A 59,542-nucleotide genomic window follows, 5' to 3' on the forward strand; every position below is an offset into this window, starting at 1 on the left:
TTGAGGATTGAATGAGCGGCATGCGGATCAGATCAAGCCGTACAACTATACGAGACCGTGCATACTCGGTGCTGTTGCTGCTGCTCGGCGGAGGCGTTGCAGCGCCGCCGGTCAATTTCGTCGTTGTAAATCGTAATGGGCCTTCTCGTCACTTCTTCCTCCTTTCCGGCGACCTCACCTCAGCGGCAAAACAGTGTCCCATGGCGAATGGGCGCGCGCGGCGTAGGAACGAGCGCCCACCATTGCATGCATGGCCATTATCTGGCACAAGTGGCCTGCGCAGCACAGGTAGCGGCGATCGATCGGCATGGGCGTGACTCGGGACGGCGTCTGTGCTGCCTCGTGCTTGGCCGGCCGGCAGGCAGCTACAAAACATAGCTTTAATTTCATCTGCATATATGCTTCCATATCCCCATCATCTCGAAATTTTCTTTTTGTTCTTTTTTTTTGCCACTCAAATCTTCGTTCAGAACCAAACAAATCGATTTTCTTTGTCAAAGATACATCCTTCCATCTCCAAGTCTCCATTTCCATTCCTGAGAAGCTTCGTAGCTGAGGCGGATTGGTGGAAAGTAATAAACAAACGGACGGCTGTGATCCAGGGAGATGGACGGCTCATATTCATCCCATCCACGCTTAATTCACAACAATGCCACGGCATGTTTTATTTTTTTTAAAAAAAATGGTTATGTTAATTTCTCTCATCAATAATGCATGCCTACAAGCCTATTATTATTGCTTTCTGGACCGTCCTCTATTGCAAGCTCAGAAGATAGACATAGACATGCCATTTCAATAAGATCGGCTTTTTATTTATTTATTATATATAGTATATATAGACATGACAAGTTGCATGCTGCCGGGACCAACAGTGAGCACAGTTTGTCTTAAACTAAATTCCAGTACGGCGGCGCCCCCACATGATGGGATCGGATGGCTTCTAGTTGTACTAGGTAAAGGTAAAGTGCGCTCTGGGGCGCCCAGTTCAAAAGAGCTCAACGTTCTGAGCTGTTTCGCCTTAAGAGACATTCCATCGAACACATTACCTGCATGGGCATGGCAGCCTGAACAATGGAAGCCGTTGCCTTGCTTCATTACGGGGCTTCAGCTCGACGCTGTTCCCATGCTTCGCAGGAGGGCGCGTGCAGCCGCACCGCCGCCAGCTGCCGGTCCACAGAGAGGGAGTTCAAGAGGCCCACGCGCCGCCACCCGTTGCTGCCTCCTGCAAAAGCCAGGGGCCACAATCTCTCTGTGCTCGGAGCCGGACGGCCACGCCGCCGCGTCTCTACGCCACCGCAACGCGTGTGACTCCGCGGAGCCCCTGCACGGCGCGTGGGCCGGACGTGCCTATCGGCTCGTGCTCGACCAAGCCGTCGCCTGCGGGGCCGCGCGGCAGCAGGAAGGATCTGAGGAAGAGGGGAGGGGCGGGTAGGTGCGCTCCTCGCGCCCCGCTGGCTGCTGCTCCTGCGAGCTTGGTCCCCGCCACGGGCTGCTCCCTGCACGCACCTGGTTCCGTGAGGCGCGCCGTGCGCGCTTGCCGAGTCGGGGAGGAGTGCGAGGAGGGCGCAGTGGCCGGCAAGGTCCGCCTTGGGGGGCCTGGGGCCGGCATGGAGGCACCGTGAGAGAGAGCTCGGCAGCCGATGAAGCGCGTGTCGGGGCAGGGAGGTTGGCAGGGAGGCGCGGCGTGCGGGAGGGCAGCTGAGCGGAGAGAGAAGAAAGCAGAGCAGATTGTGTGAGAGAGACCACAACGGCGATGCGGCAGACGGCGCGGTCCCACTCGCAGCAACAGCGCCGCGGGGCAACGAACGAGCCGGCGGCCCACGGCTCGCGTCGAGTGTCTCCCTTCCGCCGCGTGTCGCTCAGAGAGCGTCCGAACGCTCTCAGCTCTCCCTCCTCAGGGTGGATAGGAGTAAGAGTATGTGCTACCGTGAACCCGACCACAATCATGGGGGAATTCATCGTGGCCATGAGAAAAAAATAAATAAAGGCGTGACCCCGTTTTGTAGTCCAAGTGTTCCTGGCTGCTAGAGTTTGTTGCGATGTTTTTAATTTTTGTCAAAAAGAGTACCCCGAGTATATGAGCGGTGATGAACTATAGGGACTTATTTGGTGAAAGTTCAACCAACAACAAAAGGGTTGATTATTTTACATGGACGACAAGATAATTGTATACTACTGAAGTCGTTCTCAGTGATGGAACACATGAAAAATGCCTTTTGACCACCTTCTCATGACCTTCACTTTCTGGCCTATGTATGCAGCCAAAAAACAGCAAAGGATATTCCATAAGAATTGTTCCGGAAAGCAGATTTGTGGGGGAAATTATTCCTATCTTCTTTTGCTCTGAAATTTTGAAACGGGCCGAATCGGAATCGAATAATGGGCGGTGTAGAACAAAAAAAATTGCTATTGAGTATCAAAATGATTTCTGTTGCATATTTGTGTAGAGCAAAATAATTGCTATTGAGCGTCAAAATGATTTATGGTGCATATATGTGTCCGGTCTTGTCGGCCCAAACATATATATGCAGGTCGTTTCCGGGCAATTTCTAAAACGTGGGTTCCCTTCTAAAAAAAATCATAAATCGAGTACACCTCATTCTTTGGGCGACTCTCCCTACTCTTAAGTCACAAAAAAGTCTGGTCTCATTTCTCAACTTACTACAAACAACTTCAAACTCAATTTCAATAAAAACTCCCCGGAGCAATTAACTCCCACCATGGCGTTTTACTGGTAGCCCCCAGAAAATCCTTTTGTGTGCGTGTGTGTGGGGTGGGGGGTGGTTTCTTCGTTGGGAGTGTGGGACCCAACAAACAGGTCCTTGAACGGAGCGTAAAAAAAAAATTGGCGGTCGGCTGGCGCATCAGCAAGCGTCAGCCATGGCGTAGGGGATGACCTCAGTGCGCGCGTCATCCTTGTGTTGGGTTGGGTGAGGAGAGTAGTAGCAGCAATCACGTATCTGATGCTGAGGGGCTGTTTAGTTCCCAAACCAATTTTTTTTGATATCACATCGCCAGTTTGACCAGATGTCGGGAAGGTTTTTCGGACACTAATTAAAAAACTAATTTCAGAACTTACCTGGAAACCGCGAGACGAATATTTTAAGCCTTTGACCGCATCATTAGCACATATGAGTTACTATAGTACTTATGGCTAATCATGCACTAATTAGGTTCAAAAGTTTCGTCTCATCGTGTACATCCAAATTGTGCAATTAATTTTATTGTTTAACTACATTTAGTGCTCCATACATGTGTCGAAAAGGGGAGCCATAAATTTCGAGATGAAAATTTTTGAGAACTAAACGCTCCCTCACTCTCACTCCATGGGAGAAGATATATCGCGCCGCAGGAAGCTGCAGATCTGATTGCGTAGTGAAGGTGACGATCGAGGTTGATTAGTGACGGATGGATTATGCTAATTGATCCGGCATTTCCACTGTGTTGACGCAAATCTCGGTCAACACACGAACGCACTAAGTCGTGCGGCGCGATAAAGAGCTCGATGCAGCTCTCTCTGCGTGGAGCGGTCAGACCGGTCTAATGGACCGGTCAGACCGGTCGTCGGTGAAAATCGGCGACGGCCGACGAACGCAAACCCGGGAGGGACCCCGTCAGGGTAGGTGCACGTAGGGTTGTTCTAGGATCGGCAGGCCACCTAGAACGCTTTTAAACGTCGCGGAGACGAAGGAAGACCAACAGAGGGGTTGGAAAAGCTAGGGTTTGGAGAAGAGGATAAAAAGTAGAATTTGTATTGATTTTGTTCGATTGGATTTTCTAATCGGCCGTGACCCTTTATATTTATAGGGTGGGGTGGACTTATCCCGCAAGAAATCCTGTTTACAGATCTAAATCTATAAAAATCTCTAGTTGTACTCGGACTCTACCTAGACCGGTCAGACCGGTCGGCCCCTGCCGGACAGGCCACAGTGCCTCGACCGGTCAGACCGCTCGGTCAGACCGGTCAGACCGGTTGGTGCCAATTTTGGCTGACAACATATGCCCCCTGTTTTTTGGTAATGCTTGCTTGCCAAAAAAACATTTTTCTGAGCCAAAATTATCTAAGGGCGATGATTAACACTACATCGGCCATGTTTTGCTCAAGTCGATGTTAAAACAACTTGTTTGGGCCGCCACACCTTCTTCATTGTCGCTGACGTCTTTGGCAAGGCCTCCACTTGTTGTTACATTGCCTCCTTCTTGCGCATACGTTGCAGCCTTCGCTTCTGAGTATGAGACAAGTTTGAGGGACACCACCTCGGCTGTAAATACTTTGAATCTTGCTCCTTGCTCTTCTCATTCTCTTTGCTGCAATCAACATCTTGCTTGACCGGATTATTGCTAGCAACAATCGATCTTTGTAATAATGCATGATTTGGATATATAGGAGGATATTGAATATAATATGATTGCATATGCATCCTACTATAATCCATAGGTGAATAAAAGTAAGGATACCAGCAATACCATGGAACAATCGGTCCACTAGATGAAGTATAATTACTTTGACTCGATTGCATGTCTTGACGATGATCCCGTATCCTTGACTTCGCTTGGTGACCCCTTCTGTCTCTGAGCACTCCCTTCCTTCTCATATTTGGCCAATAGTTCCTTAAAACTCGCCCTTGTCTTGATTTCAGAGGAGTTCCCAGATTTACTGGGCGCACCGGTCAGACCGGTCCCACGACCGGTCAGACCGGTCCCACCGGTCAGACCGCCGCTGTGGCCGGTCAGACCGATCGATTTGTTGTCGGTCTTCTTCTTCTTGTCTTGCCCCCCCCCCCCCCCGCCCCCGCCGAGTATTCTTGCGCCTTGAGGGATCTTCTGTGTCAGCTTCTTTTCAGGTTTTTCATCACCAATAACTACATTCTTCCCCTTGGTTGATTCGGCTTGACTCGGCCGAACTAGCACTTTAGGATTACTCAATTCTAACATATGAACCGGGAAAGGAGTCTGATCAATTTGCATATTAGAAAGAACCAATCGTCCTTCATTAATGGCCGATTGAATTTGTCTACGTAACACATTGCAATCATTAGTAGCATGTGAGAAAGTATTATGAAATTTGCAATATGCTCGCCACTTCAATTCTTTAGGCGACGGTAAAGTATGTGACATCTTGACGTATCCAATCTTATATAACTCATCAAATATCCTTTCGCACTTGGATACATCAAAAGTAAATTTTTCATCTTGCCAATTTTTCTGAATCGGCTTAAGAGCAGAACAAGTAAATGGTTTAGCTTGAGATGGCCAAGCAAACTCAGCAGCATACACATTATTAGATTCATCGTCCGAACAATTTGAATTGCATTCTAAAGTATGCACACTAGAACGATGATGTCTTTGAGACTCTTGAGGCTCTTTGCTTCGGCTTTTTATAGCCAAAGCTCTTTGATGCACCTGAGTAACGGTAAAGAAATCATAGCCCTCTAATCTTTCTTTAATATGAGAGCGCAAGCCATTAAAAGCCAAATCAGCTAAATCCTTTTCTGCAATATTCACACTAAAGCATCGGTTTTTTGTATCGCGGAATCGTCTTATATAATCATTGACAGATTCATCACGCGATTGTCTAACCGATGTTAAGTGAGACAATTTAAGCTCATCATGCCCACAGAAAAAGTGCTCATGGAACTTCTGCTCTAATTGTTCCCATGAGCCAATAGAATTAGGTGCCAAAGATGAAAACCATGAGAAAGCGGTTCCAGTTAGAGATAAAGAAAATAAACGCACTTTCAACTCGTTTATCGAACCAGCTTCTCCTAATTGGGCAAGATACTGACTAATATGCTCGAAAGTACTCCTAGTATCTTCCCCACTGAATTTAACAAACTCAAGCAACCTAAAACCAGCAGGGTATGCAACCGAATCAAACGAAGTAGGATACGGCTTTTGGTATGTGCGGGTTTTACTTCTAACATCCACTCCAAAACTTTCTCTAAGCAGATTAGCCAAATCATTCTTATAATCAGTAAGCATTTTATCGAAATTACTCGAAGAATTTGGCTGTGTGGATGTAGATACCTCTCGCTGGTTTGGAACAAATTCACCGGTTGGTACGACCGGTCGGACCGGTTGGGGGGAACCGGTCGGACCGGTCTCTGCCGGTTTTGCCAACGTTGCACATATCGGTCGAACATCTCGTCAGAGATAGGACCGGTGTGTGGCACTGAATTTCTGGAGATTTCTGGTGGTGCATACTGAACAATCTCGCTTATTCGGCTAATGTTGGCCGAACCAGGAATACTCATAATAGGATCAGTGTACGTGGGTGTAACAATTTGACCACTGAAATAATTCATCGGCATCCCATATTGAGGTTGACTCGTAGGAGATGATGCGGATGGTTGAGGAACATAAAATTCAGAAGTAGAAACATATGGAGGTTCATCGGCTGATTCTGGTTTCTTACCAGCCGATTTCCTTTCCCTAGAGCTAAGCCAATTAACCCAATAAACATCACGCTCAGCTAGCAATTTCTGAATTTGTTCCATAGTAACACCAGAAGGTGGAGCAGTTGCAGCAGGTATTACCTCAGTAGATGCATTTGAGGAAGTAGAAGCGAAGTCGATCTCTTTGATCTTGGTGACCTTGCCGCCTCGACCGACCATGATGCTTGCAAGCGCCGCTTGTAGATCTTCTTCATCACGCTTCTTCTTGCGCTCCTCCAGCAGCAAACGAACGTCCTCCGGAAGATGCTCATATGAAGGGACGATGTTCTCCTTGTCGATTTCTGTGTTAGAGCCCATCTTCTTTGGAGTAGATTAGATCGGTTTTATTAACCAAGATCTTTCTTCCCCAGCGGAGTCGCCAAAAAGTATGTTGACGCAAATCTTGGTCAACACACGAACGCACTAGGTCGTGCTGCGCGACAAAGAGCTCGATGCAGCTCTCTCTGCGTGGAGCGGTCAGACCGGTCTAATGGACCGGTCAGACCGGTCGCCGGTGAAAATCGGCGACGGCCGACGAACGCGAACCCGGGAGGGACCCGTCAGGGTAGGCGCACGTAGGGTTGTTCTAGGATCGGCAGGCCACCCAGAACGCCTTCAAACGTCGCGGAGACGAAGGAAGAACAGCAGAGGGGTTGGAAAAGCTAGAGTTTGGAGAAGAGGATAAAAAGTAGAATTTGTATTGATTTTGTTCGATTGGATTTTCTAATCGGCCGTGACCCTTTATATTTATAGGGTGGGGTTGACTTATCCCGCAAGAAATCCTGTTTACAGATCTAAATCTATAAAAATCTCTAGTTGTACTCGGACTCTACCTAGACCGGTTGGTGCCAATTTTGACCGTCAACCCACTGACCTATATATAATCTGTAGGCACTGAGCCTTCCAATACCAGTACGTAACTGCTACCAACCAACTTGTGCTTCACTGTGAGAGACCCAAAGGCCGAAGCTTCCACTGACTAGCTACTAGTACTAGGCTGCATGAGCAACGTCAACTGGAAACTGAAATTCGAATTCATGGACATTCTCTATTCACCTAATCACTTCCTTTTCAGTAAACTTGAGCTCCTTATTATTTTCCACTGCATATAGGATCGGATAGTTATGGAGCGTGCAGCAGTGATCGTAGAAGCATTTCTCAACCCTGTGATGGTGACAGTGTAAAAATATGATTTGTATTTCTAGGTAACAGAAAATCATTCACCGACTACAAAAAAAAATAATTCAGCCCTATTTGAATCTGTTATACTTCGCTCAAGTGTATTTTGCAGTGTAAGGAATAGGACCAAATCTCACCAAAAAAAATCTACTCCTAGATGAGACAGGGACAACTCTTTAACCATTTCGTCCGTTTCTCAATCACATCCCGGGCTTTAAGCCCATGACACTGGCCTAAGAGAAAGCTAATATAAGCCCACAGGGAAAGCCTAACACGTTGGCCCATTAAAAAGCCTTGCGTCGTTCTCGCTTGCTCGCGGCCATGGCGAATCCCCGCGGGGCGCCGCCGCTCCTCCTCCACCCCCGCCACCGGCGTCTCCTGCGCTCGCCGATCTCGCGCTGCGCCTCGCTGCTCTTCGCCTTCGCCGTGCTCCTCCTCCTTTCCGCCCTGCGCCAGCTCGCGCGGGTCGACTTCCCCCGTCCGGACGCACCCCGCCAGGCCCGTCTCGTGATCCCTACCTCTCCAGTTTCGTTACTTTTTTTTTGTGAAAGATCACTGCAGTTTCATTACTGCTAGCTTGTTGCTTGCTGCTGTTTCAGCGCACGAATTGGTGCGTTAGGCGTCTGGTTCTGGCTGCAATGCGATATTGCTGAATGCCCGAATTTGCCTTGTTTGGGCTTATGTTGCTACTCGAGTTAATCTCATTTTTTTTGATCTGTGGACATGTCCCAAGACCAAAATTCCCCTGGTTATCTTGTCTACACAACAGCTGCTAGTGACTATGCAATGTAACATAGCTATAGACGACCTTCCCAGAGGTGAAGCTGGCACTGGATTTACCATGGTGTACAAGAGTTTGCAGCAGCAAATGGTGAATTTAAGTCTAGCTAGTGGTAAATTTTCTTTTTACCCTGGTTCATGGGCACCAGGCAGCAACAATGTGGCGTCGCACCTGGATGTTCCTGAAAGGCTGAAACTATTAGTAGCTGCTAAATTGTTAGTGTTCTTCAAACAAAAGATTCGAGCTGGATGGAGCAAACTGTTCCTGAAATCAATACTGGTGTAAAAAAGTTGTAGGAGTCAAAGTTAGACCAAGATTGAGCATCCACAGCATCTTGAGTCTTAAGAATAGGCCAATTCTGGATCGTGTTGCTAATTGAAAGTAAAATGTTATATCTAGGGGAAGCATATCAGAAATGTTAAGCTTGAGAAAATTAAGAAGGGCATAGTTGCAAAGTTTGATGTTTGGTTTTGACACCTTTATTTTGGATGGTCAAGTTAGATACCTGATCAATAATGTGTTCTTTAATGATGGTTTTTGTGCTATTAATATTTTCTATGCGCAAGCATGTGCAATCGAAGACTCGCAGAGTACCAATTGAAGCTTATATGTCTTTGGGTTTTAGGCACCTAAAGTTACTTTGCATGTTGCATCCCTGAGAAACCAAATTGACATTAGTATATTGATTCCCGGAGTGTAGTGATAGCGCTACTCTTACAAACCCGGTTTTCATTGAATTGAAGCAATAATTGATCTTCAGGGGTCAAGTGAGCACCTGTGGGCGTCTAACGGCTACGGTTATAATGCTTGTGTTACACCAACCTCTAGATATAAGGGTAAGTTTCTTTCTGTGCACTAGCTTTATTTTTTTAGAGATTAATTCAAACCTATGACAGTTTCCTTTTCATTTTACAAAGGTGGGATTGCTCTAGGTGTCCATGGCATAAAATGATTTAGCGCTTAGCAGTAGTTGATTTTAATCTACAGTTTAGTGAAGAGACCAGCTCTTTGTGTTGACATCTGCTTCATGTATACGCTTCATGCTCCTGATTTCTTCCTTTTCACATTTTCTGAAATTATTATAATTTTTTTTGTTGGTTTTAATGCTTTTAGATCTCCCTGTAAGTTAGTAAATGAAACATGAAGGTTTGATTTGAGGATTTCCTAATTTCTTAGTGTGCACCATATCTACGATAGGAGCATGGGAGGAACAGAACAATGACCAATTTGTAACTCATCTTATAACTGTTCTTTTCGCAGTCAAATAACCCTATTCTTGTTTTTTTGTATATATATGCAAATATACATGCAATCTGATGTAGGAACAGTACTCATACGAAAATGGTTCAAAGATATGCATATGTGGTATTGTGATAACGTTTTTGTCATTGTAATTATGTTGACGACTCTGACAATGCCTTTGCATTATCAGTTCCAGGCGAGTCAGATCGCTATATGACTGTCAGAAGTAATGGAGGACTCAACCAAATGCGCACTGGAGTAAGTCCAGTACACCAAAATTTAGCTTTGGGCTCATCTTTGTCTATCTTAATGTCAGCATGCTTTCAAATCGACAAATATATATTTGTTCTTGTTCAAATAATAGCTTCATTTCTTTTTTCTCGTGTCTTCTGATTAATTTGCGCCGTTATGTTTTCACACAGTTATTATTATGTTATTCGTAATTTCCATATGTAACGTCCATAAATTTATGATTTCCTATACTTAATTGGAGCCTAATCTTCCCTCTGCAGATCTGTGATATGGTTGCAGTTGCTCGTTTGGTTAATGCAACACTTGTTATCCCTCAGTTAGACAAGCGATCCTTCTGGCAAGACACCAGGTGCTAGTGTTAGGTTATTGTCAGATATTCTGTCTGATTGCCCTTTTTTTGTTTTAGTTTAACAACTTGCACTGCTATCTACAGTACATTTAAAGACATCTTTGATCAGCCTCATTTTATTAAAGCTCTGGAAGGAGATGTACACATTGTGGGTGACTTGCCTGAAAGCTTGCAATCTGCTCCAAGAGCCCGGAAACACTTCACCTCATGGTCTGGTGCGAGTTATTATGAGGAAGTGAAAGAGCTCTGGAAGAATCAGAAGGTAGTTCTTCAATTAACTTTCGCAGTTCACTCCCTCAGGAGTTGTGCATAAAAACTATTGCTTTTGCTTTGAAATAAATAGTGACCTTTCTGTTTAATTAAATTATCCACTACTTTTTTTTTTGCTTGTTATAATATGTTGAACTTATATGATCTGATGTCTTGTTTCATGGGAATGTGTTGAGAATGTTACGGTATAGGGAGAGGAATAACATTGATAACAGTGCTCTAGTTGCAATCATTGCCTTGTAGGGAGAGAGATAACATTGTATGGATGTTGCCTGTATGCAGTATTGCATCATTCTCATGGCTGTGGTTGTTAGAGTTTTCTATGCTGCAAACATGATTGCATGGTTTAGCTGTCCTTGATATGGTATTTCGTTTTAGCCTTGATATAATTGTTTTGAGCACTGTTAGTACACTAGTCATGAAGTTGAAATGAGCCATCGGAGGATAGACTTGCCAATAGTGGATGGCGTAGGAGGCTTGTCTAGTAAATTGAGGCCTTGAGGGAGGAGGATGGGAGGTAGAGTAAAGGAAAGGGATATTGGAAACATTTGCATATGGTGGGATGGAATGATGAGGTTGCCACGGCATGGCACCAGGGGTAAGGATATGCAGTATTTGGATGCCCTGTTGTCTTTCTTCCCTCCAAGAAAACCGGGCAATTGGCCCAAGGAGCAAGTTTACCTTGTAAGCCTGTGTCACTCCTCCCTTGTTTGCCTCTTCACCTGGTTTCCTCAACCTCCCTCATGTCCTCATCTATCATTTTCTCCCATTGATAACAATGGTTCTTGGCAAGTTAGCATCACTCTTTTACTAATGCAAAGTAAGCATTGCCTATTATCTGTGTTAAAGTAGAAGTTCTAGTTTTACCTGGATACTGAAGTCTGAAACCTATTGTATGATCTCACCTCTCTATCTCGTGCAGGTAGTTCACATCCCAAAATCCGACTCACGACTTGCTAACAACGGTCTTCCAATTGATATCCAGAGATTGAGATGCCGCTGTCTTTACCAAGCACTCCGTTTTTCAGATCCAATCGAGGACCTAGGAAAGGCATGAACAAGTCTTAATAAACTGTACATTTCTTTAACTCAGAATCTACAGTCTTCAATTTGCAGTTGAAGATTTATGGCAGCCTTTAAATTAGGTTCTGAGTCAACATAACACTTACACAACAGAAGCTGGTGGATCTTCTAAGGTATCGTGGAAAATTCATCGCTCTTCATCTACGATATGAAAAGGATATGCTAGCATTTACGGGATGCACTTATGGTCTAAGTGATTTGGAAGCAAATGAGTTGACAATTATGAGGTATGCACAACCAATGAACATCCATATAATTCTATTTCTACACGCTCGTTGTATTAATTTTCTCTCACTTCACAATAGAGAGAGAACAAGCCACTGGAAATTGAAGGACATAAACTCAACTGAACAGAGATCTGAAGGCAACTGTCCACTGACTCCAAATGAGGTGGGCATTTTTCTTCGCGCTATGGGCTATCCTGAATCCACATGGATCTATCTTGCAGCAGGTGAAATTTATGGTGGTGATAAGTATATATCAAAATTGAGGTCATACTTCCCAAATTTAGTTAGCAAGGTAGTTTCGCTTTGCCTGTTTTGTTGGTTGGATCAGCCGCTTCCCAGCTATGCTACTAAACATACATTTTTACAGGAGATGCTAGCAACAAAAGAAGAGCTTGAGAAATTCAATAATCACGCTTCTCAAGTTGCAGCCCTTGATTACATAATTTCAGTTGAAAGTGATGTGTTTGTTCCATCACACTCTGGCAATATGGCGAAAGCTGTAGAAGGCCACCGTCGATTTTTGGGGCATCGCAAGACTATCACTCCTGATAGGTAAAGATGAGACTTTCCGTTTCCTGAAAGCCTGTCTTCCTTTATTGAATCTTGATGTTTCCCTGATTTCTATTTTTCTTCCAGAACAAGTTTTCAGGTAATAAGTGCACTGATATTTGTCATATTGAAATTATTTATTTATTTTTGCATGTACATATGTGCACATGTGGATGAAGACATGAAGTTATAGATCTTTTGGTTGTATTGTATCCTTTTACTTTGCATTCTTTTCTTGATATTCGGGTGTTATCAATCTTCACCACGTATCAAGTGCTTGCTTAGTTCCTTTTTCAACATTACTCTATTTAATCTGCAGGAGAGGATTGGTGGAACTCTTTGATTTACTGGAAAAAGGGGACCTCATGGAAGGTCCACAGCTGTCCTCTCTTGTTACTGACTTGCATAAATACAGGTGATTTTATTTATAGTATGAATGTCTTATGCATAGCATTTCTTTATTGCAATTCAAAGATTGTATTAAGAATGCATTTCACTGTTTGCAGACAAGGGGCTCCTAGGAAAAGATATGGCTCCTTGCCAGGAAGCAAGGGCAGAGCACGGCTTAGGACTGAGGAATCTTTTTATGAAAACCCACTTCCTGAGTGCATTTGTCTGACTGGGAAGCACTGATGTGTTGCCGATGTATAGGTATGCATCTATTGGTCATTACGCAGTTGATACTGTTTGTTAGCTTTGAGATACAACACTGCTGATTGAAGTGTCTTAAGCAAACGGTAGCACCTGAAAGAATCTTTCTGGATGAGCTGACATCTTTCCTTAATTACAGCTTTGTATAGTGACACCCCTCACTCGCATTGGAAGTGCACTAGTGCTTCTCACTGGGCATTGGAGCTTTACTGACGCTTTGAGACTAGAAGGGTACTCTATGACGCAATTCACTAAAGGATGCCTACCTTCCAGTGAGCGACATCCAATGACCTTGTTGGCCTAGATAGACTGGCCCCTGCAACCAAGCAACTCTTCATGAGTGGGTTCGTTGCCACTGTTGAGAAATTTGAAGAGCAGGTTGTAGCCATGAAAGTTTCGAACAACATACGTGATATATGCATTTGCAAGGATCTGTAGCCCTCAGGCAATATCTGAATTTTTTTTGTTCTTACAAGCATTTAGCCAGAGCAAGCTTAACATACTGTTGAACTGCTTCAGCTTTCTAATTTTAAGCGACCATCAAAGCTGATGTTCACTTATCCTCTCTACATAATAGCATCCCTCATGTCCTCTAATCGTGTTTACAAAAAGCAGTGCTGTAAAAGAAGCCATGGAAACTCTACACGACACGAAATGATTCTGCTATTTGTTTCAGATCCTTGTAATGCCTCTTCCATTGCAGACCTGCAATCACAGCTGCTGTTCAGGATAAAAAAAAAGTTCCAATAAATAACATAGGACTACGTTTCTGAGACTAAGAGCGAAGGTTTACCGTTTGCAGTTACGCTGAACAGGTAGAGCCTGTTCCCAGCAGCAGTGGCTGTAATGAACACATGCGGTGGCTCCAACTCAAACTGGTAGTAAGTTCTTCCTGAATGTTCTGCTGTCGCTGAGGACAAGACCTTCCCTTCCACATTCTCTCCGATGACCTCTGGACCAAAGGCACTGATCACCTTCTCCGGGTTGCCAATCTTCTCGATGGTCGCATCATCAAGATCATCTGTTCGACAGAATTACCAGTGATCACCATGTTTTTATCCTGAGAAGATCTTGCAGTATAGCATCATGTTCAGAAGGATATGTTCCTCACCTGCAAACCTGCGAACTGGAGCTACGATGACGAACAACCGGCCCTCCTTTGGGTTTGCAAAGCGCAGGTCGATCTCCGTGCCACCAAGATCAGCAATCGACACCGGGACCTAAATCGGAGCCATGGCACAGCAGACGTATAAGTTTCAGAAAGCAAGTGGCAGTGTCCTGTGAAGCTGAAGATCTGTGAGCTGCTCCCGGCCTCACCTCGTCCCAGCCATCAGGAACTTTGAAGCTGTAGGGGATGATGGGGCTCCAGCCAACTCCATGGCCGCCGGACTTCTCGTCTGGCCTACGGTATGTTCTCCAGCCTGTCTGAACAATCAGCATCATGAAAACAATTTAACAGTATTTCTGTGTTCTGTCTGAACTTTTGTTGTAGTTTCTTCGGACGAAGAATCACACACTACGGTACGGCTGCTACCATTCAGATGTTACAGAAGCTAGATACTTAATCATTTTCAGAGCATTTCTTTGTCTCAAACTCTAAATTCTGAACTACTACTACAAACCCAAAACCAATCAACCAAGTTCAATCACAAACGAAGAAAAGAGGAAGAAGAACTTACCATTTTCATCAGGTTCTGACAAGCCGGGGATCCTCCCTGCCAGCAGCCCCTGCGTGGCCGCCAGGCCATAGCCTGCAAACCCAAGCACTGAAGTTCCACAGACAGCAGAAACCAATGCACGCCTCCTCCCCACCATTGGTAACCCTTCCATCTCCCCCTCCTCATACGACGCTGACATGGCGGGTCCAGTGCTGCACCTTACCGCCGCCGCCCGGCCCTTGACGAGAGGAGATGCCTTGGTGAGGAAGAGGAACAGGGCAGAGCTAGGCGAGAACAGCACCGTGCTGTTCATCTCCGCGAGGTGTTTGAGAGTGCTTCACCTCCGTGATTCTTCGCTGGTCTGCCACAATTCTGCTTGTTCTTGGTGGCCTAAGCTTCTGGCGTCGCCTAGAGCGGTTTCTCTTATGTTCAGTTGTTGTGATTCCTGCTTGTTCTGTTTTGGACCACAAGATATGAGTGGACAGGGATAACTTCAGAGTTCAGACAAAACTCCTGCATCACCTAGATTGTTTGAGCGTCTCTTCTTCACTTCCTTTTTTTTCTGTTCAACCCTGTTATCTTTACTTTGGTTTTGCAGATATGATCTGAGGCAGAGATCAAGTAACCTTTTTTTTTCTTAGGAAAAATGTTTAATTTTTATTTGGTTTGCTTGGAGAAAAAGATGGCTCTTGTGGTGCATGGTAGACCATGTGTGAGGCTAGGTGTCACAGGAAGACCAGATTGGCCTTGCTTTCAGAATTAACATATTTGAGGTTTTATTATTGGATAACCTTCCCGGTGAATAGTTCTAGTTTGTATGATCCGCGTGTGAGTGTATTACACACTTACATTTACACTTATACTAGTCGATTCTCTCAACTACTCAAGGATCCGATCTATATGAATTTAGGACAATCTAGTGTGGCTACCTAAGTTAGGTTTAGAGATATTTGAATTAATTTTGCGGAAAAAGGAATATTTGCTTTCTTTTACATAAGCATCGCAAATACTACATTTGATTCTCATTTAGTCAGAGCGTCATCAAACATTTCATTAGGTCAGAGCGTCATCAAACATAGATAAATTTCCTCGCAAAAAAAAAGAGATCAAGCACACGGTAAGGAAACTGAGCTCTCTTTCTGGGGGCTCACTTGCTTTTATCTAGCTGACATTTAGAGATCAAGCACACGGTAAGGAAACTGAGCTGTTAACTTCTAAATGTTGTGGACCTGGAACGTACATGCATATATATCCAGGTCAATTGACGCACATTCTAGTAAAAAAAAATATAATGGCTGAATTTCCCACTGGCTGGATTTTCTAGTAAACCAAGTCTTCTTTTAGTCATGCTACCGAAATTTGCTAGAAACAGCCGTGAACTAGTTATTTGACTAGCTTGATCACTTATAATTCATGGCATGGTGTGTACTCATGCATCACAATTCAATGTGCTTAGCAGAACAGGGAAAGAAAAATAAACATCATTTGACTAGCATGCTACAGTCATTCTGAAGAGTATAGACTGAAGGATGTGTGCATAATCTGCGTATGCTATGTTCAAACGTTAGTCAGTCTGTGCGATACAAACATTGTAGTCGTTTCACCATACCTGCATAATCTATACCAAAAAGGTTGCCCGCTTACGTCAGCAGGACAGCCTCAAAGGCACCGGTTGGTGTTTTCAACCGGTACCAATAATGACCAAAGGCACCGGTTAAAATACCCGGTGTACTAGACAAAATAAGCCAATAGTCTTGGTTTCGGGACACCGGTTGCAAAACCGGTACTTATGGACCTTCTCAACCGGCGCTGAAGGCCTGTTTTCTAGTAGTGCCAGATGGCATTGTGGACCATAATTTCTGGCCGAAACGCCAAGCTAGCAAGCCTCGCTGCTGTGCTGCTGTCAACGTAGACAATGGCTATGACTTTTTAGTTTTTACTACTTGCGTATGGCCTGAAGAAGGCCTTTGCATGGGCACACGTAAATATAGCCATTGGATTGCAGCAGTACTGCACACGAGTAACGAGTTCAAAAAAGGAAGAAGAGAAGGAAGAGGAAATGGGAATGCGGAAGAAAAAAGCAGTACGTATAGTCGATGAGTGGTTTAATTAGGATGCAAGTCATAACTACGTTGGTCATTAGGTAGGTCGACTCAAAAATTTAATAAAATAAACTAGAAAGCAATTTCACGCAATTAATTTAGAGAGAGAAAAGAACTAAACTGGCACAACATCGTTTAACGAATGGTCAAGGTCATTGCTTGCTTGTGGTGACCAAATTCTCATTCATCAATTTCCGTGTAGATCCATTGTGGTGGTTACTTCTAGACCAGACCTTGTTGCATCACAAACACATTTCACTTGGTTTCGCCGGCCAAATCATTCATAGTGTTTTGCATGAGCTGAGTAATGTGCGTACATGGCCGGCCGGGCAGCGCACACGTTCACATCACAAAACTGCTGATGGACTACGCGGGCATGCCACCCACTACTTAGAATTCCGAATTGTCTTGGTGGCTAAAAACCACAGGTAAAAAATGTACGAAAATCGCTAAGAAAATGATCCTTAGTGGATCACGCCAAGCAAAATGTGTCAAGAATGAAGTGCCCAAAAAATAAAATTTTCTTAGCGGCTGGCAAGAATCATTTCCTCGGCGGTTTGGCCGCCATGTAATCTAGGGTAAAGGCAAAATCTCCAAAGCGCTAAGGAAAGGATACAACTGCCAAGCAAATTAGTATCTTTGACGGTAGTTTCCTTGGCTACCACTGGCCGCCATGCAAATTAGTTTTCTTAGCTGTGCTCAACTGCCAAGGTAATTTATGTTTCCTTGGCGGCCAACCGATTACATTACACGTAATCGCAAGCAAAAAAAAAATCTCAGAGTACGGCCGCAAGGAGAGATCCCGCGTTAGCCATTTGTCAAATCCTGGATTTAGTCAAATTCGTACTTTTGGCAAAGAAATCAACTTACGTCATTTTTTCAGGTTGGAGATACGTGTCATGTTTGGAAGTCTTCAGAAACTTGTGTCATGTACATGTATGTCATTGTCATGTGATTGCTTACTTTGAACAACGCACTTCATGCGATTTAGTACTTTCACTTTTAAAACATGCATGCATTCATTTCCGTTTGCAACCCAAAATTTCCAAAATATAACAATCTCGCATTAAAATTATCGACCTTACCTTATGAGATGAGAGATGTACTAACATACTCCCTCCGTCCCAAAAATAAGTTATTTTACATTCTTGTTAATCTATTCTAAAATTCCTAGGACGATTTGTTTTTTTTGAACTTATTTTACATTCTTGTTAATCTATTCTAAAATTCCTAGGACGATTTGTTTTTTTTGAACGGAGGGAGTAAAAATCTAGAGAAGCTTTCCTTCAATCCCTAGATAGCCATATCACAAGCTTTCACTTATTAGTATAATTCTTTTCTGACATAGCAGATAACATTTTAGTAAGATAATCAATCCTCTATCTTTTTTTTGTGTTGAACCTAATATATTTCACAGATGTGGACATGTTACTGCCCGTTCTACTCCACTAGCTCATTTTCTACCGCAGGCTATCTGAAGTGCACTCCACCACGCGCCGGCCAATTTGTACCATTTTTAAGGTAGCATAAGTCAGCTATTATGCTTTATTTCTACTCTAGTGACCTAGTCCCCTTACAGTGGAATTGAACTCGTCCAGAATTCATATTTTTGTTGAAAAAATTTCTTTTGTAATTCCTCGTGAAAAGGACTCTGAAAATACAGGTCCTCACCTACAAAAGCAAGTTGTTGATAAAAAACCAGAGGGACATGCATTATCGCTGCCTAGTCTGCAACCAGCTGCATACCGTCGCCGTATTTTCTGTCAGTTGATATGGTCAACAGCAAACGTTCAGAGTCTTGAGAAAAATTGCTGCTTTTTTTTTTGACGTTCAATCGATTCAATGGGACGGATCGACACATGCGCCGACATGATCATTCTACTCTCAAGTCGCGAAGCATTGAACAATGGAGCTAGGAGCTTGGTTCCAGTCCATACCTAGGAAGCACGAAAGCCAAGAAATTCAGAATTTTGATAACAAACAATATGTCTCGACAAAAAGGCGACAAATTAAAGAAGCTTGCATGCATTCCAGGCGATGGGATCCAAGTCCAAGCTGACTCAATATCAACTCGGAGGTCAGCGAGTCAGTCAAACACAGACAAAAACCTTTGTCACCGCTGCTAGTTTCTGCATGCTAATAAGCAACGTTCTAGCCAAGGGTTAACCAAACCATATCAACTCGGAGGTCAGCGAGTCAGTCAAACACAGACAAAAACCTTTGTCACCGCTGCTAGTTTCTGCATGCTAATAAGCAACGTTCTAGCCAAGGATTAACCAAACCATATCAACTCGGAGGTCAGCGAGTCAGTCAAACACAGACAAAAACCTTTGTCACCGCTGCTAGTTTCTGCATGCTAATAAGCAACGTTCTAGCCAAGGATTAACCAAACCATATCAACTCGGAGGTCAGCGAGTCAGTCAAACACAGACAAAAACCTTTGTCACCGCTGCTAGTTTCTGCATGCTAATAAGCAACGTTCTAGCCAAGGATTAACCAAACCATATCAACTCGGAGGTCAGCGAGTCAGTCAAACACAGACAAAAACCTTTGTCACCGCTGCTAGTTTCTGCATGCTAATAAGCAACGTTCTAGCCAAGGATTAACCAAACCGCTTGCCTTTCAAAGAATGGAATCCATGCATATATATGTTTTCATCGGTCAATTTCAGCAGCGGTAGCTCATCATATATATGCATGACTTGACTGATCTAGAAATAAAGTAGGAAAGAATATAATTCTGCTGACTAGAGGCTTCAGTGAGCGGTTGGAATCCACATGATTAAGATTTGTGTGCTATTTTATAAATGTTAGAGAGGCATGCATACTTTTGAATCAACCTATATTTTTATGCAATGAAGAAACTTCTAAGAATTATAGAAAGTTGGAACAAAATAAGTTTCTTCTGTGGGGGAAGGCATGCCATTTTAGCTAATGGGTTTTTCAAAGCTTTATTGATTTATTTTGTCACTTTTAGCAAATGGTACTACTAGTGGGGGTTTTATTAGCGGATAGTCTTATTTAGCTGAAACATTATGAACTGCACAACTATCATCTCATACGGTTCTAAAAGACCACATCTTAGATAGTTTTTGAGCCATCAAAAGATTTTGCATATCAGAGCTAAGCTGATTATCTCATTCAGGTAAAAATCCGTCTGGGATAATTAGTATCTCATGGCTCAAGCAAACCATGACAGACATAATTTTTAAGAATCAACATATAGATGTCAAAAAAAAATTACAAAAATTTAAACACAGAGATCAGGAGAGCGCATCAAAGCTCTCACTTGGTCACACATGATCGCAAGGAAAAAATATGGTACTAATAATTTCTCTATTCTTAAAAAAATTGCTTTCCGCATTACTACACACAGGAGACAAAACAAGCACAAATTGGTCATGACATTCAAGTCCACATCGCACTTGTAGCCACGTGGCTAAATATCACCTTCACGGAACAGGAAGACACATTATGGAAAATAGTACTGTCATGACTCAAGATTTGGGATCCATTTCCTACTCGTGTTTATTTTCTCAAAGATTTACAATTAGGTCAACACTAATTTTTTGGCTAATACAACTTCCACAAACTCATTATTTTCTTTTGTCGAACTCAGAAGCTCTGAAAGCTGTTGCTTGTTGTTAATACTTAATACCATAATAATAAATCTAATCAGTTTTCTATATATGAAAAAGGACCAAGTCTCGGTCAACTCCTTTTGGAACACTAACAACCTGATGACTGATATCTGGTAAGGAGAGCGCAATCTTCTTGGCATTCTCTAAGTAGCCCTCAAACTTCTTATGATCAACCCCATGCTTCTTCTCCAGTTCATTTGCAATCTTTGACTGCACATTTTCAGCCAGGAGATCAACAATATCAGTGGTAAGATCCAGCTCCTCCTTCATGATTTGGTACTTGATTGCCTGCTTACGGAATGTCCAGTCACCGGTGATCCAGTCGAATTTGTAAAGTGGGAGGAACCGGTGGCCATAAGACGCGATGAACTCAATGGCGGCGAGGATGAATTTGAACTCCTCCTTGGACAGGTAGTAGGAAAAACTCAACCTAGTCCACCCTGGCTTCAGTCCACTGTAACCCTGAAAAATGTGAACAGTGACGACATTAGTACACGGTATGACCTCACAAAATTATAGTATGATACATTATATTAAACCTAGCACACTTAAATTGTACCTTAAGAATCATGGACCGAATGCGAAGGGAGAGCTCATGATCGATGTTGAGCAATGTGTGGCCATAGGGGCCTGCGCATGCGCAGCCTCCCCTTGCTTGGATGCCGAAAAGATCGTTAAGAAGCCTTGTGACAAAACGTCCATGGAGAGGAAGGCGCTTGCGCGTCACATCACCGGAAGAAGGACTACGGCAACCAGGCTCATAGGGCACATCATCAAGCAGCGAATTGGACACCGGGGGGTAGATGAGGAAGGAGAAGATCGGTAGGCGTTCTGCGTTTGTGTTGCCGAGCACCCTCACATTTGGGTTGCTGACAAGCCTTTTCATTGCCATCTCCGAGTAGACTCGCTCTCGGATGCTCATCGTCTCATACCCAATGTACTCCTTGACCCAAAACGCGAGCGATGCACGGATCTTTTGGATGATCGGTGGCGTGCCCGCATCCTCCCGCTCCTCGACATCATCGTAGTACAGTGTATCCTGCAAATCACAAAATCACATACAATTTGAACATGTTCAGGGAATCAAGGTATGTATGATGAAGTGATCATGGATGTTAATTCTTTCAGAAAAAAAAAGAATGTGCATGCTCACCTTCTCATTGAAGCCATTGACATAGGCCACGGTGCCACCGCCGCAAGTTGATGGAGGCTGGGAGTTGAGCCGGTACAGCGCTTTGTTCATCACAAGGATGCCCGGCGTGCCTGGTCCACCAACAAATTTGTGTGGGCTCAAGAAGACTGCGTCGTAGCCGTCGATTTCACCAGATTTCATGTCAATCTTCACGTATGGTCCACTGCATAAATAAAGACACAAGTTAGAATTTCTTGTGTGCTCAAACTGCAAGCGGTTCAGTTTACTTCAACACGGAAACATGACGCAGAGCAGGTCAACATTTGTTGTTCGATCCCGGTTCATACTTAACGTGAAATGTCTACTTGCATCTGATTGGCAGTCCGCGTGCTAGCTGTCATACTCACATTCAATGCAGAGGCCAACCTAGATGCGCTGATGAGTCAGACTAATCTATACTACAAGATATTCTGTTAGAAATCTTGTCTGATATGCAAACATCATCTGAATTATTTTTACCAATTTCTCGTTTTTCTCTGAATTTGTAATTGTTAAAGATAGAAGTTTTGGATGATGTGAGAAAGTTTTGGATGATCACAAATCTGCCCAAAAATAGAATACCAAATCCATCCCTGTCATGCATGCATATTCAACGAAGTTGAGAACGACATTATTTATGCCGTGTCGCTCTCATGGATGTCAAGTACTACTATAGTATGATGCATTTGGTTCCTTTAATTTATTATTATTATTCTGCCAGTCGTGTCTGTCTCTCACCTGGCGGCGAAGTCGAAGCACGCGAAGGCGCCGTGCTCGTGCAGGACGCGCGCGAGCTGTCTCGTGTCCGTCATGACGCCGGTGACGTTGCTGCACGCCGAGAAGGAGCCGAGCATGGGCCGGTCCGCGTACCCCGGCGAGGCGAGCGCGCGGCGGAGCGCGGCCACGTCGACGAGCCCGTCGGAGTCGACGCCGATCTCGACGACCTCGGCGAGGCTCCGCCGCCACGAGAGCAGGTTGGAGTGGTGCTCGTAGGGCCCCACGAAGACGACCCACCGCTCCTCCGTCCGCAGCTGCGCGGCGAGGCGCTCGCGCAGGTCGGCGGACGGCACGGCGACGCCCATGACCTCCTGCAGGCGCTTGATGGCCGCGGTGGTGCCGGCGCCGCAGAAGAGCAGCGCGTCGCCGGCGCCGGCGCCCATGCAGCGCTTCACGTAGCGCGCCGCCTTGTGCACCAGCCGCGTCGTCTTGCTCCCGACGTGGCTGTCCTCCGTGTGCGTGTTGCCGTAGAAGGGGAGGACCTCGTTGACGATGTAGTCCTCGATGTAGCGGAGGCCCCGGCCGGACGCCGTCTGGTCGGCGTAGGTGAGAACGCGGCGGCCGAACGGCGTGTCGAACTCGACGTCCTTGCCGACCAGCTGCGACCGGAGCCACGCCACCTTGTCGTCGTCCCCGGCGCCGGCAGCAGAGACGGCGCTGATGATCTTCTTCTCTTCCAACGTGCTGGCACGGAGAAGGCTCAGCAGGGTGGCCATGCCCTTGGTGGCCTCCTCCGCCGACGCCTTCATCATGGCCGGGGGCGCCATGACAACCCCTCGCTGACCTTGCACAGATGGCTGCATTATGCCCTCAGCAGCAGCCGTTAGCTAGCTAGCTAGCTCTACGTCAATGGCAATGAGCAATGGTAGTTGTGAGGACAAGGAACTGATGACGCGCGAATGGCAATGGCTGCTTGTAGCTGTGTGTGTTTCAGCTGGCTTGAAGATCTGCATGGAGACGGTTGTATATATAGGCATTCCACATCAACAAGCGCGTTGAAATCAACATTGAAAAACAGGAGGATCGGAAGAAGAGAAGAAACAGGAAAGAGGGAGGAAGAAGCTTAGCTAAGATGAAGTGGTGGTGGTCAATGCCAATTGCTTAATTTGCTTCTGGTGACCAAATTCTTGCATGTTTATTTCAGTGGGCATTCATTGTGCATTGCATTGGCTGCTGCTTCAGATATTCAGACTGGGAGCAGACTGGAGTATTTTTTTTTTCCAAAATCGTTTAAATGCATGTCATGTGCTACTGAATGTACATGGGCCGGCCGGCCGAAGTACGTACAGAGCGCAAACTCAATGGGCTGGTTCACATTTCGTCAAACTTTACGTGTTGCTTGATTTCAAATCGCAAAAAAAAATAAGAAAAAAAAATCAGAACCACAAGAATCCCGTGTTGCAATTTTTTTCAATTCCAGGTTTTTATTTAGTCACGTTTCCATTCTTGTGTGCAAAAAATGGAAAAGGAAATCGAATTGTGGTCATCACAAGGAGACGTACATCGTGCGTGTATAACAAGGTACAAAATAGCCCGCTAATAGCTCGCTATTGTCCGATATTAGCTTTTTAAGAGATCTCCCGCTACGCCTACGCTATAGAATATTTGTCCGCTATGTCCGCTACAGGGGTTTTTTATAGGATTTAGTGAAAATAAATGTCCGCTACTTCCGCTAAAGATGTAGCCAAAAGAAATAAAGAATCAATATAACTAGGGTGGACCATAGACAAAGCATCACGGGCACAGTTAGGCAGTCAAGAGATGTGTTGAGTCTATTTTAGAATGTTAGACCAATGATGCTTCTAATTTTATATGTATTATGGACGTATGGCTATGAAAAATTTGCTGAAATTGGTTGCATTACTAATGTTATTGGCCACATTATGCATATTTTTTTTGCAAACCGCTAAATGAATAGCTCCGCTATAGCTTTCGCTATAGCTTTCTTAGCTTTTTGGAAGGGCTTCCGCTAAACGTCTTAGCCCGCGATTGTATAACTATGCAGAACGCTTTTTTTACATCTATAACATGTGACTGATTTCTTTTGAGAAAGGTATTTTGTTTGATTTATACTTCCCCATGATACAATCATTTTCGTGTGATACCTAGGAGGAGGTGTTGGATTTTGACCAAAGGTGTCTCAAAATTGATTAAAGACGCATGTACTAGACTCTAACAATTTGAGAATTGAGATGTAGGAGCTTTTTAAACAAAAAAACTAGCTTCCAGGGCTTTTTTGCAATTTTCCCTTGTTATTAAAAAAAAATAATCGGCATTTATTCTTGTGGCAAGGATGAAAGCAAAGCGCAATGCTAAACTTCCACCTTCTGCAAGGTGGGCCATGGATCCAAACGAGATGAGATAATCCCGCTATTTATTTTTCCTAAACCGTGATTTTATACATTTCCAGTTCCTAAAACTAAGAATTGTTGGTACCATGCTTTATATACTTTTTAGTAATCAGCATTGTTTTGTGACCTGTGGAGAATATTTTAATATAACACATATATTTCCTCAAGAATATAGTTTTACTAGTCAGACACGCATGACACGTTTTTCTCTCCAATCCCCATGGTATTCCCCCACCAGCTCGTTTTCTCTACCAGACGCTGAAGTGTACTGCGCCACCACCGCCGGCCAATTGGGAACCATACGTTCCAAGGAGACCGAATAGCAAGGCCCGGCGCTGGATGTTCCATTCTGAATTTCTGATTCTACTCCACTGCACTCATTGCAGTTGAATTGAACTCGTCCCAAACAAAGCTTCGTCCATGCAGGGTCAGAACAAGTCTGCATGCAGATTGCTCGCCCTCGGCATACCAGTCGCCCAATTTACTACTCCATCTGTTCCAAAACGTAGGTTGTTTTAGCAAATCTAGTAGATGCATAATTTTTTCTATGTATCTAGATAGCAAAAACTATGTATTTAGATTTGTAAAAAACAACACATAATTTGGAACGGAAGGATTACTACTCCATCTGTTCTAAATTATAGGTCGTTTGATTTCTTTAATCTCAATTTTGACCACTCGTCTTATTAAAAAAATTACGCAAATATAATCAAATTTAATTTATTCTTGAAGAACTTGTATGGGTAAAACAAGCCACAGCAAAAAAAATAATATTTTGTATAAATTTTTAAATAAGACGAGGGATCAAATTTGAATAAAAAAATTAAACAACCTATAATTTAGAATGCAAATATTACTATTCTACATTTCGTATTCTACATCGTATGTTGAGAAAGCATGCGGCAACTAACCCGTTCAAAGTCCTGAGAAAGAGAAGAACTGCGTGCGCCCCTCCCTTTAATTTTGACCTCTAATTCGTTGGTCCTTGTTGCCGCGTGAGGTCTACTCCTGGGCAACAGCTGCAGCTCTGCTCTTGGGAGTGTCGACGTACACCGGCAACGCTGCCTGCTGCCCTGGGCATCAAGCAAGTCTCGAATGCCACTGATGCTCTTCGTTTGATGCATTCTTCCTCTTTGTTTTTTTTGGTTTTTTTTTGAAAGATCGTTTGATGCATGCTGGAAAGAAAAATTCTTCAGTTGGTGATGTGTGCTGGCGACCAAAGAGGGCTTGCGCTGCGTCCAAAGTCCCGCGAAATTCAAGTCTCGATCTAGTTAGTCCTTGGCGGATGCATGGACACATGCACTGAACGGTTGGAATTTGGAAATTATGAGATGTCAATTTGTACGGAGTACTGCGCTGGTTAATCACGTGCAGTAGAAAATAGAAAAATTTGCTCATGTATGAGCTCTTCTGTCACCATACCATGGACCAGTAGTCTGTCTCTGGTGCGAATTGACGCAGGTCGGTTACTGTCCCTGTATGATCCGGGTCATTCAGGATACTACTGCGCTGATTAGCTTTCCTGCTTAATTACCCCCATGCAGTAGAAAATACGGGGGTGGGGATTACATTTACCGCTGACCAGACCCGTCAAGATCGAGGAAAGTGTCCGAGAAATTCTCCCCCCCCCCCCCCCCCCCCCACACACACACACTTCTCCGACCAGTACAGCCCATGGTTTCTCCTCCTGGCGTGCGCGGGGAAAAACCGTAGATCGGTCGCCATTCGTGTTTTCACCAGCCAAAGCCAACTGAATTAACATCAGCAGCATTTCTGTACTATCGGGACTCATCATGCTGCATGATTCAGAATTTTCATGACATTTCTGCAGATCAACATAAATTCCTGTCAACAACACAGTGGGGAAACAGTGGGTGTAGTAGATGTAGGCAGGGTTTGGGGGCACATTTCTAGGCGTCATTGCTTTGATTTTCCTTTTCTCTTTCACTATTTCATCCGTTTGCTCTGTTTTTTTTTTGAGAAAGCGTACTACTTTTATTGAGGAACGTTTACAGCAGTACAAACTCCATCAGGTGGAGCTAGGAACCAAACATGTCTACCTAGGCTTTCATACAAAGACACTTTAGCAAGTCTATGAGCATCTCCATTAGCTTTCCTTCCTTCATGAACAAAACTAACTTCATTGAAGTCCGCTGCCCTTGCCTTGATTTCACGTACAACGTGGCCGTAAGCTCCTATTGCACTTCCCTGCAAATTTCGAACTACATTCAGGCAATCAGTCGCCAACCTTAATTTCTGGAGCACCAGGTCACTAGCCAGTGCCATCCCTTCCCGGCACGCCATCGCCTCCGCCATCTCCGAATCAGAGATGCCTTCCATTACCAGCACCGATGCTCCCACAAAGTTGCCAGCTTCATCACACGCCACTGCCGCCATCGTGACCTTTGTTGAGTTCTTTGCGAGCGCTGCATCAACATTAATTTTCACAAACCCCGGTGGCGGTGGGATCCATCTGGTCTGCTTAGCTTGAGTCGGTTGCCTCACATTCCCTGTTGATTTGCTCGTTCCTAGATCAGCCAAGAACCTTTCCACAAAACAATGTGTCGATAATGGGCTCTGGTGAATATTCTCATGAATGATTTTGCGCTTAGCATACCATATCGCCCACAGTGTGACAGTCACTCTTACTAACTCATCATGGCTCAGGAATTTCATAGCTTCATGAAGCCATCCCCGGGCATCTTGTTGCTGTGTTGAAACGATGAACTCAATGATCTCATCACACTGCAACGCCCACACACACCTTGCTGGGTGGCACTCAATCAGAGAATGCTTCCATGAGTCTTGGTCTCCACACACAGCACACCTGCTATCAGGAGCCATGTGCCTTCGGTGCCGGACATCTCCTGTTGGGATCTTCTGTCGAGCAAGACGCCACAGGAACAGACGCACCTTGGATGGAACTTGGATGCACCAAATATCTGTCCACTCTTTGCGCTCAGCTAAACAATCTGATCTCCCCATATTGTGTTCTATCCAGTCTGACCGTTTCTCCCGATTGCTCATAAGCATACGGTGAGATGATCTTACGGTGAAAACACCTGACTTCTCATAGTGACATGCCCAAAAATCCTCTTGTCTTCTGGTACTCAGTGGAATATTAGCAATGATCTCCCAATCCATCGGCAGAAAAGGCTCTTTCAGCCGCTGCATATCCCAATCCATCATAGTGACATGTTATCAATGAGGTCGCTCACCATCTGCATGTCGTTCCCCTGTAACCTTGCAACATATCTCATTAGCCCATCTCTTGGGATCCAGTTCATTGTCCATATATTAGTAGCTTCACCTGTCCCAATTCGATGAATTAAGCCTTGGCGCAAAACCTCTTTGCCATCAACGATCGCTCTCCATACTCGAGATGGTGATGTGCCAACTTCCGCTTCCAAGAAATCGCCATCAAGAAAGTACACAGCTTTGAGGACTCGTGCACTTAATGATGACAGCTCTTGTAATATTCTCTAGGCTTGCTTTGCCAGTAATGCCAAATTAAGCAGCTCGATGTCCCGGAAGCCAAAACCGCCCATATATTTTGGTTTCGTCATGTCTTCCCAAGCTACACAGCAGGTCCTTCTCTTTCCTTCTTTGCTGCCCCACCAGAAGCTTCGAAGGAGACCATCAATGTGTTTACACAGACCTCTCGGCAGCTGAAAGCATGACATCGAGTAGGTTGGTATCACCTGAGCCACCGCTTTGATCAACACTTCCTTGCCGCTGGCTGAAAGTGCTTGTTCTAGCCAACCTTGCGCCCTATTCCAGACCCGGTCTTTGAGATATTCGAACGCACCATTAGACGATGTGCCAGCATCAGTGGGCATACCCAGATACTTCTCACTGAGTGCCTCATTATGTACTTCCAAGTAGGCCTTGATCTCCTCTCGGTTGCTACCTTTCGATGCCCTTGGAGAAGTGGATTGAAGATTTGTCCATATTGACCTACTGGCCAGAGGCTCGGCAGTAAATATTCAATGCATCCTTTATCATTTCAGCACACTCTCTATTTGCTTTGAAGAACAGCAGGCTGTCATCTGCGAAGAGTAGGTGGCTTACAATCGGAGCCGATGAAGCCACTTTTATTCCACTGAGAGCTGATGACTGAGTTCTAGATTTTAGCAGGCACGAAAGGCCCTCTGCTGCTAGCAAAAACAAATAGGGTGAAATTGGGTCTCCTTGTCGGATCCCCCTTGAAGGCATAAAATTTTCTTGCCGGTCGCCATTGAACAGAATTGAAAAAGACACCGTAGTTACAAACTGCATGATCATGTCTACCCAAATCCAATGAAACCCCAACTTGAGCATGATGGCTTTCAAGTAGCTCCATTCTACACGATCATACGCTTTCCGCATATCCAGCTTAAGAGCACAAAATCTACTATTTCGAGCTCTCTTCTTCTTCATCAAGTGCAAACACTCATAAGCTGTAATAATATTATCTGTGATCGGACGTCCTGGCACAAAGGCAGACTATTCCTCTGATATAATATCTGGCAGAATAAGTTTCAATCTGTTGGCCATCATCTTCGAATCAATTTTGTAAATCACATTGCATAGCCTTATCGGCCTAAATTGGCCTAATTCCTCTGGACTATCAACCTTCGGGATCAAGCATGTATTATTAGTCTTTGCTGGATCATCCTCACCTCTTAAAACCCGAAGTATAACTTCTGAGACTTCATCACCACATAGCTCCCAATTACGTTGGAAAAAGTGTGCCGGTAGCCCATCTGGTCCGGGCGCCTTCGTCGGGAACATCTGGAAAAGCGCAGTTTTTACTTCCTCCTTTTCAAAGGGGGTCATCAGCTGCTCATTCATAGCTATTGTAACCTTGGGCGGGACGGTGGAAAGTACTCGCTCCATGTCGTCCGCCCCCTCAGATGTCTATAGTTCCTTATAGAAGGCCGACGCTAACACGCCCATCTCCTCTTCATTGCCTGTGAGTTGTCCATCGGGTTTCCTGAGTTTTGTAATATGATTTTTCCTTCTCCTCTGGCTTGCTCGGAGATGGAAAAAACGTGTGTTCTTGTCGCCCTCCGCCAACCACATAATTCGGGATCGTTGTTTCCACATGATCTCCTCCCGGTGATTTAATTCAACAATCCTCTACATGATCTCTGTGTATGATGGGCCAACTCGCATAGGGTCTGATCATAGGCGCTCTAATTCCGCGTGCAGGTTCTTCAGCTCCCGTCTCACATTGCCAAAATATTTGACGCCTCACTCACTAAGGCAGCTCGACACCAACGCTAGCTTCTCCTATAACTCCTTCACCGTGCAGGCTTTTCCTGCATCAAGCCATGTCTTCGCAAGCATGGGAAAGAATTCATCATGGGCCTCCCACATCATCTCGTATCTGAATATTTTTCTCTTTTTCCTCCCCTTGCGACCAGAGACCTGCTGCCACCGTAGCATGATGGGGTCATGGTCGGATGCTGCAGCAGTAAGATGGGACACTCTCGCCATCAGAAATCTTGTGCACCAGTCAGCCATTGCTAGGGCACGATCAAGCCTGACACGGCAGTAGGAGCCTCCCGCAACTTTCTTTTCAAAGGTCCAATTGCGGCCTTCAAACCCCAGGTCATAAAGACCACACACATCCAACATCTCCCTAAAGCCAGCGATCTGAACATGACTTCTCTCATGAACCCCCACATGTTCGGATCTACGCAAAACTTCTTTAAAGTCACCCATGCAGACCTGTGGAAGTGGTGATGATGCTTTAATAAATTTCAACACATCCCATGTTTTATGGCGCTCAGCGGTTTGAGCTTCACCGTAAACACATGTAAATCTCCACGGTTCACCCCCGTTCACAGAAATAATTGAGTCAATGTGATACTGGAAAAATGGTAGAATTTCCACTTTAGTGTCATTATTCCAGAACATGCCAATACCACCGCTGCGACCTGAACTGCTAATGGCAAAAGCATTATCATAACCTAAGGTACCTTTCAGACCTTCAACCCGTGCTTTGTTCACCTGAGTTTCAACAACGCATAGCACGGTAGGGACAAACTTCTTCGCGATTTCATGAAGCTCCTTCACTGTCGCAGTGTTGCCCAAACCGCGACAGTTCCAGGTGATGCAACTCATGGCTCCCGACGGCCCTCCTTCCCGGAGTCCGCCAGTTGCTTGTTCTTATTCTCATCACTTTGCTTCTTTGCTTCTTCCTCTCCCTCGGTGAGACATACGGCAGTGGGGGCGGCAGTGATTTCGGCGACTCCACCGCCATAGTTCCACCTGTCCTCAGGGCACCTCCCTAACTTGACACCCTGCCAAGGCCGGGAAACCGATCAGATCGAACCCTTGATCAGCCCGAGCGGGAGACAAGTAGGGAAACGGTACTCGGCCAACAAGGTGTCAAGATCCTGCGCCGCCAGACCCTAGTTTCCTAGGTCGACACACGTCCTACTACTGGTGCCTTATCCGTTTGCTCTGTATGAGGAAGACGTTTTGTATCAGGTGAGTTTTAAAACCGTGGAAGCAGAATTGGAGAAAACATGGGCCTCCAGCTCCAGTGCAGGCTCTAGTCCAGAGTGATCCGGCCCAGTCTCAAACGGCCCACAGATGCCACTGGCCCACAAATGAAATTCAAATCACGGAAAATGACCACCTTTGCGAAACCGCCAAGACAAACGACCGAAATTCACAGACTCTACCAGGCACAGCCACCGAGTTTTAATTTTAATTTAAAATCTCTAGCAGAATCTGCTGACTAGACGCGGTGTTGCTGGCGCTGGATGAACTTGCCAATTTATCACCGTTTTTTCAGGACACCCGTGCCCGCACGGCACGCACAGTACCGGCTCCTACTAATAAATCCTCACATGCATGCAGATGCAGTGTACTTGCATCGCATCGCTGCAACAAAAGTTTTCAATCAATTCCACCGCACAGTTCCTCCTCCATGTGCATGCCCTCCTTTTCAAGTAACCACAATATCTCTTGTGAATTTGTGGTCAAATTTTCGATCGAAAACCAATCGACTCATCAAGAAATCAACAAATGTACACACAAAACAATTATGAATTATCTCTCTCTATGTCACCGCTGCATGACGATATGATGCGTGGATGATCAGATCAGTTGGTGTTGAAGGCGGAGCAGACATCCCTGACCTCGCCGGCGTCGTCGTCGCCGGTGATGGCGCCGATGCTGCCCATCCTGACCATGGCGGCGGCGAAGTCCCCCTGGAAGCTGCCCGCGGCGGGGCCCAGGTACGCGTCGAGGAGCGCGCGGGTGGCGTTGGCGGCAGCGAGCGCGGCGTCGGAGGCGATGACGGCGAGCCCCGAGCGGATGTTGCGGAGGATGGAGTCGTCGAAGGCGCCGCCGCTGCCGCGGTCCAGCGGCAGCCGCGTGTTGAAGTCGCCCGGCGGGCAGCGGGCCTTGAGCTCCGCCAGGAACGGCGCCGGGATCGACGGGTCCGACCCCGTCCTGCCGCCGCCGCCGCCCGGGAGGGGGAAGCCGTAGAGCCGGTCCTTGACGAAGAAGCACGCCGTGGTGCCCACCGTGTGCGCCGCCGTGAGGAGGACGAGGTCGCGGTCGTCGAGACCCGCCGCGGCGAACCTTGAGCGGAGCACACTGATGGAGTCGGCGGCGTCCGGCAGCACGTCGGCGTCGCGGAGGTTGGAAGCCAGGCCGTCGCGCCGCCCCGTCGGCACGTCGAACGACGGCCCGCCCGTCTGACGATGTATCATGTATGGCGTGCAGTGAGGTGTGTCAGTCAGCAAGCTAAACACATACAGATACAGCACAAAGTGTATGTGCACGTGGGCTTGATTGAATTCATGAATTGAATTTGTTGATGGATCGATCACCATGGCGACGGCGTCGCGCGCGGCGAGGGCGATGATGTCGGCGCAGGAGACGACGCCGGGGCACTGGTCCTCGAGTTGCGCCTTGGCGGCGTCGACCACGTCCTGGCCGCGGAGGCCCTGGTTCTTGGCGTTGTCCACCTCGGCGTCGTTGCTCGCGCTCCTGATCAGCACCGACGCGTCACACCCCTGCATGCATTTCCCTGGATTTAATTCAATCTGCCAGCCCGTTGGGTCTCGCCGCCGGTGAGCGAGCACGTACCCTGACGAAGCAGTCGTGGAACTGGAGGCGGAGCAGCGCGGGGAGGATGGTGGGGTCGCCGGCGGCGGCGTCCTGGACGGCGGCGGCGACCGTGTCCTCGGCGTCCGGGCACGAGTCGGAGTAGAACCCCACCTGCAGCTGGCCGCGGGCGACGCCAATGATCCCAAGCGACAGCAACAATAACGCCATCGCCGTGCCGCGGCTGGCCATTGATGATGATTCCAAGAAGACACGAACGAACAAGCTAAGCTGGGGAGGAGAGACCGCCGGAAAGAGTCCACTACTCCTAGTGCCTGATTCGGTGGATGGCCTCGAGCGAGGAATGTCTTTATACATACACCAGCTGCGGCGGATCCAGGACTAATCGATGAGGTCATTCGGACAGCGACATGGAACAAGTGTGCCTAGTTTAGGACAAGGAAAGTGGTTCCTCCGATGGACTGTCCGATGCAAACGACCAGTCTCGAAAAAGGCAAATCTTTAAGCGAATTAAGGAGCTATAGACTTAGAGGATTACAGTACTAGCTATGAGATGATGAAGAACTTTGATGGAACTCCTCCTTTGCCGTTACCAAAAAAGAAAAAAAAATGCAAGGCCAAAACCAGGAGCTAGATTAGCCATTGATGCGCACGCATGATTTGGCTGTTCATGGCAGCCATAAATTGCTACTCGCACCTCCTTTTGAAATTCGTACCATCTGGTGATTGGGACTTGGCAGCTGGCCGTTTATTTTCAAGTCGAGATCATATAGGTAGGGCATGCAGTACATATAATTGGAGAATACGTATATATATAACATATATACAAATCACTTTTGGCTTTGTACAGACCTTGCCATTGCTGTTTGTGCACAAATTCCCCTTTGGCCTTTCCAGCACGGTGTTTTGCACGGTCAGGCTCGAGCATGTTCATATCGGGAACGGGAAGCGGAGAGGCACGGGCTCGTGTTATCTACTGACGCCGCGGCCGGTTTCGGAGCGCGTGTGCCGTCGCTTTCGCGAGCTCCTTTTACCCCCCGTGACCGCGAGCCAACGCCGCCGTCCGTCTCGTCTGCCACTGCAACTTTGTCTGTCTCGGCTTGCCATCACTCAATTCACCGGAGATCTCAATGCAAGATACGTAGTACAAAGGTGGGCTTGCTGTAATGAGCTTTTGCTCCATTAGCTGTGTATAGCATGCAATGGTCTGTTTTAGTGTTTTTTAGATACTAACTTTTCAAAAACAAAGTGATTTTTAGATGAAAATTGAAACAACATTTTGGTAATTAATGAGCCCTCATGTACTTCACTTTTAAACTAGACTAGAGAATTTGGGCGCACCACATGATGGATCCCACACCTACAAGCATATGGCACCCCACACCCCCTCCCCATGGGGGGCCATGGCACAATGTGACATACTTCCCTGATCTCCCCCTGCAAACACCTCTCCAACTCGTCTCTGTTTGAGGCTCTGTTCGAAGCACATTCTAGTATAGATTCATCATTCATGCATGCAATACGATCCACAGCTTATGGCCGGCATGGAGACTTTTGTGGCTGGAGCTTTAATTCCACCCTTTTAATCAACTGATGGAGTGATGGTCCAGGCGTCAAGCACAAGACAAGACGATCTAGCAGTGGCGTGTGAACATTAATATGCACAACTATTGCTCATTTGCTCTTAGCATGGCCAACGGTCTACTATTTAAATAAAATCTATGAATGGTCTCCTCACAAATATCTTAGAAATCATCTAAAAATATATAGTTTTTTCTCTTGAATTCTTTATCATTTTTCACGAGAACCAAGCCATAGCTTAAGTGTTCGGCAGTTGGAAGGTTTGACGCCATGTATCTTATTAATGCGAGTTTAGTATCTCGTACACATCCCAGTGAGGCTCAAGATATGCCACTTCAGTCTCTTATATACACATTCGTATGCGTAAGGTGTGCGCGTGTGCGTTCATAGTAGCGAGTATATCCGTACGTGCATGAGAGCATGTACATCTGTACTCCATGGTTCAATGCCTCAAAGTTTTTATCTGTAATTGAAAAGGTTCCATTTCTTCTTTTAAAAAAACAAAAAAGGTTCCATTTCATAGTTCTCAATGCCCACTTAAATGCTTAAGCCATCTTGTTGAAAGTTGCCTACCTCAATATTACATATCGCAAGTTGGATGTGTTCAACCTATATTTTGAAGTTGTCTATAAAGATTTCAACCTCAGCTTCATAACTTTTTCTATCTTTGATTGATATTTTCAAGATGGAAATATTCAAGGATTGTTGTATATTTTTTGTATTTATCTCCCGAATCAGTGCATGTAGTTGCTGTTATTATTGGAAACAAGAAACGTAATATTACCCATTAAATTGCTTTCTACATCGCATATGCCCAAATTAGACCTCCCAAATAATCTGTTGCTAGAGGACACGTACCCAATTGAAGATCACAATTAAGAACTGCTATACAGTACCCATTGTTCTGCATATCAGATCAGTGGTTTTCTCCAACTAAACAACTCTCTTGAATGCAAGGCACTGTGTGTCCGTTTATACTTTTGATGCATGCATAGAGAGGCTTGGACCATTAATTTGTGAGAATAATAGCAGCATGAACCATGTAGAAATCACAGATCAGTTAAGTATGGAATCCTGCAAATACTATGTACTGACATCATGATATTATGCCTACAGCTTCCTATAGTAAATCCAGGAAATGCTATGTACGAACCAAATATCTCTGAAAGATATAAGAGTTGACTGAAACAAACGTACTGACAAATATCCAGCTACCCTTCGATCTTCTTGTTCTCGAATTTGAATATATAATTCATTGATTCAGAGAAACAGAGTAGTTATTATCGAGCTACTATGAACACTAGTCAACTCAAGTTTGGGCACAAGATGATTCATCAATATCAACCAGCTGACAACTCAGCATGCTAGTTCTGATTATCCAATTACCTGACTAATTTGCCTTTGGAACTCAACTTATGTATTTCCACTCTAATTGCCTACTTAGCTTCAGCAAGAACACCAAGAGAGAACTAAAGACTGAACAGAAAATTAGAGCAGGCCAGGTGTAGAACGCTGAGGAAAATGAGGTACAACAAGGGGAGCCCCTGTGTCCTTGCTCTTCTTCTCCTCAGCCTTATCCCCCATCTTCTCACCAGCCTTTGGGGATGCTTCTTCTGCAACATCGTTCTCCTTCTGCTTCATCGAATCTCCATCTTCTTTCTGCGTAGATGACTTTGACGCCTTCCTCGCCATAAAACCAAAGCAATCCAAGCCCAGGACCATCTTGATCCTTGAACTTATATGTTGATATGTGGATCCCTACTTTCACTTCGTGAGCACACTTTGTTTTCTGCTTTGTATTTCCTAGTTGTGGTTGTTCTTGTGATGTGGTGAGTTCTTGTCACTGCTGCCTGTGAATTGTTTACATATATAGGGGAGGGGCAAAGCCCTTCTGACGCAAGCTTAGTGGAGATTTCAAGGATAAGTCCAACATGTTGACAAGATTAGCTACAGTGGGAGTTACCTTGGCGAGCAAGGACCCTCAATAGGTCAATGCAGTCTTTCCTCTTTGGATTTTTCTGCACAAGAAACAACAGAAAATAGATAGAGTTGGAAAATGTTTTTCATTTCTGACATTTTCCCTATTTTGCAGTTTAGAAATGAGGCCTATCCCAATTTGGAACATAGTTATATAGCAGAGACTTTATTACAAATACCTAGGATTATGCTCAAATTCACACTGATAACTATACTCTTTTCAAATTTAAAATAAACCTGAAACATTGCTAGAGCAATACACTGTTCCAAACAACACTATAATTTATGGAAAATTATGATTCACATCGTGGTCATCCTTTATGTAAGAGTAGATTTCATATATTAAAGGAAAAAAAGTGAAAATTGGTGTACAGAGCAAAAGAGGAAAGTCATAGTACAAACAAATGTGTCTTTCTCCACCAAAGGACTTTTTACCCTGTAAGAGCCTGCCCTAGCTGGCACACCGAGGAGAGCAGACAAGTCTTCTGTAGAATCAGATGAGTCAGACTTGAGTGATGCATGCAACAGAAATAAAGAAGCATAAAACCCTGGTGTATGGTTGAAATGTTCATTTGGATGGTTTGAGGGAATCAACAGACTCAACATGAACAGTTTTATTTTTAAAGGAAGCAATTATGTGATGTATATGTACCAAACATTGCATTGGGGCCACATTTAAAGCATGAGGTTGAAATTTTTCTGGTTCCAACTACTATGTAATAAGTTCATTTACTGACAATTTTCTGATCTGGGAGTAGCTCCCGGATCTGGTTCTGATGCTATGTTGCTGATCATATCTTTTGAAATCTATTTACAACTGAAGTCCCTCTCTCTCTCTCTCTCTTTTTCTTTGAAAGCTATAACTAAAGTCCATCTTTGTTGTAGATAAATTCATCTCTGCTTGTTCAAAAGAGGTGTTACTATTCAAGTTTTCACTCTGAATGGAAACAAGTACAACTCACATATGATTCTATCATGTACAATTCCACAGCCTAGAGCTTATTGGAGGTGGCTTGTAGTTCCCAAGGGAGTCCTTTCAGAGTCCTCTTTGTTCAATAAGTTCATTGGATGGGTTTAATTCCAATATCCTTAGCACAACAACGCCCCATCACTGAATTCAGATTGTCAGGAGTCCTATCAGAAAAGGAACCACGCTCAACAGGCAATGCAATTCATGGGTATCTTCAGAACATACAGAACCCATAGTGTCAATGTGGCATGTGCATCCAACACTGCGGTTAACTCCAACATCAGTCATCTAAGTGAGTACCTGAAGGACAAAACATTGAATACTGGAGTCAAGAAAGCTACCAAGAATGGAAGAAACATTGACTTCAAGCAGGGAGAAAATATGGACCTCCTGTACCAACTGCTTGTAGTCCTTTGGATTCACAAAGTCAGTGCAATGTTTAAAATTGAATGAGATCCTAAAGGGTGCTGTTGGTTTTGGTAAACAAGGTGGGATCTGTACTCTCTTCCAAGTCAACACCAGTATCCCTTTTTTTTCAAAAAAAAAAGAAAGAAAAAAAAGGAGAAAAAGGTATACTTAATGCATGACCGGCTGGTGTAAAACTTAACAAGTACCATATATAATCTGGTAAGCCAAATAAAGATCACGTGATTTATTCAACAACAGCAGGACTGCAAAGCTCTTTTTTTTGTAATAAAGGACTGCAAAGCTTTAACCAACTTTTCAAATCAAAGAGCTGCATTATTGGACAATAATAAAAAAATGTACCGCGAGATTATGTTAGAAGCTTGCTCAAATAACAACATTGGTATAGACATAATCTTCAACTTCCTGAGAGAAGCACCCAAAATATTACTCTAGAAGCAAATGGAAATCAGTAACAGATTAACAGGCCATAAAGAAGCAAAACATGAGAGCAAGAATATGCAGATCTTAAATCTTGTTTACAAAATCAAAAACACATGAATAAACGAAAATGGATATCGAAGAGACATATCAGGTTAGATATCTATTTCTCTAAAGTAGTACTCCACAAGGACTACCTGGCGTAAGCATCTTACCCATTTATGAACTGCAAACGTAAAGTATGGCAACTGTTCAATATAAAATAGAACAGAATGGCTAAATTTAAAACTAAGTGCAGTATGGCAAAAGGGAACACGAAATTTATGGCAAGGAACCTTTCGCAAGGAAAATCAAATATATCAGTTCCTAAGATAGTGAAAGAGCTATCACCTATTTGCTACAGTATTAACTATTTCCTAAGATTTTAAACATGAAATTTAATAGCTTGATATTCTAGAACACATAAGATTGATTTGCATATTGTAATAATTCTATATTTTTGTTTCAATACTACATAATTATGACACAGAATAAAACATAGTGGTGCTTTCTGCTGTCCTGAATTTAGATAAATCATATTTTTAATTTTTATGCACCTAATCAGGCAGTTTTGGCAATTTAAATAGTGTTATTACAAGTTGGCACAAATACATAAAGCTAAAGATATATCACTTACATGGGAACGGTCACACTAATAAGCTCTGGGACGGTTGCAGATGCCCAAGTGACCCAGATTAGTAAATCAAATATACTGAAAAGTATCACTGCCATTGTTTTGGATCCTCACAAATTGTGTCTTCCTTGCACTCTTTTTGCACTTGTGAAATAGTAAGCTCCATCATTTGATGCATCTCCATCGATCGATGGAGCACCATATCATTGGAGACGAATGTCCGAACCGTTCCACTTATTTCTATCCAACTACAGCCAGGCACCTTCTTTGCACACCTGTTCCTCATCATACATCTTACTTGTGCAAGCTCATTCCAAGCTCCTGCAGCAGCAAATGCATTGGACATAAGCAGATAATTTACTGCCTCGCTTGGCTCCAGGCGTAGAAGCTTATCAGCAGCCCACTTTGCCAACTCGATATTGCCCCGCATCTTGCAAGCACCAAGGAAAGCTCCAATAATATCAGCGTTGCTTTCGCAGGAAAATTTGACTACAACATTGTAAGCATCTTCAATCCTGCCAGCTCTCCCTAGGAGATCAACCAGACAAGCCAGATGCTGTGGACTCGGATCAATAAGGTAGCCCCCTGTCATCATAAGGAAATAGCGTAAGCCATCTTCAATGAGCCCAGCTTGACTGCAGGCAGAAAGAACTCCAAGGAAGGCAATGCCATCAGGCTGTATGCCTTGTTGGAGCATTCTCTCAAACAAATGCATGGCATCCTTGGCATGTCCGAGGTACGCGTGTGAAGAAACCATGGAAGACCATGTGACTACATCCGGGTTCTCCGTCATTGCAAATATCCATTTCACCTCTTGGACAAAACCGTTCTTACCATATGCCATGATAAGAGCATTCGCAACCTGCAGAAATCCTTGTAGCCCCCTTTTTTGGGCATACGAATGAGCTTGTGTAGCCTCGTTCGCTGCTGCCATGTTGGCGCAGGAGCTAAGCACACTGGCAAGAGTGCGTTCATCTGGGCAGCAGCACCCATCCCTCAGCATCCACCGGAAGAGCTCCACGGCGTCCTTGCCTTCACCATGCCAGCCGTAGCAGACAATGATGGCGTTCCAGGAGACGACGTTCCTGACAACCATGGCGTTGAACACCCGGTGCGCATCGGCAATCCGGCCATACTTGGAGTACATGTCGAGCAGCGCGGTGGCCACCACCACGTCCGCGAGGTGGCCCAGCCTGAGCACGAGGCCGTGCGCCAGCGCCCCCAGCCTGAGGAGCAGCTCGGCATCATCGGACTGGCGCGGAGGGCGCAGCAGGGCGCTGAAGGTGAACCCGTCGCCGGCGAGGTCGGGACTGGTCCTCCGCATGGAGGCGAAGAGGGACCAGGCGTGGAGCGCGAGCCCGTGCGCGGCGTAGCAGGCGACCATGGCGTTGCATAGCACGAGGTCCTTGTGCGGCGTATCGTCGAACACCCTGCGCGCGTGGGGGAGGCGGCCGGAGTCGGCGTACGCGACGGCGAGGGCCGTGGCGATGTGGGGCTGCGAGGCCCGTCCGGACTTGAGGAGGAGAGGGTGGAGGGCCAGCGGGGAGGCGCACGGGTGGCAGCGGCGGACGGCGGTGGAGGTGGCGCGGAACAGCAGGGCGAGGACCCTGCGGCCGCGCGGCATGTCATTTCAAGGCTGGCGGCTGACTAGGCGGCGCTGACCAAGAAACGCCGTTGCCGGACGGCGAGTCGGCGGGCACGAGATGCGGTGACGCGGCAACGCGCAATTTGAGATATTGTTCCAATACTTTCTTTCAAAAAGAGAGAGAGAGAGAGATTGTTCCAATACTCTAGCAGCACGACACCACGACACACTGTTCAATGTTCATTATGGAAAATGGTAAAAGAAGCCTTTATGAAATCATTTTGAAAGCTGCATAAAAGCATGGCGTGGATATATACACACACACTCGTTTAAGTTAATCATCATCATTGTTGGTTATTGTGCCAATATACAGACACACAGCTGGAATATATGTTTAATTATATATGCCAGGACAAACAGCACATCTAGAGTTGTTTTAGAGAGACCAGTGGTTGCGATATCACACCTTGCCACAACACCAGGGAGGCACTCTGCACTGATAATACAAGTACTCGGCTGAACATTTCATCAGGCCGACCTAGCTCAGTGGTAGAGCGCGTGGCTTTTAACCACGTGGTCGTGGGTTCGATCCCCACGGTCGGCGCGTATGGTTTTTTAATTTTGTTTAACAAAATTCTGAACTGCTGCATTAACATGTTGGATTTTCTACGAACTTCCAGAGGATACGACCGCTGATTAAGTTCACATTCCCTAATATCGAGTTCATGTCTTCATGTAAAGTTGCACATTCTTTTTTCGAAAAGAAAAGTATGCACATTTTCTGAAAGACTTAAATAAAACAAAAAAACGAAACTGCTTAAAATAAGCATTTAAATTTAAAGCTACAAAAACGGTTTTACAATCCCCAGAAGCGTCAACAAAACGGGCTTCCTATCCTACTCTAGGAGAAATGTTTGCGTTTTTGTTTTAAAGTCGGGATCAGATGGTAAAGTCATTGGGGTGCCCTGTTGTCGTAACAGGCTTAGTTGGGGCGGGCACCCCTCTCGCATAATAATTTTGCGAGCTTGTACCACTCCTCATCTCCCTTTGACTGCCTGAAGGATCATGGCTTTCCGAGGCCGCACCCCGACCTCCTTTAAAGCCGCCGCTGGAGAGCAGCGTGCTGTGCCTTGCCGGTGTGGGACTAAAATGCTCCTGGTCGATCTCCACTGCTACCGCGACTGCCACCTGGTGCGAAACGGAGGTGCACGCTGGCGGTTTTTTCTTTTTTATATTTTTTAAAAATTAAAATTTCAAAAATATATGTCCGTTTTCAAATATTTCAAAAATATACCCCGGTCGCCCTCCCATAGGGCGACAGGCCCAATGTGTAATTTTTTTTTTCAAATTTGCAACGAAGTCCCTGGAGAGAAAAAAAAAAGACGGGGGACCTGTCGCCCCCCCAACGGGCGACAGGGGCCTGTCGCCCTCCCCTCGGGCGACAGGCCCCTGTCGCCCATTGGGGGGGCGACAGGCCCCCCCCCCTTTTTTTCTCGGACTTTTATTTTTGCAGGGACCTATTTTGAGCTATTCGAGCGTGTATTCGTCATCATTGTCGGCAAGATCTCGGCCGCTAACTCCTACCGCACGTTACTTGTCCTTCATTAAATCACGGAAAAAAATCGCAAGAACTTCCCTTATTTCACGAGCATTATGGAACCCACAAACATAATAAGTTCACATAAATAATATCTATAAAAACAAATGACAAGTAACCTACCACAATCATAACCATCGGATACAAATAAGCGGTCCACAGCTATCTCATTACAAATAAACATCATATACATCTAACCACCCCTAGGGCGTCGGACCCTCTTAGCCCTCTGCTGGGCACGGACATGTCCCTCGGAGTAGGTGAGAACATCCGGAGACCTCACCTGTCGCTCAGGACGCGCAAGGGGCTGCGGTGTCTGCTGCTGAGAGATCCCAAGTGGTGCTCCTCCTAGCTGTGAATACCCCAAGACATCGGGGTCACCTTGCGCGGCAGGCTCTTCTGGACTCAAGCTGTCGAAGTCGTCTAAGGTGAATGTCTCGTTATCTGGTCGAAAGGAGGAAGAAGAAGGTCCGGCGCCCGCATCGGGGTAGAATCCTACGCAAAAAATATGGATGTTAGCGTACGCTCGTATATTTCGTAATGACATGTAGAAACCGAAATACGAAACATAAATTAACCTGTGCACGCCGGTATCTGTGGCCCCGGTACCATCCCTGGATACGGTCCGCCAACTGGTGCTGTCCCTCTAAACATTCCAGTATGGTCGAACGCAGTAGCTGGATCGTATCCTGTATGTGATATTAGTAAATATGTAGGAACACTTGATGTAATTTTAAAGAGATATGTACGTTACCTGTACTTGGGAAGAACTGCGACGTCGGCCCGTGTATGGTCGACGGACACGGGAACGACGACGACGCCTGAGACGACCCGTGGCTGTCTTCGTACTGCACACGGCTTCCGAAGTTGTGCGTTACCTGACGCAACTGATCACGCTGCTTCGACCATGCCTCTATCTGCTCAAACTGGGTCATTGGGGATCCGGCACGTACCCTCGTCAGGTAAGTCGAGCAGTCCGTCTCCATCATGTTGCAAAGGCGAAACTGCATCAATTCAGTAAAGTTACAAACACATGAATTATCTTATGAATATGATTATATATATATGCAAATATGATCAAGAGACTCACCGCGCCAGCTAGTGCCTCCACGTGGTGCCGGGCATAGCCATCCTGAGGCCTCGCCTGGTGTGGCTGCGGGTGAGTGTCAACAAAAACCAGACGAGCCCGAGTCCGGGGTAAGTACCAGGTGAGGTAAGCCCTAAAGGAGCTATTTGTGTGTGGTCCTGTTGGATGGACCAAGTGCTCGTCTGCCTGTTCCCATTGGTCCACCCACGGCTGGATCTTGGTGAGCCAATCATCAGAGCACGGCAAGCCACTCCTTGACAACCTACAAAGTGGACCACGAAGAATCGTTAGAATCGACACGAATGTATGAGCCAAGTTCATTCATAATTACCTGTGGTCCTGGCGACTGACACGCTCCAACGCGGTGGGCACCGGAAACTCCTGGCACTGCCCAAACTGTCTCCTGACTCTCCAGGGGCAATATGCCTCAACCGCGATGTCATAAACCAGGACGGCGGAAGTAAGCCACAGGCTCGCATTCGCGGAGCAGTGCGAAGACAGGCCTGCTGGTGCACGGGTAGCCACAGCCTCTGGGCTGTAAGGCTCCCAGACAACGTCCTCGGGCGTCAGCATGTCGAGCTCCGAAACAAACTCAGGATATGCGCGTTTAACCCGCGCATGTGCCCAGGACCTCTGCATTCCGAATAAGTAAAATTAAAAGTGCGCTAATACATCATGTAACAATGAATAACAATGAATAAGTAAAATGAGGAGGGAAGGGGAGGGCTGGGGCTTTTATAAGGGGGGAGACCCCGGTCGCCCGCGGGGGGGGGGGGGGGGGGGGGCGACAGGCCCCCTGCCGCGACTGTGGGCCGGGCCCAGCGGCGGTCGCCCGTGGGCCGGGCGACAGGCCCCTGTCGCCCCCCCCCAACGGGCGACAGGGCTTGTTTTTTTTTCTCCAGGGACTTCGTTGCAAATTTGAAAAAAAAAATTACACATTGGGCCTGTCGCCCTATGGGAGGGCGACCGGGGTATATTTTTGAAATTATTGAAAACGGACATATATTTTTGAAATTTTAATTTTTTTTTAAATATAAAAAAGAAAAAAGTTCTGCACGCTGCTGGGTCAGGGCCCTTTGAATGGGCCGGAATATATACTACTCGGCCGCATTCAGCCCAGCTGGACTCGGCCTGCTCAGTGCCCTGCCCGGCCACAATGCCATCTACAGTACTCCCTCCTTTCCAAATTATAAGACATTCCAACAATCTTGAAGAATTAAAATTTTTTATGTTTGACTAAATTTATATAATAAATATTGGGGATCGCCCCCTCCCGAAGGTGGCGTGAACCGAAGGATTGCCGAAGGTACCCGAAGGTCCCCCAAGGGTATGCCGAAAGTTCAGTGAAGATGACGAAGCATCAACCCAAAGGTTCTTCGAAGATGATGAAGCATCGAAGAGTTCGTCTAGGTCCAGCGCCAGAAGGTGGTGCCCTGAATCGCCGAAATGCTTCGGGCAGCGCGGAGGCAAAAGATGATGAAGGTGAAGTCCCTCGAAGCTTGTCGAAGGTCGTCGCTAAAGGTTGTCAAACATCACGGAACCCTGAGGTTCCGAGGACCTTCGAAGCCACACTCTCGAAGGTTATGACAAGAACCTTCGGGTGTGGCGAGCGACTCAAGAGTGGCGAACGATGAAGGCGACGCCACACAAAGCTTGTCAAAGACCGCTACCGAAGGTTCCCGAAGGGCAAAAAGCACGTGATCCGGGTAGGAGTATCCAAGTCGGACTGTCCAACCTAGGGAAATTATCAAATACCCCTATTGTAACCTCTTGACCTTCGTGGGGACCGGAGGGGCATTTCTGGAAAGATGTAATAAGGTTGGGGGTATAAATACCCCCTCCCACCCAACGTTGTACTGGTTAGAACATTTTGTACGAACTATAGTGTAATTTCTATTGTGCGATTCGTGTTCTAGTGTTCTAATCTTCGTCTGAAGTGTACTTTCTCTGTCTGGTGATCGGGCCGAAGATCCCAACAGACGCGCCCACCCGTGTTCTTAGCTCAAAAATCACCTTACGATGGCCCCATAAAGAAAGAAAACCACCAATCAGGGCGTTTCTAACGCCGAAGGTTCAAACCTTCACGAAGTCCCCATCGGACAATCTCCTCCAATCGAACCAACCCCCGCCCAGCTGGCTGAGAAAGAAAAGCGTGTCCAAGCAGAACGTGCTATTGAGGCAAAAAAGGCCGCGACAGCAGGCAAAAAAGCAGCAGCAGCAGCAACAACAACAACAACCGAAACTGAAACACTAAACAACCTCTACCAGCTTGAAGATGACCAGCTTGAACAAAACGCGCACCATGAGCTCAACCTTCAGCTTCACGCACTAGAAATGAAGAAAGCTCACCTGGCCAGTCAACTGGCGACCAAAAAGAGAGTAGCCGAGCAAGCTCAGAGGCTGGCTGAAGCAAAATGCAGAGTTGCAGAAATGCAAGCAGAAATCCTGAAAATGCAGGAAGAAGTTGGGCAACCGCAAGAGCCCCCAAACACTCACGCAGTTGCTGGACATTCCAGACATCACGAAGGTCAAGACCTTCACCACGCAACTCAAATATATCCAGATCAACATTTCCAACCAAGCCCTCCATTCGACTCAACATCACCGCTGTCAATTGTCTTGCAGCGAACATCCTGGCCATACGGCTACAAGCCAGTTCAACTCCCAAAATATGATGGATCAGTTGACCCTGCACAATTCATAATGACTTACGAAGCTACAATCGCCTCAGCTGGCGGAGATGATCCCATCATGGCAAAGTCCTTTGTCATGGCATGCGAAGGCCCAGTCACAAATTAGTACTCCTACATTCAACCCCTCTCAATTCAAAGTTGGGTGCAGCTCAAGGAAAAACTCAAGCAAGACTTTCAAGTCTTCAAAAAATTATCCATCAACACCTTGCAACAATTCAGCTGCATACAGATGGACAGAGAGCCACTACCCGAGTACCTTCGGAGATTTGTGTAGAAAAAAGCGCAAACTCCAAACTTCTCTGAGAAAGATGCAATAGCAAAATTCATCGAAGGTCTCCTACCAAGCCAATTGGCATCCCACCTCGACAGAGAGCCACCAAGAAGTCTGTCAGAATTGTATGCGAAGGTAGAGAAATACGCAAAGTCCGAAGCTGACCACAAGCGAAGGGTCGAACAAAGAAAGTTAATGAGGCAACAGCTGAGCTGGCAACAAAACAATCAAACAAACACCAATCAGCAAAATCAATACATACTCCCTGTTGAACCTTCGCAAGATATGGATCAACCAGAAGAATTGGATCCTTACATAATCCCACCACCCACACAACCCCTGAAGGAACAAGACAACAACTCCAAAGAACACCATCAAAGGGGCAGGTCCAACAGGGGCCGAGGGAAAGGAAGAGGCCGAGGCCGCGGACCTTCGCGGGGCCCGCAAAAATTGTTCTGTCACTTTCATGGGGAAGATGCTGGCCACAGAACTAATCAGTGTCCTGAAAAGAAAAGGACACTCGAAAGAATGGAAGCTGAAAAGAATGCCAAACTCGTAGCGCACACCAGCTGGCCTGCCCAGCAAACACTGCAATTCCAACCTTCCACAACCAACTTTTAATCCTCCTTTCCAAACAGTGCCAACCTTCGGCTATAACTCATATCCCATCAATTGGCAACCCCCGCAGCAAAACCAACCAAGGCTGCCTCCCCCGCCCACAGCTCAAGCAACTCAAGAAGAGCTGCCCCCACCTCCGCCAGGCCCCCCACTCAAGCAAGAAAACCAAATTAACCAAAATGCCCAGTGTGCAGCACTACCAACCTTCGGCAGGATAATGTCAATATCCGGAGGGTCATCCCTAGAATTCGAGAACAAAAAACAAAGAAGAAACTAATTTTGACAAGTTCATTCCATCACGGTGGATGGACCCATCCAGAAAACGCAATGGTCTCACATGCCCATAGTGTTTTCTGAAGAAGATGTAAACTTGCTCAGCTTTCCCCACACAGATGCACTAGTCATCGAAGCCAATATACAAGGCTGGACCATCGGAAAAATTCTGGTCGACACGGGAAGCTTCGCAGACATCATCTTTTCAAGTACCTTCGACCGCATGAACATCGACCGCAACCTTCTGCAACCAGCGGACATCCCGCTCATTGGCTTCGGGGGCAAATGAGTGAACGTCCTTGGAAAGATAACCCTTCGGGGATCTCTCAAATCCAAGGACCGAATCTATCATCTTCGATGTCGTGGAAATGAATTACCCATACAGTGCAATCTTCGGTCGTGGCCTCATCAACAAATTTGAGGCAATCGTCCATCGGCTCTATCTGTGCATGAAAATGCCTGCAATCAAAGGAGTAATCACAGTCCGAGACAACCAACAATTGGCCAGAGATATCGAGCGGGGTGTCGCTCCCGGAAAAAGAAACGTCCATTTAGTCGAAGCTGACAAAAAACCCCCGCCACTCAAAGAGCCAAAAAGGGACAAAGAAGAAACATTCCAACAAGAGTGCAAAGTAAAAAAGTACCACTTGACAAGCTCTTGCCGTACCGGCAAGTAACAATCAGTGCGGCCCTCGAGCCAGAAGAAGAGTGTAGCGAAAATGGCCTATCATGCCATATTTCAATATAATGTTTTGGCGATTGATGACACACACAACACTTGGACTAATATAATTGTTAAGATGACCATTCTCAGGCTTTTAGGTTCAAGTGATGACAAAGAAAAGATAGGCATAGCTAGGCCCTCGCGGGTCTCAGGGCAGCGCCCTGAAAGCTCTTCGGTCCAAAGGACAAAGAATTGAAGAGACAGTGAAGAAATCAAATCAAAACAAACAAGACAGAGACATTTTGCTATCAACGGTTAAACCGATAATGAGCAAATTGTACTCACCGGTGCAATGAACCAAGAAGCAGCGAGCTAGGGTTTGGCACCGGATTAACCGGCGTTGGGTGTTTTACACTCACCGGTTGAACCGACGTTAGGGAAGTTGAATACATCGGTGCAATGGACCCAGGAGCTGACGCAATGTCTATACACCGGATGAACCGACGATTGGGTCTTGGTGAACGTCGATATAGTTGTCCAGAGAGTTTGTTTTTCAGAGTTCACAGGACAACTACACTCACCGGTTAAACCGACGCAGCATCGGTTGATTGCCCGTACACGTAACGGCTAGTTTTTGAGGCGGGCAGTTTAGTATCGCCGGTTGAACCGACGATGGCTTTTGGAGGTGCGTCGGATTAACCAGCGTTAAGTGTTTTTCTGGCAGCTTTTCTCCAACGGCTATATTTGCTTGGGCTGCCTATATATACCCCCAAGGCCGGGTCATTTGAGGTTGCTACAGACTTTGGAAGCATAAAAGAGTTAAAGATCCTCTCCAACCACTTTAGAACTTCATTGTACATCATATAGGCTTAAGCACACTTGTGAGAGTGCTTAGTGCTTGTAATAGGGATTAGTTATTGTGAGAGCTCCCTTGAGAGAAGCCTTGCTGCGGCAAGCATCTTGTGTACTCGTCGTGTGACCCTCCGACTTGGTGTGGAGAGGCAACGACACTTTGTGCGGGGAAGGAGACCCCTCTTGGTGAGAAGCTCCGATAGTGAAGACGGTGCCGTGGGTGACGCTTCGAGAGAGACGGTGGCGGTGGCCTTGTCTTGGTGACTTAGGGTCACTTAGCCTTTGCTTGTCGGGAGCCTTGGTGGCGAACACAAGACGGTGATCAAGCGGAGAGACTCGGCATCACACTTGTTCGTGTTGGACAAGTGGCCGTGGACGTAGGAAGGGACTTGGTGTCCTAACCGAACCACGTTAAATCGTGTGTCTTGGTGTCTTCACAGGAGTTTGCATATTCTCTTCCTTACCTCTTTACTTACCGTATTACGTTTCCGCATTTACTCTATCTTGCGTGCCTTTACTTTCCTAGTTAGTTTGATTAGGATTGGCTATAGGTTGCAAATCTTTTAGGGGTAAGTAGAGAGTAGCATAGATAAACCTTAGTCATAACTAGCATGTGTAGGACGTGTTAGGTTTATCTCATGCAATTAGATTGAGCCCTAGGATAGAAAGCGATTAGCGACCCTATTCACCCCCTCCCCCTCTAGGGTCGGACACCCCGGTGATCCTTACAAAGAGTGCGAACTCCTGGAGTTCCTAAACAAAACAAGGATGTCTTCGCTTGGTCAGCAAACGACCTTCGCGGCGTCAGCCGAGACATCATAGAACACAAATTGGACATTGACCCGAAGATAAAGCCCAAAAAACAAAAGCTTCGCAGGATGTCTGACGACAAAGTCGCAGCAGTTAAAGCAGAAGTCCAAAGGCTTCTTGATGCGAAGGTCATAAGAGAAGTAAAGTATCCCACTTGGCTGGCCAACACCGTGCCAGTAAAAAAGAAAAATGGTAAATGGAGAATGTGCATAGATTTCACTAATATAAACAAAGCCTGTCCTAAGGACGACTTTCCCTTACCAAGGATCGACAAAGTTGTCGATGATGCATCAAACAGCCAACTGATGTCACTCTTAGACTGCTTCTCTGGATACCATCTAATCTGGATGAAAAGAGAAGACGAAGAAAAAACTAGTTTAACAACCCCTTTCGAAACATTCTGTTTCGTCTGGATGCCGAAGGTTTGAAAAACGCTGGACAGTCATTCTCACGAATGTCCTCAAAAGTTCTGGGCCCTCAACTCAGAAAAAATGTGTTGACCTATGTCGACGACATAGTGGTCACTAGTGCAGAAAGAAAGAAACATGTGGCAGATTAGCCGAAACCTTCGCGAACCTTCGGAAGGCAAACCTAAGTTTGAATCCTGAAAAATGCGTCTTTGGAATAGACAAAGGCAAAGTCCTCAGATGCCTTGTTTCAACAAAAGACATAGAGGCAAACCCAGACAAAGTCAGAGCACTTCAAAATATGGAAGAGCCACAATCTGTAAGAGATGTGCAGAAACTGACAGGCAGAATCACAGCATTGAACAGATTCATCCCTCGATCAGCAGACCGAAGCTCTTCATTCTTCAAAACTCTTCGAAGCTCCAGTAAGTTTGAGTGGGGAGAAGATCAGAAGAAAGCATTCAGAGAATTAAAGGACTACTTAGAAAACTTGACCAAGATGACCTCACCCAACCCCGAGGAAACTCTTCTGCTCTATACATCCACTTCACAAACAGCCGTTAGTGCAGCCCTGGTGGTGGAAAGAACAATTGAAGGTCGGCAAAAACAACTGCCTGTATACTTCGCCTCAGAGGCACTCTCCGGTTCAAAGTTATTCTATTATGAGCTAGAGAAAATTGCCTATGTCGTTGTCATGGCATCAAGAAAATTGAGACACTACTTCGAAGGTCATAAAATAGTAGCAATTACTGACCAACCACTGCATGACCTCTTCCATAACAGAGAAGCTTCGGCAAGAATAAGCAAGTGGGCTTCAGAACTTTCGGAGCACTACATGGACTTCGAGAAAAGAACAGCCATTAAATCCCAGGTCCTGGCAGACTTCGTGGTGGATTGGACTTCGCCAACCTTCGATACAAAAGCACCAATTGAACCTTGGACAGTACACTGTGATGGTGCATGGTGTAACGAAGGAGTTGGCGTCGCGGCAATCATTCAGTCACCTTCGGGTGCGAAGCTAAGATATGCCGTGCGCCTCGAATTCAGTGATCCAGACCCCTGCACAAACAACACCACAGAGTACGAAGCACTGCTGCTAGGCCTCAGGAAAATGAAGGCCTTGGGTCATCCAAACTTCGTCATCAAATCAGATTCAAAGGTCATCACCAACCATGTGGAAAAAGAGTTAGAAGCGAAGAAGCCAGAAATGAAAACGTACTTAGATGCAGTAAGAGCTATGGAGAAATATTTCAAAGGCTTCACTATCATTCACATACCAAGAAGCCAGAACGACGAAGCTGACAAGCTAGCAAAAGCTGCTGCTCGCAAAGAACCACTACCTCCGGACGTTTTCTACGAGAAAATCACAAAACCTTCCACAAAACAAGAAAAAGCAAAACAAGTCAACGTCATAGCAAGCGAAGATTGGCGATCACCAATCATGGCATACCTTCAGGGACACTTCGTACCTACGGATGAAAAGGAAGGAAAAAGAATGTTCCAAAGGGCAAGAAGCTACACCTTGTCCGAAGGTGAACTCTACAAGTCTGGAGTGGTTGCCCCCTGGCTCAAGTGCATAAGGACGCCCGAAGGCCAGGAACTACTGAAGGAAATACATTACGGACTTTGCGGATCACACATTGGCATAAGACCTCTGGTCGCCAAAGCCTTCAGGCAAGGATTCTTTTGGCCATCTGCATTGAAAGATGCTGAGAAGATAGTCAAAACCTGCGAAGGATGCCAAATGATGGCACCTATATCAAACAGATCTTCGCAACCAATACAACTCATACCTCCGGCGTGGCCACTCCAAAGATGGGGCATGGACTTGGTCGGTCCGCTACCAACAGCTCAAGGCAACTACAAATACGCTGTGGTTGCAGTGGAGTACTTCACAAAATGGATAGAGGCAAAACCACTAGTGAACATCACTTCCGAAGCAGTCAAAAAATTCTTCTGGCAAAACATAATCTGCAGGTTCGGAGTGCCAAAAGAACTAACCGTTGATAACGGGAAGCAATTCGATTCTCAACTGTTCAGAGAATTCTGCCACTCGGTAGGAACAAAGGTCATGTTCGCATCAGTTTATCACCCTCAGTCCAATGGTGCCGTGGAAAGAGCCAACGACCTAATTTTCAACGCCATCAAAAAATGCATGTTCAGACTGAAAAAGGGAAAATGGGTAGACGAACTACCGAAGCTCATCTGGTCCCACAACACAACTGAATGCAAAGCAACAAAATTTACCCCATTCAGATTGCTGTATGGAGCCGAGGCTATGAGCCCAGAAGAACTCAAACACAAAAGTGCCAGAGTTCTAAACAACATCGAACCTTCGATAGAAGCAGATCTCACAGAACTCGACATCTTGCAAACTTCGGAAAATTTAGAAGCATACCATGAAGAAACAAGGAAGTGGCAAAACAAAAAAGTAGCCAACAGAGAAATTGCCGAAGGAGACTGAGTTCTAAGAAGAAAGCCAAACGCCGAAACCATCGGCAAGCTTCAATCCAAGTGGGATGGACCATACATTGTGTTATACTCCAACAGTCCAGGATCTTACCACTTGGCGGACATCGAAGGAAACGAGCTGCAGCATTCCTGGAATGCTGACAGTCTCAAAAAGTATCATGTCTAGGGTAAAAGTTGTAAAAGGATGAGCGGCAAGAAAGCACGCTCATACCTTCGCATCATTTTCCCTTTCTTTTGAGTCTAGGACCGTACTCTTTTCCTCACAGAAGGGAACTCCAATTCGTAGGTGAGGATTTTAATGAGGCGGTTCCTATGTAAATTCCACAAATTATATGAACAATTCCCTTCAGGAAAATGTCTCATGTAGAAGCAACCACAGGGTCGCAAACATCGACCTTCGCATTTGCACCAAGGCTGAAGATAACTAAGTCAGTACAACTCGTAACCGTAACAAGCTGTACATACTTATCTTAAGTGTATGCTATACACTAAGAAAGCCAAGGGGCCGTCAACTCGAAACACGAGTCGAAGCCAAGAAACCTTCGGCTAAAAATAAAAGTGTATGCTAGACACTAAGGAAGCCAAGGGACTGTCGACTCGAAACACGAGTCGAAGCCAAGAAACCTTCGGCTGTAAATCAAAGTGTATGCTATACACTAAGAAAGCCAAGGGGCTATCGACTCGAAACACGAGTCGAAGCCAAGAAACCTTCGGCCAAAAATTAAAGTGTATACTATACAATAGAAATCCAAGGGGCTGCCGACTCGAAACACGAGCCGAAGCCAAGAAACCTTCGGCTAAAAATTAAAGTGTATACTACACACTAAGAAAGCCAAGGGGCTGCAGAATCGAAACACAAGTCGAAGCCAAGAAACCTTCGGCCAAAAATTAAAGTGTATACTACACAATAAGAAAGCCAAGGGGCTGCCGACTCGAAACACGAGTCGAAGCCAAGAAACCTTCGGCTAAAAATTAAAGTGTATACTACACACTAAGAAAGCCAAGGGGCTGCCGACTCGAAACCCGAGTCAAAGCCAAGAAACCTTCGGCCAAAAATTAAAGTGTATACTTCACAATAAGAAAGCCAAGGGGTTGTCGACTCGAAACACGAGTCGAAGCCAAGAAACATTCGGCCAAAAATAAAAGTGTATGCTATACACTAAGAAAGCCAAGGGACTGTCGACTCAAAACACGAGTCAAAGCCAAGAAACCTTCGGCTGCAAATCAAAGTGTATGCTATACACTAAGAAAGCCAAGGGGATGTCGACTCGAAACACGAGTCGAAGCCAAGAAACCTTCCGCTACAAATTAAAGTGTATGCTATACACCAAGAAAGCCAAGGGGTTGTCGACTCGAAACACGAGTTGAAGCCAAGAAACCTTCGGCTAAAAATCAAAGTCCATAATAAACAAGCCAAGAAGCCTTCAGCTAAAACGAAGTACAAACTACCAAAGTCTTTAGAGCAAGACTGCAAGGGAGGGGGAGACGCTTCCGCACAATATTGCAGCCTTCCTCCAAAAGACTTCGTCACATCAAAACAATGAAACCCCGGAGAAACAAGAGCTTGGGAGGGGGGAGACGCTTTTGAAATAAAAAGCTCTTATCCCTCCGGAGATCTACAAAAGCCATCACGAAGGATGGAACAGTTCCAAAACAAGAGCCACCACGAAGGATGGAACACATATAAACTAATGCCATCTCGAAGGATGGAACAGTTCCAAATCAAGAGCCACCATGAAGGATGGAACACATATAAGCTAAAGCCATCTCAAAGGATGAATCAGATCCAATACAAAGTCAGGCATCCATGAATCCAAGTACTAAACGAGGCTACCATCAAACCACCTCAAGAATTCAGCGACACCAGCACCTGGATTAGCAAAACTAAAGCGTTCCCATTCCGTCCCGCTCACGATAACACCTCCGCCATGGATACGCAGTGGTCGAGCATAAAGAGCATGGTTGGCAGGCACGATTGCCCAATCAAGAAACAACGAGTGAGTTACTATACAAGGCTGGATCTCTCTCCCACCACACAAAAACCCCTAACCAAAGTTGTCGCGGCTCTAAACCTGAGAATCATCACTCTCGGTTAGAGCCCCGGAGCTTCCGCCAGCCACGGACCCACCCGCGATGTCCTCAAGGCGAGCACCTTCCTCCACAACATCCTTCGCGGCTTCGCGAGCACGTCTTGCCTGCGAAGAAGGATAACCAAGTTTTAAAAAAAAACTTATTCCCCAAGGGAAGGCAGAAGGGAAAAGGAAAAACAAACCACTTCTAGTCTCCGTCGCGCAGCCTCCTGAACCACTTGCCGACTAGAAAGCTTCCAAAATTTACGAAGGAAAGCCTTTTTAATAGGCTGAACCTTCGCAATCTCTTCCTCAAGCTCAGCATAATTGTCGCAGAACCGCCCAAATTAAACCGGCTTAAGTGCGCTAACTATCATTTTAAGTATTAATCAAGCCACCGCGCACTTAAAACGGTGTAATCTGGCAGCCTGCAGGGTTAAGGATCGAAAACACTGGAAGTCTCGCACGAAGATGAGCACAGATGATTACAAGCAGATAAAAGTTCTCAAATTTAATTTACAATGCGGAGTTTTACAAACAAGTTTACGCAAAATATCAGAGTTCAAAATGCAACGGAAATTAAATAGAAGTTTAGTTTAGAAAAACAACGATTACTACGATGACGTGAGGACGTCACATCGAGCCCACCGATGTGAATCCTGGTTAGCTCCAGCCAGCAGTAGTTACCTGAAAACCAGGGTGACAACAAACCCTGAGTATACTAATACTCAGCAAGACTTACCCGACACGGGTATACTTAGCCCACTATCTAGACATGCAAAGCTTTTTGGCTCTGGAGTTGGTTTTGCTGAAAGGCTACTAATACTGGATCCTTACTTTCAATATTTTAGCTCAATTTAAGTTTATCAAGTACCAACTAAATTTTCCTGACATCTAAGCAAGCATGGTTGATCACATTAAACCTATATTTAAACCATTCAAACGTCTTCAACTCATTCTCATTTCATCATTTACTATGATGTGACAAAGTGACCAAGGTTCTCTTAACCGAGAGAGACGGCGAATCGATCCGATTTAACCTTGCAAGGTGGACCTAACTCACACGACACGTGCAAACCACGTCGGGCCACACGCGTCAACTGTTCCCATCATTACCCCGACGTCTGAATCACGCCTGCCAAAACCCGGGTGAAGGGCCCCTCACAGCGAACTCCCAGAGAACCCGGAGGCGACATACACTCCAACACCCGCCATCATTCCACTCCCAGAGTAGCAGGTCGCGATTCAAAGTATCGTTGCAAATCAGATAATTAGCTTACCGGTTTCGACTACCTCCTACTTCCGGCATGTGGTTAGTACTGTTCAAACTCGGTCAGCACTGCCAACAACGGTACGGTCCTCAATCGACACAGGCAGAGGCTTACTTTCCATTCCTTTCATATCCAGATCCAATTCCTCTCCGCCCGGTCTCCATTTTTCTTTCCTCACAGATTCATTCTCAAGCCACTTTTCCATAAGTAACAAAAACCCATAGCTCACAAGTGACAGCAATCACTCGACTTCTACCGGATCCTAGTTAAGCATGGCAATACTAACGACACTTGTATACTAGTATAGACTCATAGGTACATAGGGAGAAACATGCATACTAGGATTCCATACAACTCCTAATAATGTAAATGCACAAATACTTAAATAAACATTGAATACTCAAATTAGGGGTTATGCTCCGGGGCTTGCCTGGGATTTGACACAAGGTCAGTGTTAGTTAGATGATACTCGCTTGACGAGCACCTGCCTTCGGTCGGGCACATCGGGATCCATCCATCAATCTTCTGGATATGTCAACCAAACATCATCTTCGGGTTTGGCTCCGACTTTATCCTTTAGCTCCACGCGTCGTGCATCTAGCGTACCTATATGATATGCAACGATGCAAAAGCATGAACGTAAAGAAAACAACACACGAGGCATTTAAAAGGCATACAAGATAAACCGAGTCACACCACACCGATTTAAGCACCAAAAGGTGTTTAATTAGATACTACTCAAATCTTCCATAGAAAGATAGCAAGGAACATCAAGTATGGTAAGCAAAGCCCGGGAGAGCAACTAAAGACTTTAATTAGCTAACAAACCAACATAAGCAAGTTTTATAAAAACCACCAACATACTAGCTCTAAATGATTTCACAAGGTTAGCACATGAACAAAACAAGTTGCCGCAATTATCTATGCAGGAAGACATTTCTTAGCAACAACAAAAGAAAAACTATATCTAGGAACCATATAAATGTAAAAACTTGTCATGCAGCAAGAACCTGATAGCACAACTTAATTAACATGACAAGATACTGATAAAGAGTGTAAAACCAATTTACCAACATTTAATGCTAACATAAAGCATTTATTTTAGCCTAAACAAGACAAACTGAACAAAAATAAATTTACACACATGTGCATAGCTTTTGGACATGAAATTTTTACAGTGAACTAAACATGCAAAGAGTAAGCTATTGCATAAATTTCATAATTTTTTTGACTTCCAAAACTGCAGATATTAAATAAACAAGCTAAAACAAGCATTATTCATGATTAAATCAAAATATCACAGGAACATTAAACAACCAGCATGTTAAATATTTTTCCTAAGTTATACATGTCAAAACAACGCTAACCCAACTAGTTTTACCTTTTTACCATTTTTCTACTATTTACTAAGCATTTTCAAAGCTTGCAACCACTTAAACTAACATTTAAACTAGAGCAAAAACTATTTAGAAACTGAAGATCAACCTGCAAGAAAAGTTGTAGATCTTATAACAAGGAATCCAAAAAATTTTAGTTTGCATTTTTCTGATTTTCTACGATTTTCTATGATTTTTCAAAGTTTCAGCCAATTAATACAAAACAACCCTTCGCAGCACTATTCATATGAGTCACAGACTTCGCAGAAAACCCCCTGGACTTGTTCCAATTCTTGAGTGGAGCCCCTGGTCGCGATTTTTGGAACAGAGAGGCTCGGGGAGCTTGGTACCAGCGAGAGGAGGCCATCCCGGCGGCCGGGGAGGGGTGGGGAAGCATGAGGGACACGAGAGCTACCTCTGGGTGGTCTCGTTGAGGGTTGGGGGCGACCGGAGAGGCGCCGGCGGCGGGAGCAGTGAGCGGCGGCGGTGGCGGCGGCGTGTGGCGGCGGCCCGACAAAGGGTGGCTGGGGCAACACGAACCCACGACCAGGGCGGAGCTAGGGCGCGCCGTGGCGCGGAGCAGGGCGGCGGCAGCATGGCGGCGGCGACGGTGCCATGAACGAGCATGGAAACTTGTGGAACGCGATGGAACGTGGAGAGCACGAGCTTCAGCGAGTCGAGAGGAGTCGATTCTAGCCGTCGGTTGGTGGAAACTGTGGCCGAGAAATGGAGTTCGGCAGCGGCCTGAGTTTCGACGAAACTTTAATGGAGACCGGTGGGCGGGGGTGTCGATTCCAACTGGGGAGAGCTCGGCCGGGAGCTGAGGTTGCGGGAGGAGGTGCGGGTGGATGTGGTGCGGCTCCTCGCGGAGTGAATCGAGGCGCGGTGGCCCAGGATGGCCGGAGCGGCAGCGATAGCGGCTCTGCTCGGCTCGACCAAGCTAGAGGAGGGAGGAACTGGGAGAGGGAGAGGAAGTGGATAGAGATGCCGAGGGAGGATAAGGCCGGGGAGGTCGCGAAGGCTCGTGCCCAGGCTGCCACGGGAGCCGGCGCGTGGCACGCACACCACGTCGGCGAGTAGGTGCTCGCCGCGCGACACGTGGCCATGGGTGGCGGAAGGGAGCAGATAAACACCGGAGAAAAATGGTTCAACGAAACTTAGCTCGATTTGGACCGTCCAAAACTCAAAATTTCATATAGAAACTTGAAAAATTCCAAAAATTAAAGTTGTTCAAGATTTGATTTCCTCCAACTTTTGTTTTAGGCAAAACTTCATTTGAAAATCAAATCATGGTTTAAAATTTGAAATGTTAAAACCAAAGCATTTATGTCCTATTCACATCAAAATTAGTAGTTTTCTTCAAATTTTGTGCTGAAACTTGAAAAACCATAAACACAAAAGTTTTTTTCACCACTCCAAACTCTACAACTTTGTTTTTAGGCAAATGTTTATTTAAGCAAGAATTTAAAAAAATTATTTTCAAAGCATTTTACATTGAATTTGAAAACTAGTCATCATTTCATATGTTAACAACTAGCAAAAAATGTAATTAAAAGATTTTATGCATGCAAGGTTAGTGTTAACATCGATATCAGTACACGATTAACCAAAACTACAGGTGATTAACACCTGGGGTGTTACAATAATCTGGAAAGGCATAGTCCCGCACGGCAATTGTTTCCAGCTCTCGGCAACCTTCGCAAGCCAAAACAACTATGACACTTTCACAAGTCATTACTGCAGTGTTGTCCGACGCGCTAGCCAAAATCTGACCCAAGTCCTCAAACTCACCCAACAGCCAATCGAGCAACCCTGACACGCCACATTCGGAGTCCTCCGGGAAAGGCGAGGGCTCAGCACCGAAAGACCCCAAAGCCTTGCGGTATTCCTCGCGGATGGCCGCGCTCTTGTTTAAGATGTCCTGCGAGGCGGACTCCCACATCACACGGTCCTCCTCAATCTCCTTCTCAAGCTCTGAGATCTTGACATTCTTTCTCTCGACATCGGCTTTGAGTTGGCGAACCTCCGTTTGAAGGTTAACAACCTTCGCAGCATCTTTCTCTACCACACTTCGAAGATTCTCAAGAACACCTTCGTCTTGGCTTATTTTCTCCTGCATCTTCGAAATGGTCTCTTCTTGTTCAGATACCCTCCCCTTCAGGAGCTCATTCTCCGACGTCAAAGAACCGCGAAGGTTCTCCAAGGCCTCGTTTTCCTTCTCCAAAGTGCTAATCCGCTCCAACAGGTGAGCCTTCTCAGCAGAGTGAGCCAAAAAACCATGCTCATCCTTCCTCGCACTACCCACAACTGCACGGCTAGCAAGCAAAGCCTGAAAAAGAAAACCAGGCTTAAAACCAACACCGCCATTCAAAGAAAACTTAACAACACACGGCACAAACCTTCGCGCACAATGACGGTGTGATTCGGCCAAGACTTCCGATCCCATAAACTCCCAAACCTTTGATAAAACCTACACACGCCAAAACACATGACAAAACTGCACAAAACACAAGACCTAAAAGAAGACAAGGCCAGAGCGCCGTACCCTCAGCATCAAAATTCTCGACGTCCCCGGGGAGAACTGGCTGGTCCCTCGATGCGACCCCAGCAGCCTCATCCTCCAAAGGTTCCAGCTCCAGAAAATCCCCGAGCTCCTTCATC

The 59,542-nt window shown here is 45.7% G+C and overlaps 6 protein-coding genes and 2 non-coding genes across 30 annotated transcripts; 2 read left to right on the forward strand and 6 right to left on the reverse strand.

The window, feature by feature from the left end:
- The first annotated feature begins 7,887 nt into the window (after positions 1–7,887).
- On the forward strand, positions 7,888–13,577 carry LOC120696907 (O-fucosyltransferase 38-like). 4 transcript variants are annotated; one of them, XR_005684317.1, is made up of 12 exons: positions 7,888–8,111; positions 9,155–9,230; positions 9,827–9,894; positions 10,149–10,237; positions 10,322–10,499; positions 11,430–11,558; positions 11,684–11,817; positions 11,896–12,109; positions 12,185–12,369; positions 12,520–12,781; positions 12,873–13,017; positions 13,157–13,577. XR_005684317.1 is itself a non-coding variant. In XM_039979938.1 (12 exons), the coding sequence occupies exons 1-11, from the start codon at positions 7,935–7,937 to the stop codon at positions 12,997–12,999; spliced, it is 1,473 nt and encodes a 490-aa protein (XP_039835872.1). In that variant the 5' UTR covers positions 7,889–7,934; the 3' UTR covers positions 13,000–13,017; positions 13,157–13,577. The 4 variants fall into 4 exon arrangements, 1 of the variants encoding a protein (XP_039835872.1); XR_005684318.1 differs by having other exon boundaries at positions 12,526–12,781; XR_005684316.1 differs by having other exon boundaries at positions 12,546–12,781.
- On the reverse strand, positions 13,412–15,105 carry LOC120696908 (psbP domain-containing protein 4, chloroplastic-like). Of its 4 annotated transcripts, none has more exons than XM_039979942.1 (5): positions 14,697–15,084; positions 14,335–14,442; positions 14,129–14,237; positions 13,811–14,038; positions 13,412–13,722 (listed from the first exon to the last, which is right to left on the reverse strand). In XM_039979942.1, the coding sequence occupies exons 1-5, from the start codon at positions 14,859–14,861 to the stop codon at positions 13,658–13,660; spliced, it is 675 nt and encodes a 224-aa protein (XP_039835876.1). In that variant the 5' UTR covers positions 14,862–15,084; the 3' UTR covers positions 13,412–13,657. The 4 variants fall into 4 exon arrangements, with proteins under 4 accessions (XP_039835876.1, XP_039835873.1, XP_039835874.1 ...); XM_039979939.1 differs by having other exon boundaries at positions 13,433–13,734; positions 14,335–14,438; positions 14,697–15,105; XM_039979940.1 differs by having other exon boundaries at positions 13,433–13,722; positions 14,335–14,438; positions 14,697–15,096.
- A 5,175-nt stretch (positions 15,106–20,280) lies between these two features.
- LOC120700710 lies at positions 20,281–23,290 on the reverse strand. The gene is made up of 4 exons (XM_039984949.1): positions 22,327–23,290; positions 21,571–21,772; positions 20,977–21,456; positions 20,281–20,879 (listed from the first exon to the last, which is right to left on the reverse strand). The coding sequence occupies exons 1-4, from the start codon at positions 23,166–23,168 to the stop codon at positions 20,460–20,462; spliced, it is 1,944 nt and encodes a 647-aa protein (XP_039840883.1). The 5' UTR covers positions 23,169–23,290; the 3' UTR covers positions 20,281–20,459.
- A 6,700-nt stretch (positions 23,291–29,990) lies between these two features.
- Positions 29,991–30,827, reverse strand: LOC120700370. Its single transcript, XM_039984584.1, has one exon. The coding sequence runs from the start codon at positions 30,825–30,827 to the stop codon at positions 29,991–29,993; it is 837 nt and encodes a 278-aa protein (XP_039840518.1).
- Positions 30,828–31,477: 650 nt separating this feature from the next.
- Positions 31,478–33,197, reverse strand: LOC120696910 (peroxidase 43-like). 2 transcript variants are annotated; one of them, XM_039979944.1, is made up of 3 exons: positions 32,811–33,196; positions 32,552–32,737; positions 31,478–32,416 (listed from the first exon to the last, which is right to left on the reverse strand). In XM_039979944.1, the coding sequence occupies exons 1-3, from the start codon at positions 33,144–33,146 to the stop codon at positions 31,817–31,819; spliced, it is 1,122 nt and encodes a 373-aa protein (XP_039835878.1). In that variant the 5' UTR covers positions 33,147–33,196; the 3' UTR covers positions 31,478–31,816. The 2 variants fall into 2 exon arrangements, with proteins under 2 accessions (XP_039835878.1, XP_039835877.1); XM_039979943.1 differs by having other exon boundaries at positions 31,478–32,737; positions 32,811–33,197.
- Positions 33,198–35,529: 2,332 nt separating this feature from the next.
- Positions 35,530–40,570, reverse strand: LOC120696911 (pentatricopeptide repeat-containing protein At2g46050, mitochondrial-like). Of its 16 annotated transcripts, XM_039979963.1 has the most exons (5): positions 38,086–40,570; positions 37,310–37,844; positions 36,783–36,832; positions 36,334–36,388; positions 35,530–36,220 (listed from the first exon to the last, which is right to left on the reverse strand). In XM_039979963.1, the coding sequence occupies exon 1, from the start codon at positions 40,458–40,460 to the stop codon at positions 38,925–38,927; it is 1,536 nt and encodes a 511-aa protein (XP_039835897.1). In that variant the 5' UTR covers positions 40,461–40,570; the 3' UTR covers positions 35,530–36,220; positions 36,334–36,388; positions 36,783–36,832; positions 37,310–37,844; positions 38,086–38,924. The 16 variants fall into 16 exon arrangements, with proteins under 16 accessions (XP_039835897.1, XP_039835893.1, XP_039835895.1 ...); XM_039979959.1 differs by having other exon boundaries at positions 35,530–36,388; XM_039979961.1 differs by having other exon boundaries at positions 36,783–37,844.
- A 383-nt stretch (positions 40,571–40,953) lies between these two features.
- TRNAK-UUU lies at positions 40,954–41,025 on the forward strand. The gene has a single exon. It is a non-coding gene; the product is annotated as a tRNA-Lys (tRNA).
- A 331-nt stretch (positions 41,026–41,356) lies between these two features.
- Positions 41,357–41,467, reverse strand: LOC120701652. The gene has a single exon (XR_005686215.1). It is a non-coding gene; the product is annotated as a small nucleolar RNA Z279/snoR105/snoR108 (small nucleolar RNA).
- Positions 41,468–59,542: the final 18,075 nt, after the last annotated feature.

This window comes from Panicum virgatum, chromosome 3K, assembly GCF_016808335.1.
Source record: "Panicum virgatum strain AP13 chromosome 3K, P.virgatum_v5, whole genome shotgun sequence".
Lineage (NCBI taxonomy): Eukaryota > Viridiplantae > Streptophyta > Magnoliopsida > Poales > Poaceae > Panicum > Panicum virgatum.

Coding starts and splice junctions, on each gene's coding strand:
- LOC120696907 (XM_039979938.1), top strand. CDS start 7,935: ATGGCGAATCCCCGCGGGGCGCCGCCGCTCCTCCTCCACCCCCGCCAC. Junction 10,500..11,429: donor AGCTCTGGAAGAATCAGAAG/GTAGTTCTTCAA, acceptor TATCTCGTGCAG/GTAGTTCACATCCCAAAATC. Junction 11,559..11,683: donor CAATCGAGGACCTAGGAAAG/GCATGAACAAGT, acceptor CTTACACAACAG/AAGCTGGTGGATCTTCTAAG.
- LOC120696908 (XM_039979939.1), bottom strand. CDS start 14,988: ATGAACAGCACGGTGCTGTTCTCGCCTAGCTCTGCCCTGTTCCTCTTC. Junction 14,238..14,334: donor TTCCTGATGGCTGGGACGAG/GTGAGGCCGGGA, acceptor GCTCCGATTTAG/GTCCCGGTGTCGATTGCTGA. Junction 13,735..13,810: donor GTTCAGCGTAACTGCAAACG/GTAAACCTTCGC, acceptor CCTGAACAGCAG/CTGTGATTGCAGGTCTGCAA.
- LOC120700710 (XM_039984949.1), bottom strand. CDS start 23,168: ATGCAGCCATCTGTGCAAGGTCAGCGAGGGGTTGTCATGGCGCCCCCG. Junction 21,457..21,570: donor TCAATGGCTTCAATGAGAAG/GTGAGCATGCAC, acceptor TGTGATTTGCAG/GATACACTGTACTACGATGA. Junction 20,880..20,976: donor TTCGGTCCATGATTCTTAAG/GTACAATTTAAG, acceptor CACATTTTTCAG/GGTTACAGTGGACTGAAGCC.
- LOC120700370 (XM_039984584.1), bottom strand. CDS start 30,827: ATGAGTTGCATCACCTGGAACTGTCGCGGTTTGGGCAACACTGCGACA.
- LOC120696910 (XM_039979943.1), bottom strand. CDS start 33,146: ATGTATAAAGACATTCCTCGCTCGAGGCCATCCACCGAATCAGGCACT. Junction 32,738..32,810: donor TCCACGACTGCTTCGTCAGG/GTACGTGCTCGC, acceptor AAATGCATGCAG/GGGTGTGACGCGTCGGTGCT.
- LOC120696911 (XM_039979949.1), bottom strand. CDS start 40,460: ATGCCGCGCGGCCGCAGGGTCCTCGCCCTGCTGTTCCGCGCCACCTCC.